Source organism: Protopterus annectens, chromosome 8.part0, assembly GCF_019279795.1.
Source record: "Protopterus annectens isolate FY-2018-M chromosome 8.part0, PAN1.0, whole genome shotgun sequence".
Classification (NCBI taxonomy): Eukaryota; Metazoa; Chordata; order Ceratodontiformes; family Protopteridae; genus Protopterus; species Protopterus annectens.
This window is the reverse complement of record NC_056741.1, coordinates 939,156,437-939,228,525: the sequence shown is the minus strand read 5'-3', so window position 1 is coordinate 939,228,525 and position 72,089 is coordinate 939,156,437.

Genomic DNA, 72,089 nt, shown 5'->3' with positions numbered 1-72,089 from the left:
TTGCCTCTTAGCCAATACAAGGCCATATTGAGCACACCTACATCTGCCTGCAACCATAGCAGCTGTTGGTTCCTCCTTTGACTTCTCACCTATGTGTGGCTGTGGTGACCTTGCCATTCATGGTGGGATGTGTGCCACTTCCCCCTGCTGATCCTGCTGAAGCTGTTTTCTCAGGATGATGTTGTGAAGCATAGCTCAGGCAGTAAAGATTTCAGTACATGTACATGGATTATACTGCAGGGCTCCCCCAGATGTATCTAGACACTGGAACCACGACTTCAGCAGCCCAAACACATGCTCTATGATATTTGTGGTTTGAGTGTTTGCCTCATTATGGCATTCTTCAGTGGGTGTGTGTGCATTTCTGATGGGTGTCATTAGCCATGGTTCCAGTGCATAACAGGCATCCCCCAGTAAATGACCCTGTGGGATATCACTCGTAGTGAACATCTGATACAGTTGGGAGGTGTGCCAGACATGTGAGTTGTGGTAACTGCCTTGGTTGCCAGCAGACATATTCAAGATGATTCCCTTAGCATTACACATGACTTAGCAGTTAATAGAGTGGAAGCCCTTTCTATTTATGTAGACCTGTCCCTGTTCCCTGGCTGGTGCCTTGATTTCTATAAGTGTACAATCTATGCTACCCAATACTTTAGGGTAGTGTGCTGTAGGGTAGAACTGTTAAAAATTTGTGACCCTGGCCTCAGGAATAAGGGGAAAATATGTGGTCAGTGGCACGTTGGAGCATAGAATTCAGGAATATTTATGGAGGATCCTAGATGCTGATGCCCATGACACCCCCAACATGTCCTCTGTTGGTGTCTGAAAGGTTCCTGTAGTTACAATTCTAAGTGCTACACATATGTTTGTCTCTCTCTACTGGTATTGGTTCCCCTCGGTTTGCCCTAAGTCTGAGTTGAGGATGACAGAGATGGCAGAGTTCCTATAGTCTGGTTCTATCTACCCTGCAGCGCTCCAGAATTTCCACCTCATGCAGATTGTGATAACTTAACTGCAGTCTGAAAACTCTTCTCCTTCCTGGCCGTGGTCTATTATCAGTAGCAGCAGCACAGACCTTAGCCTGTTGCACATACACATAAATTAAAGCAGCAGCAACCCCTAACGTTCTTTTTGTGTAGACTCCTTTCCATGGCTGTATAGGTTTTGGAATTCACAGAGAAAACCAGCACTGAGTCTACATGGTTGCTTTATAGATTGTTGAATAACTTGGATTGGTTGATTAGCATACAATTCAGCTGTTTATGTTGTAATTAGCATGCCATAGTGTTTACCACGGTTGCACAGCTCTACACACTGTGTACAGCCACTTACAGAATACAAAACAATGTACAACTGTGTGCATGATGCGGGGATAGTAAGGGGTTTATTGAATCTGCCCTATTGTTTTTTTTTCACATTATGAATACTTTCTTTACTTTATAGCCATAATTTAAACATAACTATTTACTTATGGCCCATGCTACCATACTATAACAATACAGAAATTATGGTAGTCAGGATAAAATGCAGGATGGGGGTTACTCAGCAGAAAGTGCACAATGATTTGCCTAAGTAAAACTCTATTGGGAAACCTTGTATAAATATTAAATATTGCAGTCTTTTGAAACACAGTGAGCACACAGGTAGGTTCAAGTAGCCTCCCTCCATTTTTGCTTACTTTCTCTTATTGTAACAGATGCAAATGAGATTGAGTATAACTTGGCAGGGAGATGAGAGGCTAGTTCCACAAACCTGTAAGTATGTTTTGCTATCAAGAAGAAATGAAAAAGAAAATACAAATAAAATTGAAATGAATAATTATTGAACCATAGACTGCAAGTTGTCAGGATAACATACTTACAGCCATAGCAAGTGGTCAGTCAACAGAGATTTATCAGGGGTTATGACATTTCATTACAGAAATTCCTATAGTTATTCAGTCATGGTAAAGGAAATGTCATATTACAAAGATGAAAACTTTTTAAGTGTTAGAAGATCTGAACTTGAATCAGCACTTGCCAACATTTATTGTCAAAGCGATTAATTAAAAACTTTTATTTAGTTACTGACAGGTTAACATTCCAGAATAAAAATGTTGCTGCCTGATTTTTATCCTAAGTAATAAATATTATTTGCTAATTAATGCTAATGAGTCATTTTGTTGTCTCCATATCTCTGTCTCCCTCTATATCAATCTTTGCCTTCCTTTCACGCTGTTTTTTTTTTTTTTTGTTAAGGTTTTTCCCTTTTTTGTTCTGTTTTCTGCATGTCTAGTAGTGTTTGATGCACTTAAAGGACAGTCCACCAACCTCCAGAAGACAACAGAAAACCCCCTGCCCATCTGGGAGCCACTCTGCACAGTGGTAAAAGAGCCTTCACCACTGTAGGAACCCCAAGGTATGGCAGCCAGGAAAGCCAGCATACTGGGTTTTGGGACATGGTGGAAGTTGCAGTATAGATAGCAGTGGTTAGGCACTTTGGCCTGTATGACATTCTCCTTCAGTGGATGTAAGACTTGTTCTCCCATCCATTGCCAACCACCAAGCCACCTTGGGCCTCTACCTTCTCACCATTGTTACCATGTGCAGGGCCCTCATTGCCATTCTCTGTGTTTGTCCATCATATGCATGTTTTGTCTCCCCACTCTACTTGTTAGCTCTACATTCTATTCCTGTTGGCTTTCATGTTTATGCCACTAAAAAAATCTTGATGTCTTCCCTAGTCCCCTGCCTTTTTCAGTCTACCCTTTTTTTCACAAACTTCCCTTATATAAAATAATTGGAATAAAGGGGAGGCCTATTCTGACAAAAAAAAAAAAAAAAAACTATACATCCTCTCCCACCTTCTCCTGCATAAAACTTTTAATGAGTTCCTTTTGTGTTTCCCTTGTCTGCTCTGTCTGCTTTTTTCTGACTATTTTATCTTTTTTCCTTTCCTGTTTTTAAAAGCAGAACAGGGTGCCCATATAAGGATACATTATGAGTGAATTCAAGTCTTTTAAGTCTGCTAGTCAGCAATAGTGAGCCATAACCAGCACAAATTCTCTTGGAAAATTCTCAAGAGTTCTCTGCACAGTTTAGTGCTGATTACTGGCTGCCAAAATTAGACATCAGCTTTCATGAATTTATCTGCATGCAAGTTCACAGCAGTAGGGACATTTCTGCATATAACTAAACTGTTTTCATATCAGTTTACACAGATTCAGATGTGACAGACTATATAGGGTGTTCCCATGGAAGGCTGGGGACTTCTAAAACTAGTACCACTTGCCCACAGTCTGCTTATTTGCCTACAGGCATAGTGGTGTTACTTGCAGATTCTGTCCATGTATTTATGAAGTATGGGACTATGAATACAATGCTTTACTTCTCTCGGCACCTTGACTGGATGCCTTACAGTTAGGTTAAAACAGAACAGCACATAGCAGGACATATTAAATATGTACAAGAGAATCATTAGTCTGTAAATATTAAATAATTAAAACTGTCCAATCACATTCCTGGTTTAAACCACTCCAGTTTAGTTTACACCTGTAATAAATGAGGGTCTTATCTCCTCCATGGCAGTTATCCCAGAAAGAACAATGCTATCCAAATTACAGAAGACAGAGGCATTACATTGCTAGACTACACTCCAGAAACTGCACACATTAAGCTACTCAGAGATTTATTTATTTATTTTATTCTTTTTTTATTTGTTTACGGAAGTAGATCACTGAACAAGTATAACATATTGCAAGTTCATCCCAGGCTGTGTAATGCAACAAGGTTTTAAAATAAACAATACACTTACAATGTTACAATAGTAAAATATAGACATAAAATATGTGTTAGCAAGAATTAGGGCATAATATTCCGTGTATAGTTACAGAAAAGAAATATAATAAAACATTGCAATTTGCAGACTAGTGTGTCAACTTTGGTGGAGTCATGCCCATCTGGAGCTGCAGATAAAGACTTCATGTCTAGCAATCACAGCTTATATAACCTAGTAAAAAATCTTAATATTTTTAATGAATTGTATCCTGAATTTCAGTGTAATAGGTTATTATGTTTGCTAGCTGTACCACTTCACATTTTAAATGACTCCTGTTTACTGGATAGGTTTGTAACCTAACGTTGCTCTACATACGTGATTAATTTTTGTGATGTATTTTACATTTGATTTATTTAGTATCAGCATCTTGACTTATAACCCGTAGGATCCATCATTTTTGTTTTTGACATGTTTCAGCTGCCAAAAATGCAGCAACAGTGATTTAGTCAATGCAATATAACAGTACATGTCTCTTTCATTTGTAAATTATTACTGAAAAATAAAAAATAAAAAGAAGAACAGCTTTTTTGTTAAAGTTGCCACTAATCCAGGCTTCTTCAGTTCATCATAGTCAGCGGGTAGGAATGCCTTTTTGCATTTCACATTAAAGTTGTAACTTATCAGTAAGCTGTTCAGACAATGTAGGGTCTCAGAACCAACATTAGCATGTACAGTATTCAGGCCTTCACTAAGCAGCAGGCTTGTACCTTATTTATTAAAGTAGATCTGGCAAGCTTACAAAAATGCAGAAAAAAACACTCCACATGGCTTCACCAAAAACAAAAGTGCCAGATCAGTGTTAATTACAAAGACATCAGGACAAATGAAAGAAATCATAAACAAAGCAGCCAAAACTAATTCTACCTTCATTAAATACAATAACATTAATGCCATTCAAAACAATATATTTTTCTGTGGGAAATGAGGTCTCTACACTTCCAAAGTAGGGAGATGTTCCTCTACTTCAAAGTTACACAGTAGACACATACAAAAATATGCAAGGACACTTGTGCACACCCACACAAAGACATGCAAACACAGATACACATGCACACACACACACGTGTACTCTTCCACAAAAATATCAGTACACAAACCATATACGACTTACTTTGTTTTAATCAGAATAACTTCTTATATCAATGACAATTTCAAAAGTTAGTGGGAGAACTTACTTCTTACTTCCCATAAGAAGAATAAGTTCAAAAGAGATTCCAGTTTCAACACTACTACTGGGGCTTTCATTTTTTTTGTTTCCTGCAAATTTACTACTGTCCTTGTAGCAAATATCGAACTTGACAACTCAGAATTAACCATGCAATAGCACACTAAAATTCAATCCCTTGATAAAAAGTGTTTACAACCTTGTTTGTTCATATATTTTTCTGTTTTAGTTATGTATATCTGGTTGTGTCCTATACACATTTACAGCGAAAAAATTGTTCTGTTCATTTTCTACAATAATCAACATAATTTATTCTTGTTTAGAAACAGAGTTTGATCACATGTCATATGCCTGGCTGTTTCCAGGAATATAGATTATTCTCTTTATTTGGAACACTTTCATGAAAGACCCATTGCCTTGTGCTTACTTGAGGAAGGATGGCTCTGTTAATTGCTAGATGTTCCTTTCAGTTACCTTTTTTATAAAGCAGTCCAACTATGAGCATTGTTGATCTTGCCATAATATCAAGATGTTTAAGGAGCTTTCTGTTTGGTGTGAACTTTATTTAAGAGATATAAATTGAAAGAATCAATTCAGTTTGAAATGCTTATCTGGTGTCTGCCAATAAACTTTGCTACCTATAATTTACTGAATATCAGTAATGGTTATTTTGTAAACTTTACACAATATGTTCATCATTAAACGTGTACACTTAGCAGCGTAAGATCCATGTGATACGTAAAGGTTCAAGCTTGAGTATGCCATAGTCACTGCTAACAGTCCTAGCCATGTGGTTATACATATCTCATTTTTTTATAGTAACAATTTAGATTGAATGCAGGACCTATAAAAAGTATCCAAAAAGGAACTCATAATTACATCCTCTTTAAAAAAACACACAAAATGAATTTATTTTTGCGAGAATTAAATGTTCCTTAATGCCATTTATATTTTCTGAATTGGACTTTGGGCTTTAAATGTCCTCAGCTTCAAAGGGATCCAGGAGTTTTCTTCTTCCTCAGCTTCGCTTTGCAGGTTATTTATACTGCTCTGTCCCTCTCTCTATCATCTCTCTCTCTCTCTCTCTTCCTCCATCTCCCAGGCTGAAACTGAAGGACATCATTTTATTGTTGTAGTTAAATTCTGGAATCTTTGAATGCAGGTGAATGACAAACCTGTATTTCAGGTATAATTTTCTTTAGATCTAACTCTGATTTTCTGACATTTGGAATCCACATAGCCTCTGACAAAGTATCCTCAAGATCACATTACATGTTTTACAGAAAACATACCCAAAAACGGGTTGGGTATAATCCCTAAACTGGGTCTTTTCTGCCAGTCATACTAACTCAACTTTTATTGCATATTTGCTGCAGGAAGTCATATTTTTCCATCAGACACACACACACACACACACACACACACACACACACACACACACACACACACACACACACACACACACACACACACACACACACACACACACACACACACACACACACACACAGCATGCAGAACAAAAAGCAAGCTAGTAGTCTTATTTGTTACAGATTCTATTGCAAAGGACTAGTCATAGATACAGCTACCATAGTTATATATATATCTATACATATATATATATATATATATATATATATATATACACACATATATATATATATATATATATATATATATATATATATATATATATATATACATATGTATATATAGTATATATATATATATATATATATATATATATATATATATATATATATATATATATGTATATATTATCTACTATATTCTGGAATCTGTCACCTCACTTAGAAACTTCTAGAAGATAGTCAGGATACTGTCCGTAAAGTTAAAAATCAAAGGACATCCTTTAAAGGACGAATCTGATAGCTACAGTACTAAAGAATACAGTGAAGCAGAACTTATTAACCTCCATCCATATGGCTTCTTCAAGATGGTCTCCTACTGATGTTGATATATATTCTAGTACTGCATACATTTTATTTCTAGATCTTGTTTGTCCTTAAATCTGACCACCATTAAGTATTCCCCTGTGAAACTCAAGCCTATGCATTTATCTTTGCTTTGTAACCACTGCCGCAAGCAAAGAACATATGTAGAATGTGTTTTGTGCCCTCAAGATATTATTACAATCAGAGCATATGACATATACTCTAACCTTTTCTCTTGGTGGATAATAAAATGACTTGCATCACAGAAGAAGTCACAATGCCCTTCCATGCAAATGTACACTCCTATATACCCACAATGAGATGTTCCACATTCACAGTTTGATAGCCAAATGCCCAACCAGAGTCATCATTTGCATCACTGGCCCTCCTATGAGAGAGAGAGAGGATTAATAGATGGTCCAAGAGTACCTCACCATGGACTGGCACACCCATCCTTCGTGTACCAACTCCAACAGACTACAGAGTCATCAGGGCCACTGTCAGAGCTTTATCCCTTTATATTATTGGAATGGATGCACTGCATGCATTTTTAAATGGCTTCTCACTAAACAAATGTGCAACATCTTGGCAGTTGGCATGGTACCAGTCCACATTAGAATCACTTCCTTTGCAATCACACCAATTCTACATTGACGTGGAGTACAGAAACAAGGAGCATACAGTGCTGCTTGGGTTGCTGTTGGCAAATGGCACTTTAACAGGTGTCTCCAGGAGACACACTGCAATCAACTTCCAGTCTGCTTTCACAGGCCATGTAGTCTATAACAGTGTGACAGCCTGGATGTCAGGTAGTCAGTCACAGATCATCACAAGTCAGACCACACAAACTACAGGTGTGACAGCATCATTCTCATGTTTGGGCACATAACTCTCCTCTCCCCCAGTGGTAGGTATTGTCTAAGTCATGAGTGGCAATTCTCTTCTTGTCCAGTGCCTGGAACACCTCATGAGGCAGCACTTGTATAGCCCAGTAGTTATACTCTATCCTTTTTGCCTGACAGCACATGGCCTGACATTCTCAGTCATGGGCATCTTTCAAGTCATGCGTGATGGCAATTATCACACCCCAACTTGAGGTGCCCTATCAGGGTTGCTTAGTGGTATGGTTCTACCTCTTCACTGTCATTGATCCCATCAGCCCCAAAACCACTAAGCAACATAGTGGACACTGCCAACAGCCTCATTAAGGTGGCTTGACCCAATGAGTAGACAATCTCATCCCAAACTCCCCACATCCTCCCAAAGTATGTGGTACTGTATGGGGGTCTAGCTAAGGCAGAGAGAAAGGAGAAGCTGCATCAGGCACAAGGTGTTTGGGTGTACAACTGGCAAATGCCGATGGTGCAGTTGTGTAGTGCCATCATTCAGAAAGTGATGCTGATACTGTAGTTGCAGGCACAACTAAAGCAACGAAGCAATTCTTGTGTGTTATCTTAAGTATAGCAAGTCATTTGTTATATTTGTAGCAAGGAATTTTCTGCAGTTTCAGAACAGAAGAGTTTTTTTTTTTTTGTCCTCAACTATAGCAGTTATGTGGGGCACCAAATCTGGGAGCTAAACAGGGCGCCAGATAATCTATCGATTTCTCTGCTACTGCATTCACTTCCCATGACTCTGTCCCATGCTACATGTAGTCACTACTCATTTAGCCCCAAACCTGTGTAAATCTGTAAGTGATGATGACTGTTTATTACTTGTATTACATCTGACAAAGTTTTCAGTGATGAAAATGCAGTGACCTTTTAAATGTTTATGTTTGTTGCTACCTCCTTATGTTGTTTATTAAATTTGGATTTCCCAGGCTCGGTTTGTTGGTGGTCTTTTAAGTACCTACTACTGTGGATTATTGATGATGACTGTGCCCTACCAATGCCTTGACCTGTGTGAATATGGTCATGTGTGATGCACAGCATAGTCAGCCCATGCACCGCACTGCACAGCGTGGCTGTGATTTCAATACAAAACCAAAAAAGAAGGTTCCAGTTCATTCAAACAAAAGGGTACTGGGTCTATGGTTTACCTTGCATTTTTTATATGATTCCAAACCGCTACACTTAACACAGGACTCCAACAGACAGAAAGCTGCTGACCTGGGAATTAGGCACGGTAAGCAGGTAATTGGCACAAGAAAATGTGAGACTGACCATCACCGTATACGGGCTACTTAAAATGGGTGAAGATAAAAGCAGACCCTCAAGATTAACTCAAGCAACTGTCACAAGGACAATAATTGCTTAGTATTTTGTTTTATTTTTTTTTCAAATAGATCCTCAGCAATAAAGTTTACAATGTTTTACAGGTAAATCAAACCAACCACAGTGATGGTAAAAAATATAAGATCACAAAAAGGGAATGTAGAACAGAAGATTAGCCAATCAGAAGTTAAAAAATAGAAGCTGAAGTTATGGAATATTTGCAAAATGAAGGATTCAGTGTAGAAAGTCCAACACGGGTCATATCAAAGCACGATGGAACTAATCCTCAAAGTAAGGAGAAACAAGAGGAGCAGGAGACATCTGAAGAAGAAATATGGACATGAGAAAGAAAAAGAGATTAATATGGTGCAATACTTATGCAAAGGAGAAAGCAAAACTAAAAAAATGCAAAAAGAGCAGCACCAAAGATATATGAAGAGAAAATACAGGCAAAGACATCCGGATATGGAAAATTTCACAATACAAAAAATAAGAAAACAAAGAGGAAAAATAGAAAAGAGGATTAGTACTGGAGAAGTTAATGAAATAGAAACTGAGGTTATGGAGTACCTACAAAGTGAAGGATTTAGTGTAGAAAATTTAACTCAGATAACAGCACAACATGAAAAAGCAATGGACACCCAAATTAAGGAAAAACCAGTGGAGCAGGAAGCATTTAATCAGTTGACATATGAAGATAATTTGGAGCCTCCCACAGGAAACCGGTATAAAGGTTCAGTTGGAGCTATACAGCAAAGGAAAGAACAGGAAACTGTGACAACTCTGACACAGTCAATGTCAGGGAATGATAGACCAGTGATTTCCCAAATGAAAGAGCAACGGATGACACAGAGTGAAACTGAAGAGAATGTGGTGCAGGAAGAAGGTCTGGAACTTTCTATAGAATGCCTGTAGAAAATGGCAACCAAAGAATGTGCCCTTAGTTTAGAAGAAAATGATCTAACAGAAGAGTTGCTTGACTTACTATAGATGTATAGACATATTAAGGTCAATGAAAGAAATAGACTGCAGAAGGTCAATAAAACCCAAAAAGTAAGAAGTTTGATAAAACGAATAAACACTGTAATTAGGATTGTCCATAGAGATTCATGCGACACAACATAAGTAACTAGGATACATTACTTTGCATACAATTTAATAACTGATAAAGTCCTACCACAAGAACACAGGGTAGTAAGAGAAAGGATGGGAAGAAATCAAATGCCATCATGTAAGTATCGAATGCAGAAAAGTATAAAGCAATTAAGAAGACAAGAAGTGTTACTGTTAGAACAGTACAAAAGAGGGAACAGATCAACAAAATTCTCAAAAAGATAGATGTAATAAAAGCAACGCACAGTATTATAATGGAATAGGATATTCCATACACTATCATAAATAATAAACTAAAAATATCATCACAGACAGAAAAACGTAAAGGATATACAGATAAATATAAAGGAAAAGTACAAAATAAGCAATTTATTGACGACCTAAAAAAGTTTTATAGAGAACTGGGAAACAAGGTAAAAGGAATTAAAAAAACACCAAAAAAAGAAGAAATAGATACATTATGTAGAAATATTTATGAAGATCCTGTGGAACATAACAAAGATCCTAAATAGATTGAAAAAGTAAAAGAAAGAATAAGAATATCAAATGTACAGGATTTGAAATGGGATGAAGTAACAGCCAGACAGATTGAAACGATGTTAAGGAAAGGCTCTAATTGGAAAATCCCAGGCACAGATGCAGTATCTAACTTCTGGCTAAAAGTATTAACATCTTTATATGAATATATAGCCATGAGTATGAACTATTTATATGTACAGCACAAACACATACCAGCCTGGCTAACAACAAGAAAAAACAATACTCCTACTTAAGAGTGAACCTACAATCTCCCCTATAGATTATTAACTTGCCTTCTGACGACGTAAACTATACACTGGAATTGATGCCAACAGAGTTTATAGTCATTTAGAAGAAAATTAAATTATGGCAATATAACAAAAGGGTAATAAAAGAAAGGCATATGGAACAAAGGATTATTTGTTGTTAAATAAAGTCATAGTGAAGTGTAAAAAGGGGAAGACTCTAAGTATGGCATGGATCGACTACAAAAAAGCATTTGACAGTATCTGACATGCATGGATAAAAGAGTGCTCACAAATGTAAGAGATACACCCTGCACTGATAAATTACATTACAGTGACCATGAAACAGTGGCAAACCACTTTCCAATGAAGCCATGATGATAAAACTCCAAAGGAAGATATTCCAGGGTGACTGTCACTGCAGCTCTTTTGCCTTGCCCTTAACCCATTAAGCAGTCTGCTTAATACATTAGGTCATGGATATAATTTGGCTCCTAGAAAGCAACAAAGTGTAAAGACTTCTCATCTTTTCTTTGTCAATGATTTAAAACTGTATAGCTCATCAGATAAGGAACAAAAAGCACAACTGCAAACAGTCAAACGTTTTCAGATGATATAACAATGTCATTTGGTCTTGATAAATATGCAAAAGCAACCCTTATGCAGCACTAAAAAAACATCAGTCTGGGACAAGAATGTGATATAAAAGATCTTGAGCAAGAGGGAGTATATAAATATTTGGAAATTGATGAAGGATCAACAATAAAACATGAACAAATGCGAATAAAACTCAGTAAGGAATATTTTAAAAGACTCATATTAATCCTGAAAACAGTGTTGACATCTAAGAACAAAGGTCAAGCTATAGACCAGTTTGCTCTTCTTGTCCTAATTTACAGTTTTGGAGTGACTGACCCCAAAAGGTGTTGGATAGATTAAATCGGAAAACAAGAAGGAAGCTTCATGCTCATCAAATGATTTATAAAAATCAGTGCATGCCAAGATTATATATTCCCCATTCCGAAGGCTGTAAGGGCCAACTTGAAATCAATTACATGTATGGATCTGCAATCATGGGACTGCATACATATCTGCTGACCTCACAAGACCCAAATGTAGTGAAAGTTTTGAAACATGAGGAGAATAAATCTAAGATGACTTCCCTACTTAGTCTAGCAGAAGCATATCAGTGTCAAGTGGGAATTGAAATTAAACCAGAAGTAGATAAAAATCAGGCAGTAACTGAATGTGTCAAAAAACAAAAGAAAGAATATAATGTCAAGGATCAGATGAGAAGGTAATAAATGTGGAAAATGCATAAATATAGTTGCAAGTATAGAAAACCACTGGAACAACCCCATGTTGATCAGGATCAAATGCAGGAATGGTTAAGGAGAGGCAAATTCAAACCAAAGGATGAAAGGTTAGTATTGGCGACCCAAGATAGTGGACTATATATACAATGGTTTACAAAGTCCAATGAACATGTGGAAGAAGCAGACAAATGTAGGTTTTATAAAACAGAAATAGAAACAGTTGCACACCTTGTTGCTGGTTGTGACATACTAATGGCAGAAGGACTGTATACTGAAAAGCATAATAATGTGGCAAGGCTGTTGCACTGGGGATTGTGCTAACATCATAATACTGAAGTAGCTGAAAAACACTGGAAACATGAGCCACAAAGCATCATAGAAAATGATGAAGACTACATTACATGGGATCACGCATTACCAACAGTTCAAAATATAGTTGCAAGAAAAACAGATATAGTGGTCCATGAAAAGAAGACAAAAGTAGCATTGATCGTTGAAATTGCTACACCCAGTGACTACAGCTTCTTGTGTACAGAGAGACACAAAGTCATAAAATATCAGGATTTGCAAGCAGAAATGAGAGCAATGTTGAAGAAAGATACCCAGACAGTTCCAAAAGTAGTAGGAACAATGGGTCTTATAAAAAAATAAACTACAATTGTATTTAGATATGTTACCAATACATGTAACTCCATATAAATTGAAGAAGGAGTCATTACTGGGCACATTGCAGGTGCTGCGAAGAGCACTTATGGCTGATACCAAAGATTGAAACAATAGTAATTTCATGAACTTCAATCATTCTTTGACTTACAAATGGAATCCATTCCCATCATGGTATTAGAAACCCAAAATATTTGGAGAAATTAAAAAAGTGATGAGCAAAAAAAAAAAAAAGATCTGTTGAACTGCTCCAGGCAATGATGGTTTATGCTGGATGACACTCACCCACCTCAGTTTTTTTGATGACAAATTATAATTTTGATTTTTAATTGTCTTTACTGTTATAGGTATCCTTTCTAAAGCCCTAATACTGGTAATCTGAAGAAGCTTCGGTTCAGTAGATAAAGTGCTTACTTTAATACTGAAAGGATCTTTCATTTAGTTAACTCTGGCCTCATAAAATGGGCACTCTTATTTTGCTGATTTAATTAATTCCACTTTAATTTCAGATAAATTCATTATATAGATAGATGGCACTGGATGCCCAATGAAAGCGGGCACCTTTGACTCACTGTTAAGTGAAACACATGTTGCTCCTATGAATCTCGAAAAATAAATGGCTTTTCAATGGCTAAAAATATTCTGTAAAAAAGACGTTTAAAACTGGAACCTATAACATTATGAATGAATCTTTTTCCTTAGGAAGGAGATGGAGGGGAATAACAGTCTAACTAGTCTATAATGCACAGGGGCGGCGCATGATATAGGACTGCAGGACTGTAGCCCCCCCCCCCCCCCCCAGCTGTGGAAAAGGGAAAAAAAAAACAAATCAGTGAGTCTCAGAACGTTTCCAAACTTCCACGCATGCATACTTGGCAGGGATCCAGACTGCTGCAACAGCAGTCCAGAGTAGGAAGAAGGCATCTTGGTACTCTGATGCTCAGAATTCTATGTGGTGATGACCACATCTAATGGAAGAGATCCAGAGTGCAACATCCACAGGCTGGAGCCTGCTCTCGCGGAGTAGGAGGGCATGCTTACTCGAGACTTGGGAGAAGGATGCATTTACCAGACCTGAAGCTACTGAGGGAAGGATGTGTTATTGAAGCTGCTGCTGGGGGAAGGTGTTATTGGTTGCTGCAGATGAGGGACACCAGGTACTATTGAAGCTGTGTGTGTGTGTGTGTGTGTGTGTGTGTGTGTGTGTGTGTGTGTGTGTGGGTGTGGGTGTGTAATGCCCCACTTGATATATACTGGTGGCTAGAGAGAACTCAGATGGTGGTAGCTCAGGCTTGAGCCCTGTACCTTGGGTGCAGGTAGCAAGAGCCTGAATTCCCTACCCACCACCATCTGTGAAAACTTTGCAGATTTTTGCCTCATATTTTTGTTCTGTTCTGTTCCTCATAAAATCTGTGGATTTGTAATTCAGTACATAGTTAATGGTACAGTGGTAGCATTGTTGCTTCACAGCTAAAGGTTCTCTGGTTTGATTCATGGCTGGGGTACCTTCTGTGTGGAGTCTGCAGGTTGTTTTTGTGGGTTTGCTCTGGTGTCCAAGGCATGTGTCTGGAGTGTTTCTCCCTCGGCCTCCGCTGAAAATTGTCTTTTGTTCCAAGTCAGACTTTCCTGGTTAACAAATGTTAAATAAATAAAAATGACAGGCATTTGAATTTCAGACTTCATATTCTCCAGAAAGTACATGGTAACACAAAATCTTTTATTCTAGCAATTTTCTAAGTTTATAAGATGAATATTTGAAATTTGTCTCAATTTTTGGACTGTATTCCCTCATTATTGACTTTGTCCAGTTTTTTGTGCTAAGGTTGAGTGCTATGGTGAGAACTGAATTCACTGAATATGTTTGGCTGGTGTATTCCCCCATTACTGGCTTTGTCCAGGTGTTTTTTGCTAAGAGGTTGACAGCTATGGTGAGAATTGAATTCAGTAAATGGTAGCCATTTAAGTTTCAATCTTTCTCTCTTTTGCAAAACAGTTGATTTGGCATAGTGGTATGTTGCTCTGACTGTTTTGCACAGGGTCCTGTGTTCAATGCTAGGTGCTGAAATGTATGGTAATAACACAGCATTTTATTCTAGCAACTTTCCAATAACTTTCATTATACAAGCAATGTTTAAAATATATCCCTGTTTTTTGGGCTTTTGCCCCCCCCCCCACCAATAAATTTTGGCTTTTTCCAGATTTCGTGCACTGCAAAGTTTATAGATATAGCTGAGTGTGTAGTAGATTTTACAAGGAGCTGAGAGCTGCAGTTGAAGAGAGGTTTAGTGCTGCTTACACTAAATCTGCTTGCAATGTTAATAGCACAACAGGTAGTATACTTGATTTTGATGTAGAAGGCTGTGGGTTCCACTCCCACAATATATAGATGCATTGCTAATGCTGTGTTGTAAAGGGTGTGAATGCTGCATTCCTTTTTGGCAAAGATACATAGTAACTATGGAGCTGTTATCAATTTGCCATCTATTCCCTATTGCAATATTACTAGCTTATCATTTTTTAATATAACATAGGCAATTTATTCCTCAAGGGCAACAGGCACTTTATTCATAGATGAAACAATGAAATATAAAGTTGTTTGCTAGCAGCAGCCTCTTCATTAGTTTCAGATATCTTTAATGTGGAATTATTTAGGTGACATTTACTTCATCAGAGATTGTTCATATTTACTGATACTGGTGGATTGTTGATGTTTGAGTAGACTTTTTGATTGATATGTTCTAAATTTGGCATTTTGTCATTATTGGTGCATGCATTTTGTTTCATTGTTTACTGGAAAAATGTTCAAAATAATAAATTTAAAACACCCTCTAACAACTATACTGTATTATACAAGGAATATTATTTAATACAATCAGGAAGGTGTATCAAAGAACACTTGCATGTTTCATGTGCAAGGGGCCTATGATTTGAAAACAGCCCAAAGTTAATCTTTATCTGCCACTGGCAAAATGCATTTTCTTTGAATTTGGGTTTCAGAGGTGTTTCAATGAATGTGAGTTTCAAGGGCAGAGAAGTTTTAATGCTAAGTCTATTTTCATTGTGAAACTGCATTAATTTGTTTAGCAGGTCTATTAGTGTTTGTGCTGTAAAATGCAAAATAAAACTTTCAAATTAAATCCAAATCATCACAGAAGTAAAGTTGTATGCACATTACAGTGTTTATGGTAAATGGGGCAAAATAGCCAAGTAATGGGACATTGGAATGGCTGCTGGGGGGGTGGCTCCATTCGACCATGATTTTATGAGGGGAGGAAGGGCGACAAACACAAAGACAGCCCCGGCTGAACTATACCTCTCAACTGTCCAGATTTTTTGCAGATGGAATAGATTTTTGCTTCATATTTTTGGTTTGTTCCTCATAAAATTTGTGGTTTTCTGTCAAATCAATTAGGAATGAAGTCACTAAATAATGACTGACATTGAGTTTCAGACTTCATAACCTTCAGAAAAATGCATGCTAAAGCAAGACATGTTATTCTATCAACTAAGTTTATGCAAGAAAAATTATTAGTACTGTTTGTATGTTCCCCCAATATATTTGGCCTTGTCCAGATTTTCTGCATTAAGAGGTTGAGAGGTACGTGCAAATAAATCATTTTATAGAATTAGAAATATCCAAACCTCTCAACTGTTCCTAATTTTGGCACAAAATGTTGCTCTCCCCCTAATAATCTCTCCACAAAATAGCAATTTTGGAAGAAAACATGGAACGTTTGCAATTAGAAATAACTGCAGTGATCAGAGTTATTGATTACTTTTATTTCAGAAATACATGTAGATTCTCTTATTTTGTCAGCTATTCAAGTTAACAGTACTAATATTAAAAAAGTGCCCCTTTGACAGGTTCCCAGATGTATTGTGTGGCAATTTTATATTTTTGCATCACATTTGTGGTCTGTTTTTCATAAAATTGTGGTTTTCTGGCAAATTAGAGGCAAATTATTAAAGACTGAAGTTAGAAAATAATGAATGACATTTGCGTTTCAGATTTCATACCCTTCAGAAAATTCATACTAATGCAAGACCTACTAATATTCTATTATCTTTCTAAGTTTATAAGAGCAATATTTAAAAATTATCCTTATTTTTGGGCCTTTGTCCTACTTCTATGTATGGCTTTGTCTAGATTTCTTGGTCTGAGGTTGAGAAGTATGACAAATGTGTCAGAGTCATCACCATCAGCCAGAGACATTTCAAATTGTGATATACTTGTTGCACTCCAATCCCCCAGCAGTGACTCTGGATGTGTCCAAGCAAGGCAAGGAGCAATTATGTATGGTAAGTGTGCAGAGTATTCCCCATCCAAGGTAGACACAAGTACGACAGTGGCTTTTCATCTGTCTTTGATTTTGCAAAATGGTCTGGTTTTCGGTCATATTTTTATACTGTTGATTTATGCTTTTTATTATTCAGAAAATACATGCTGTCGCAGTGCCCTGTTGCTCTGCGTTTAAGTAGCAATGCTTTAATGACCATCGAGTAAGCTTGTCTGAGTTTGTAAGCTGCAAGTAAGCTTTAATAAGCATACTGTTAAAGAATTACCAGCAATGAAAAAGCCTTTTTGTTGTCGCCACGCAGAGAATATTTACATAACTAGATAACGTATAAGCATTAGGTATTGAAATGCATATGACAGTATTTGTAATAAAGGACAGGATTACAGTATTTTCAGACACTAATTACATTTGTTGGAGACTTGCAGTCATCTTTGCAGGCTTTACCCATAAACTAAACAGAATACCTATCTATCACGTGTGGTCCTTAACCTGTGCAGTAATCCTTTAAGCAATTTATCTTGAGCTTGTTTCTTGTTTGCCATTCATTTTTTTACTTTGATCATGTTTTCCCCATGAAACAAGTAGATAGTTGTCAGGCAGCAGGTCTTTTTTGGATAAGAAACATTTTTACAAGTGAGGGTATAACAGAGATTGCTACTTTTAGCATGTTACTTGGTACTTTTATAAAGCTGAATATACATTGTAATTAGAACTGCAGTGCAAGGAAAAGTGGTTTGAGTTAAGTGCTGCTTGTTTTTTTTTTTATACTTGATTTTGACTGGCATTCAAGTTATGTATTTAAAATGTAATTTATTTTTTCATGCCTCACAACCTTTTTATTTCCATCTAGATATTAAGTAAGCTGTCATGTAGCCAATGCATTGAAATATTTTTTTCTTCTACACTTTATTATGTCTTGATAGGACTCTCGTAATGACAGTTTGGCACTCACGGCAGTGTATTTGATTAAAGTTCCAGTTGTTGTGGTTTTGAGCATATCTCTGCCCCTTTCTAGTTGGCCACAACCCCTTCTCATTGGCCCCCATCCATTCAGCTGTCTCCTGTAGCCCACCTTTGATTTGAAGTCACCAGCCGCCACTGACACATATTCTAATTGGGGACTTTTTCCCCTCCAATCAGCTATCCCGACTATTAACCAATCCATAACTCTTATTCCAATTAGGGACTTGACCTCCTATCCAAATAGTAGGCTCAACTTTAAATCAATCAAGGGTTTGTCCCAAAAGCTCTGTGTTTTATAAGATTTTAAATAAATATTTGGAGGCTGGGATCCAGCATTTGTTTTCTTTTCTTTTTGTGTTGCTGTGTTTCACTGTTGATCTCAATTTTTGGCCCCATTCTTTTGGATTGTTTGCCACTTTTAAGTCAGTCAGGAACCATAGCCTTTCCCCAATCATAAGGGCTGTTTTCCACCATACCCTATTGTTCAGAGTTATTTAAACAACTAGAATTGTAATGATTTTTCAAAAAAGAAGCATTTTATCTGATGAAGCCAAAAGCACTCATTAATTTGAATAAACCAGACAACTTAAAGCTTAAACAAGGATTACTTTATGTGTTTATTACTTGATTTTGTGAATGTGTAAATACTGCTATGGTTTGTTTTCTGCCTGCAAAATACACACAGGAATACAACAATGGATTACATTCAACAAATAGGCTTTTCCTTCTGTTTTTAGCTAGGTGTGATTCCATATGCAGCATTCCATTCTGTATGATCTGTATCATGGCACATAACTGAGGACCTGATGCCACCTCTTTGCCATTGCTGCAATGTATTGTACCTAACTCTGTCTCTGTTATGGTACTGCTGCTGCATGTTCCACCCTTGAATCTTCACTTTCATCTTCTATTGCTTCTAAAACTGGGTATGGAAGGTATTGCCATGATGCTCACCTACTGCTCTATTTGTTTACACAATGCTGCATTATAAAGCATGGCACAAGCAGCAAGTATCTTACTGCATATGTCTGCATTGAATTGAGGTACCCTTCCTGACATGTATAGACATCAATAGCTTTCATTCAGTAGTCTAAATACTTGTTCCATTACATTTCGCATTTTGTACGTGATGCATTATAGGCTGTTTGGTGCATAAACTAGTCACTGTGTGTCTTGGTCATCAGCCAGGTCTCTAAGGTATATCTGGCATCAAGCAACACAACATATCACATGTGGCCTGTTGGCCTAGTACCTGCTTGTGTAGACCTGGCTATCTGGTAGGTCTATGCACCTACCATACAGATGACCATTTGGGAACTTCCTTCACAAGAAACATTGGTGTAGATCAGACATGTGCCCAATGTATGAATCATGTGAACTGCTTGGTTGATAATGGGAATACATTGTAAATAATGTTCTAGGAGTTATATTTCTCCTAGCTATTCAGAGAGTGAAAGCGCTTTCAGTTGATGTATCATGCACTCTAGATCATGCAAGGAGTTGTTAGCAACATGTGTGCATTCTGTAGATCCCAGGACCTCAAGGAAATTGTTATGCTATAAAAGATCTGGATAGTGATGGCTTGCTTCTCCACTGTTCTCTGGAACCACATATGTTCTGCCACGTTATAGCATTAGATAAAGGAACTGGTTTATGATTTGCAAGGCTAGCCTCTGCTATATCACCAAAGTATCCTCAGTAGGTTTCCGGGTGTAGCCTGCAGATAAGATGGTTAGGGCTACATATACCTTGGGATGTAAAAGGAATACCATACATTCCCCACAATTCTGCTTGTGGGCAGCACAGTTTAACGAGGTCCCCTACAGTAACCCTGTCCACACAGAAAAAGTTCCCAGTCTGTAGGTCTGTGAGCTGGTTTTATGTCAGATACTGTTTTTTCTTTCTCAGGTGGCATGGAGGATTGCAACATTGTGCCACTGGCTCCAGTGCTAAATCTCCCCAGTACTGATTATGCTACTCCAGCATAGTTCCTGTTGTACACCACAAATCATGTCTTTCAAAATGGTTATGCGCAGCTGTGCAGCAGCGCCATTTTATATATTTGTACATTATTCCATCATTCTGGGTTCCTTTATTTGGATATTCCATATGGCTGATTTTCATGGGGTTTCACTTTTCCATGTCATTAACATTTTGAATATTGTACAGTCATGCTGCCTATTTTGGAATTGCCCACATGCTGCACATAACAAGTATTGTTGCTAATTTGCAGAGCTGAAGCCTATAAACCTCAGTGAATGCCAGTGATTGTCACTAAAGTGAGTCATAATCACTGCATTTTAAAAACGCACTCATTATTTACAGCTTCTTATGGTTAATGTTCATTATTTTCAGCATTATTAATCTATCTTAAAACAGGAATCAAAAAACACGAGCAAAATTATTTCTTGCAAAGAGTGATACTATGCAGAATTCAATAGCATATAGATTTTGATTTGCTAAAAATCAGTTCTAACAACATGACGTCTTTGAGGAACAATTGTCCATAGAATTACTTTCTCTTAACAATTATTTTGAAATATTAAGTAGACTTGACACTCCACATGGGATGAGCTGTTTCTTTTGAGCACTGGACATCATCAGTGTTACTAACCATTTTGTTAACCATCTTCTCTTTCTAGCTACCTTGTATGTTTGGTAACACATTTTTATACTATTTTATGAATTTATCTTCTTGGAGATTATGCACTTTTAAGCTATCCAGTTGTCTGTCAGAAAACAAATGCTGTTTGAGTTATTTGCTATTGCAGTACTGTTATTCATTTATTTATTTATTTTGTTGACCAGTGTTGGGAGCAGTATCCAGTAGACTGTTTTCAGGCTCTGTCCAGGAAAAATAATATGAAAAAAAAAGTTTACATTGTAGTTTAGTAGCAGAATACATATAGGTACATCATATTTATTTTCAGTTTCAAAAAAGGCAGACAGGCAGATCCTTGAGGAGCAATACAATGCATACAAATGCAAAGGTGGTTTGGGAAGAGGAAATAGAGAAGGAATTGGTGGAGAAGACAGGATGCATAGTAGAGAAAAGGGGTGGGAGGATAGGTTGGCTGAGAAGTCATATTAGAAAACAACAAGAGAGAACAAGATGGATAAGGGAGGGAGTAGGCGTAGGAAGATGGGGTGGGGGGACTAGGTGACTGCATTACAGTGGAAGCACATGCACGTACCTTGTTTGTAAGGAAAGCCTTTTCCTTCAGAGTGAAAAAGTTAGTAGATGGGAGAGTGTTTTAAATGAGGTGGGTTAATGGACTATACTTTAGGGGTGAGAAGTGGAAAAGCATGATCAGTGAAGTGGGATTTTGAGTGTGGCTATTACAAGTTGGCAGGATGCGGAAGGAGAGATCTTATATTTTAGGGAGTACATGCCTCATGCAGTGTTTGAGCAAAGAAAAGATGTGTTTTCAGGATGTTTAATTTCCAATTAAGACTGGATACTAGAAGAATAGTTCTGAGATGTAAATGAAGCCATTTAACTCATTGCAGAGCAAGCAGTGATATTGTCTTTCAGGGCCAAAGGTTACAGAGTGGCAGATGCAACTACAAGTTGGCTGGAGGGGTTTTACAGTTTTACTTGAAGAGCTGAGAACTATGGGAACCTGTATTTGAGATGGAAGAACAGTACACCTTTCCTTGAAGCGACTATATCTTCAGGAGGGAAGAGGTGGGATATTTTTTGAGACATGTTAACATTGGCTGTACTGTGCTATATATGTTTTTATAGATTGAGGATGCGGTCCAGCAGTATTCTCAAGTGTTTGCAGACTTAAACACTTTCAATATGATCGTATGATGTTGTAAGACAGCCTACTATGAAGGAATTTTAGCAAGTCTTTTAGGTTTACCTGATAACATGACCTTGGATTTCTTGATGTTGGAGATATGTTAATGGGTGCGAAACCAGTTTGGCAGTTATTTAGGAGTTTGTGATTGACAAACTGGAGCATGATTCCAGTCCAGTTAAGCAAAGGCTACACTATCTCATAGTTTCCATTTATCCCATTGCTTGATCTCAAAAGCAAATACATGAAAGGGCCAGTGAAACTTGAAGAAGTTCTAGGTTTTAATAACATATAAAACAGCATGCAACCAATACAGAAAATACAAAACTACTCTGCCTCTTTATTGACAGAGACATGCCGTCTGAAGTATTGTGTGCAGTTTTAAAAATTCAGTCTTTCTAAAGAAAATTGTAGCATGTAAACAGTTTTAGGAGTGTATCAAAATGGTGTACAATCAGTACAAGAATATACAGAGAATAAGATAAGGAGAGATCATGATGTAAAGACTTTAGGAAGAGTGTCAGATGGTGAATACACAGTCTCAGAAAAATGTTAATAGAGCAAAAAGAAATGAGGATACAAAGCAATCAGATCAGAAGAGATACAAGAAAGTATATTTTACAGAAATGGTGCTGGATTAGAAAAATATCATTTTTGTAGAATTGATACATTCAAAACTGGCCTTACTGAATAATGAACACAGTGCACATAAGACTAGCCTTAGAAGACAAGATGTGTGCTAGGGAATACGTCATTTATTAAGAAGGATATGCAGCTTGTCCAGTAATGATGGAAAGATTAGATAGGCTAAACCATCTTGCATGCGGTCAAAATCTGTATTTCTGTACAAAGTATTTCCTGTGGACCTTAGAAATTGCACTCATCACTGACCTGCTATTATGTCATGTCACAGTTCCTTGTCACTAACCCAGTTGCCATCTTTGAATTTTAAACCCCATTACTAACTTAAGCTATAATAATTCTCATATAAAACCCAGCTTAAAAGCCCATACATGAAGAGAGTATGCAGCCATGCCTTTCAGAAAAGTCATCGGCATATAACACGCTCACTGCTGATTTTTGCTTTCACAGCTTCACTTTTTCATTGTTTCAGGCCAGGCAGCATCCTCCTTGCAAATTCAATGTACAATTTTATATTCTTTGTTAGCAGAGGAATTACTGCTTACTGGTATTATATAAAATAGAAATTAAGTCAGCGGTATGCTAAAGATAAGCATGCATTTACTACTTTTAAATCAATGTTTTAAACTGTCTCATACGCAAAACATACATTCTAAGGGCATTTACAAAATGTGAGTTGTTATTTCACATAAAATGTTATACTGATTCAATAAAACTGTGTTTTAGGAAAATATAAAGAAGAATACATTCATTAAAAACACCATTGCTTGGTGATTGGAAACTACTGAAGATAAAGTTTATTTTAATTCTTTGCCAACATGCACCATTAAGGCATACAAAAGGTCAGCTTTTTAACACTGTGAATGGTAGAATAAGGGGAAAAATTAAAGTGCAATTTATTTTAGCATGGCAAATTCTTTATCTGATATACCGTTTTCCTGGAACCTGACCATCCCTCCAGCAAAAACAAGATTTCACATCTATTCCATTCCTAAATGACTGTCCATTTCATCATGGAAATTGTGTATTACAAAAGAAACTATTATTATGTATCTCATAGAATGTTGGCATTTTCATTAGTCATACTAGCATTAGTTGTAGTTCTTTTGCCTGTAGCAAAACTGATTTTCAGTCATAAAAAATGACTTTAAGCCTATTTCCATTTAGCCACTACCATGCATTTAACAAGAAACATCAGTTGTATTTGTCCTGTACACCATTTTGGAGAAAACAGAGGCATCACTGTTTTTTTAACAGAAGATATTCAGTTCAGTTCAGGCCCGACTTAACAGTGCATGTAAACTCTAGTAATTGTTTATACTTGCTTGTGGAATTGCTAGAATGTATTCTAGAGATTAAAAAATTATGTTTTTTTAGAGACCAATGTAAGCCATTGGCCTAAGAATTTTAGAAGCAGAGATCAAGGTGAACTTATTTGCACTGTATTTTGTTTTTCAAAATCTGTTTCAATATTTATTAAAGTTTTCATGCAAACATATTAATGTGTTGTATAACTCTGCAAAAGACATCATGTTAATGCCATTTTCCTTGAGGACAGCAAATCATTGGCTTTCCATCAAAACAACTTCTTGCTTATGCACAGGGGCCCTGATTTGTGCATTCTCTGGTACATGTGTACCTGGGGTTACAAAACCTTAAGTATGCTGCAAGTTAACATTTGATTTTTTCTGATGGTCTCAGCTGAATGGGTATTAGTGTAATTGTCACAATGTTTAAAAATGAATATACTACCTTATTAGCATGCCTTATACTGGGAACCTATCGTATGACTCACTCAAAGCTATGAGCTGTACTGATTTACCTTGATGACAGATGTCAGTGGCATTATATTGCATGATAGAAAATTAAGGTAATAGCTAGTTCAGGTTACAATATCTTTTAGCAAAGCTGTCTGTTCAAATTTTAGAGCAGCATTTGTAAAGACATAAAGGAGGAAGAGCAAGCACAATCATTGTTGAGAAACATGTATATTCATTCATTTACCATTTGACATGCTTTACAAATAAAACTCTGGCTGTAGGGACAGAGGCTTGAAATGCCGTTAAGGAAATAGAGATATAAATTCAAAACAATGTTACCAAAACATAGCTTTATTAAAAATGGGAAAATCAGGAAAAAGTTATTAATCTAAATAAGGAAAATTGGAAACCCAGGACAGTTTTGAGAAAATATGTGTTGTACTTGAGAAATGATTTGGAGTTAGTTGCAATTACTATCTAGGGCAGTAATGGTGAACATTTTGGGTTTGGTGTGTCAAAAATTCAGAAAATGCCTAACTTGACTCTGTTTGTGTGTCACCCTCCAAAACAAACAAAAATAAATAAATAAATAAATAAATAAAAATAAATAAAACAGCATAGCTCTCAATACAACAGGGATAAATCTCAACAGAATCAGGGACAAATCTAGAAATAAGAGACACGGATAGTTTTAAGCTACTAGTGCTGTTAATCTGAGACACTGACAGAAGCATATGAGCATGAATTAATATACATTTTCTGAAGCAATACATTTTCTGAAGTAAAATTAGTCTATAATTATAATTATTGTCATTATTAAGTGTAAAAAGTTGCCAGTTTAAGCAAGGGCTAAGAGAGACAGTTGAGTGGAATGTAAAAGAGCACACTCCTAGAAATGCTGACTACTTGCCCTTTGGAGAAGTGTAACCATGAAGAGAAAACAATGTCAGGACTGCCCTTTGCAGACTCTATCGAAAAAGCATACAGAGTCTTTGAGGTTGATAAATTTCCTTACCTCTGTAGCAGTGTTGTTGAACTTGCTCCTGGCACAAAATAATGCAATGCACTTCACACAAGCAAGAAATGCAAACACAGTTTCTTTGGTAACTTGGGTGTTAGTGAAAGCTAGTGAGTCACCCAAAATGTCATGGCATGTCATCTTTGACACGTGTCATAGGTTCACCATCACTGATCTAGGGATAACTCAGTAGAATATTAACTGGCTGACAGGACCTGTAGAAAACCTACCTAATAGGGATTTACCTAATACAGATTAATGATGCATAATGTTAGAGGTGTTTGAAATGAAAAAATGCATATGTGTGTATGTGTATATTTATATATATATATATATATATATATATATATATATATATATATATATATATAAATATTTATATATATATATATATATATATATATATATATATATATATATATATATATATATATATATATATATATATGGGTCTAGGACATTTCACTGAATGCACATTTCACTGAAAGTCAAATTAGTGTGCACTTTTCATTGAAATCTCAGTTCACTGAAAACTCAGTTCACTGAAACACATTTCACTGAAAGTTATATATGGCCTTTTCCCCACTGTAGTGCAACCCTGGAGTTAGTATGTACAGTTAGGGGGTGTGGGGGGGCACCGCCCCCCACATCAATGTGTTTGGGGGGGGGCGTAGCCTCCCACATATTTTAAATAGTGTTAACTATATACATGGTTACTTGCAATTCTAATATATTACTCTTTTCTGCAAATATACAGAGCTGAGTATATTTTTTTGGTTTTAGAGTTTGTACTGTTAGTTGTTGCTTAGATCTCTGTTGAAACTGTTTTGCCCCACCCACCCTCTCTATTTTTGGTTGTAGTTTAAATTTGGTGGCTTTTGCAGTTGCCCACCCCACTGTAGATTTGATCTGGGACACCCCTGCCCCAGTCCCATCTCTTTACCACATTCTACCTAATAAACTCTGCACTTGCTTTTAGTCCTTTTTAATTTAATTGCATTTTTTAAACTGTGTTTTGACTAATGTTGCTACATACTCAAGTGTGCTAGCTTGCACTGCATGTGAATTGTTTTTATTACCGTTTTTGCTACTTTTCTGTAAGAAAAAAAACAAAAAAAAAACAAAAAAAAAACTGTTAAGCCTGTTTCCTACCTTTCCTGTAACTAGTGTTCCAGTTACATATTTGCTGTATCCAGGACTGTATGTAAGATTCTGAGCCCCCCAAGCCTTTTTGTGTTGAAGGGAAGCCTTCTAGTTTATCAGTGGGAGTGGTAAGCACTAGGTAGCCTGTCTACCACATAAGGAGTGGTTCTGGCCCAGAAATTATAGTTATTGGCCATTTGGGCAATCTCTTCCATTTCTCTCAACTTTCTAATTTGAAAGCCTGCATTTGCACTTGTTTCTGTCCTGTAACTCGTCTAGTGCAGATAGAGATTCTTAGTTTTAGCACTTAAATTTGCTTATTCATGCTCAGCACTTATTCAGAACTTGTAAGCACTAAATAAGTTACTAATTACTATAGCACTCAATCTTTCTTATTACCTAAAGGAAAACAGTTTTGGTACTTACTTTGCTCACTTGCTTAGAGAAAAACAGCTCTTGTACTCACTTTCCTCACTTATCTAGAGGAAAATAGTTTTTTATTCTGGAATGTCCAAGGGTCAGCTCCCAGTGTTCTCTCCAGTCTATCTGATGAGTTTGGGCATCTTGAGGCAATGTAGAAATTGCCTCATGTACACAGACAACCCTCTCCTCCTACCACCCAAAACTACAACTTGTGAGAGATGCACTTATCTAGCCAAACTGGAGGTAAAGCTCTCTCCAACCAAGACTGAACTTGACAGTCATGAGGAGAAAATAAACATTTGCACCACACCACACTCATCACATAGTTTCTCTAAATCTACACCACCAAAATCCACACATAGTAACACAAAAACATATGCGGAGGCTCTCAATAATAATCTGTCTAAGCAACAGAGACCTCCAAAGCAGAAACGCAAGCAACCTCCATCCCCCAACACAACCCAAATGACACATAGCCCACAGACTCAGTGTGCCACTCAACCACAGCCAATAAGGAAAAACAACGTACCCAACACACTAGTCATAGGTGACTCTATAGTCAGGTACACTGATGTCCCACTTACCAGGCTAAGCAAGGAGGAGGTTACTGTCAGCTGCTTGTAGGGTGCCAGGAGCCGCTACATAACCCACACACTCACGTCACTCCACAACAAGTACAAATATGACTCTGTCATTGTCCATGTTGGTGTGAATGACCTGAGACATACCTCCCTGGACTACATGAAAAGAGACATGGAAGAGCTCTCCAATCTTGTAGCCCAGGCAGGTATGACCCTAGCCCTGAGTAGCATTCTGCCATCGCCCAGAATGATACCGTAGTACAAGGACAAAATGACTGACTTCAACAATTGGCTAAACTTCTGGTATCATTCAAAGGGGATCCAGTATCTGTCTGCTTGGGATGACATGGTTGACAGACCACGATGCTTTGCCTCAGATGGCCTGCACCTGTCACCCCTGGGATTCCGGATACTGGCTAAGGCTCTTGCTGCCCCTATAGTGCCTTTTTTAGGCAAGGTTCAAATAACAAATTCACCACCATAACAGGAACAGGCAAGCAAAAACTGAGGGTAATGCTACTCAATGCTATAAGTCTAATTCTCAAAATGCACTCACTCGAGGCACTCCTTAAAATGGAGAACATCGATATCTGTGTAGTGACTGAGACCTGGTTCAAGTCTCCAGAGAGCACCCATGCACCACCAGGCTATAACTCATACCACACTTTTCGACCATGTAACCTGGACCGAAACACCAAAGGCGGAGGTGTGTCCATATTCATTAAGGATATCCACACCTCCAGGCTAGTTGCTCACCATAATGCATCCGAGGTTATCCAAGTGCAACTAACTCTGGGCAAAACTGCAATCAAATTGTAGCTTGCTACAGATCCCCCACCATGCCCCAGGATATCCACTCCTCTTTTCTTGATGTACTGGAAAATATTAGGGTTCAACCAAACACCCAAATAATGGGTGACTTCAACTACCCCACCAGTAACTGGAAAAACTACTCATGTACCAACTCCTTAGCTCAACGCTTTCTGGAATTCATAAACTCCAATGCACTGGATCAACTTAGCCACACCCCCACCAGGGGCAACAATATCCTAGACCTAGTCATTACCAGCATGAGTGACCGGTGTTCCACACCTGAAGTCAACTCCTCGTTGGTCCGATCCAACCATAAGCTAATCATCCTTGATATCCACATCCCACCCCCACCCCCCCATTAAGGAAACCACAGTAAAAAATTTCTCTAAAGCCAACTTCATGCTTCTTAAGACAGAAGTGGTGAACTTCATGACACCCATGCAGATGGACAATACTGTTACAACAGCTGAATCCTGCACAAATGCAGTCTATAAGCACTTACACGATTGCATGGATCATGCTATGCCAAACAGAACCAAGACGTTATCCTCCAAAAAAAGGAATCCAATCTGGTGGTCCCCTATCATAAACAAACTGTACAACAGAAGGAAGAAACTGTTGCAAAAGAGAGTAAAATCCTGTGAGTGGAGGAGCTCCCTGGTCAGTCTCAGTAAGAAGTTGAGATCCCTTATAAGATCCTCCAAAGATAGCTATAAAAACAAAATTGCCATTAATTCCAATGAAAACCACAAAGCATTCTATAGCTATGTCAAGAATCTCGATGGCAACACCCAGATCTGCTCTGAGTTACAGCACAAAGGCACGAAAAGTACAGAACCAACTGATATTGCCAACATCCTGGCAGATAGGTTCAGTGCTAACTTTACCCCCCTCTCACCCCCTAAAGGGCCCATATCTATATAGGAAGAATGCAGAGTCCCTGTAATCACAACTACGCAGGTAAAAGCTGCACTCTCTAAAGCCAAAAACATAGCATCCATGGGACCGGACATCATCCCAGGATGCGTTTTACACGAACTTCAGAACAAACTGGCTCCCCACTTAAGCACCATGTTCAATAATAGCCTTGCATCAGGCTTTCTGCCCACTGAATGGTGCACAGCAACAGTTATCCCACTCCACAAAGGGGAGCCACCACTGATCATGGGAACTATCGACCTATTAGCCTGATGAGCCTGGTCTGCAAGGCCATGGAACGTATCATTATGGAACTCATAAACAAAGACATTGGTAACCTCCAAACTCTGGATCCCACCCAGTTCAGGTTTGTGAAAGGCAGATCATGCCTCCTGAACCTGATCGACTTCTTTGAGGCAGTCACCAAAGCCGTAGATAAGGATAAGGTGGTTCACACAGCCTATCTTGACCTCGCCAAGGCTTTTGACACCATCCCCCATTCTGGAATTATAGCTAAACTCACTAAACTAGGTATAAATCCCTACATCTGGTAGAAAAACAAACTGCAAAAAAATCCAAAGTCACACAAGGAATGTTGAGAACAAATCACTTTATGACGCAAAGCTTTCGGGTATAAACCCTTTCTCAATACTAAATACATACATATACACAAAGCAACTGCTTTTATACAGGCCTAGTAGTCATGTGACTGCAGCCAAAGTCACGTGACCTATTCAAATGTACAGTTTAAAAAAATTTTTTTAAAGAAACATACTGCAAGGAGGATTTGTTAAAAAGAAGCTACACATGTACATATATATGATCACATTTCAAAGCAATATAAATCTAAATCTAGTACATATATACGCTTAATTATAAAAATATAAAAATATACATATATACCTATGTGTTTAATACAAATTCTAAGAACATTAAAACATAGGTGTACACATACATGTGCACAACAAATGTACTTATTAACATCAATGTATAAACATGTTCATGTGCACAGGTTAATAAAAATATCATTTCAACCTACGTTGTAATCCAATAAGAATGGGTTTGATGCTTACTGTACTGTTAAGGCCAGGAGGACTATCAGCTCCTAAGCGTACTATCCATTGGTATTCTTTAGTTTCAAGAAAATTATTAATATCACCACATCTGAGTGAAGGAATCACCAAGTCAATAACTCTAAATCTAAATGTATGCCTGTCCCCACAAGTCTCAATATGCTTATACAAAGCATTCTGAGTATACTGCCTCCTGATTTCTGACTTGTGTTCAATAATCCTGTCCTTGAGTCTACGTGTAGTCTTACCAATGTAGTATGCAGGACATACAGAACATGATGCCATGTACACCACATTGGTAGTAGTACACGTAGCTCTTACAGAAAATGTATATGTATGGTGTGTGATCGTATGCACATAGCTATTAGATTCCACATATCTGATCAAGTCTGAACAACAGGAGCAGTTTAGACATGCATAGGTACCAAAATTAAATGTAGAGTATATGGGTCTATCAATGCGTAAATTCAAAGAAGGGCGAAAATCTTTATAGCATAGCATACTTTTGAGGGTTTTCATATTCCTAAAGCTAAAGAATGGCTTATCACCTAACAATTTTGTAAGTTCAGGGGATGCCATTAAAATAGGCCAATATTTATAGATAGTGCGCTTAACAAGGGAGACCTTACTGGCAAAACCAGTCACGTATCTAAATCTTTGCACAGTAGAGTTTACAACTTGATTTATCGCAGCATCAGGGTTCGTATGATTATGATTCCTAAAATATGGGGCATATAATGAATGCCTATTGCTAGATACCTGATTCCTCATCTCGTTTAAAATAGACAGTGCATAACCACAATCAACAAAATCCTTAAATGTATCATTTAGCTGCTCATTAAAGACAATGTCATCTGTGTTAAGCCTACTCACTCGAATGAATTGAGACTTAATCACACCTCGAAAAACATGCGGGGCATGCATGCTGTCCGCATGCACATATCTACCCACATATGTCTCCTTCTTAAAAACAGAAGTGCCCAATAATCCATCCTTGTAAAAAATGTTAACATCAAGGAAGGAAGCCTCTTTACTAGTAATGGTCGACTTAAACTTCAAAAAGGATGTCGTGTTATTCAAGTGTACAAGATATTCTTCTAAACTGTCCCTAGATCCATTCCAAATTAAAAAACAATCATCAACAAACCGTTGATAGAACACAACACGTGTGTCAAAAAATTTTTTTCCATCATGCAAGTTGTCTAATTCCCACTGATGCAGTACAAGGTTTGCATATGTATTGGCCACGGGGGTGCCCATGGCTACCCCGTTGACCTGCAAATACGGTTGTTGATTGAAAATGAAAACATTATGGCTAAGTACTAGGTCCAACAATTGACATATATTTTGAATAGAATCACTTACTAAGGATTTTTCAGTAGTCAAAAACTTCCTAATGGACTCTATGCCATACAAATTAGGGATAACAGTGAACAACGATACAATGTCTAAGGTAACAAATAGATAATCATTCAGATTACATGGTTCACTGTAGTACCACTTTGAAAGTTTGAAGAGAAAATCACCAGTATCTTTCAAAACATAATTACATTTATCTAAAAAAGGAAACAATTGTTTCTGAAGGTAAACCGAAACAGGTTCGGTTACCCACCCATTGCCAGAAACAATGGGTCTCATGGGAGGGTCTAACAGACATTTATGTCAAGAATCTCGATGGCAACACCCAGATCTGCTCTGAGTTACAGCACAAAGGCACGAAAAGTACAGAACCAACTGATATTGCCAACATCCTGGCAGATAGGTTCAGTGCTAACTTTACCCCCCTCTCACCCCCTAAAGGGCCCATATCTATATAGGAAGAATGCAGAGTCCCTGTAATCACAACTACGCAGGTAAAAGCTGCACTCTCTAAAGCCAAAAACATAGCATCCATGGGACCGGACATCATCCCAGGATGCGTTTTACACGAACTTCAGAACAAACTGGCTCCCCACTTAAGCACCATGTTCAATAATAGCCTTGCATCAGGCTTTCTGCCCACTGAATGGTGCACAGCAACAGTTATCCCACTCCACAAAGGGGGAGCCACCACTGATCATGGGAACTATCGACCTATTAGCCTGATGAGCCTGGTCTGCAAGGCCATGGAACGTATCATTATGGAACTCATAAACAAAGACATTGGTAACCTCCAAACTCTGGATCCCACCCAGTTCAGGTTTGTGAAAGGCAGATCATGCCTCCTGAACCTGATCGACTTCTTTGAGGCAGTCACCAAAGCCGTAGATAAGGATAAGGTGGTTCACACAGCCTATCTTGACCTCGCCAAGGCTTTTGACACCATCCCCCATTCTGGAATTATAGCTAAACTCACTAAACTAGGTATAAATCCCTACATCACAAGATGGGTTGCCAACTGGTTCACTGACAAAACCCACACTGTAAAGGTTGCAGACTCCAAATCTGACTTCAAAGCAGTGACAAGTGGAGTACCACAGCGTTCCATCCTGGGACCTCTCCTGTTTGGTATCTACTTCTCTGAAGTACAGGCTAAAACAGAAGGCCTCTGGTTAATGAAGTTCGCAGATGACTGCAAACTAGGAGCCATAGTCAAGTCCCCAAATGATGTGGACATCCTACAGTATATATATATATATATATATAGATATATATATATATATATATATATATAGATATATATATATATATATATATATATATATATATATATATATACATATATATATATATATATATATATATATATGTGTGTGTGTGTGTGTGTGTGTGTATATATATATATATATATATATATATATATATATATATATATATATATATATATATACATATATGTGTGTGTGTGAGGGGACATGCCCCTTAAAAACAGTTAAAAACAGATTTTACTTTAGCTTACTCTGCTTTTGAGCTTCATTTGAACAGTTGGTTAATTTGTCTTTGGTGAATTTATGATTGACAGATAACTTAAATAACTGTGTGTGTGTGTGTGTGTGTGTGTGTGTGTGTGTGTGTGTGTGTGTGTGTGTGTGTGTGTGTGTGTGTGTGTGTGTGTATGTGTGTGTGTGTGTGTTTTCATCATCATCTGTTTAGTTGACAAAATGTACTCAGCTAAACAGATGATCAACAGGTGTGCGGAATCATACAATTCTCAGTGTTAGGGAATATATAATTTCCCTGACATTGTGTTATTTTAGAGTTAATACATAATTAGCATGAGCTTTGTCGGTCAGGGAGTTTACCTTCCTGCAGAAAAATAATGTGTGTTTTTTAAGCTTTCATTTTGTATGTGCCAATGTTATTACTCAGTGTATGCACAGAAGTGTGCCGATATTTGCATTTTCAACATTTTGTGGCCAATGTTTTTAATGCCAGCATTATGGTATTTCTATTATATTCAAAAGACACAAATACACACATACACATAGCCCCTGCCCATTCTGTGGAGTACTGAGTCAGAGAAGAATGGATTTTATAGCAGTAGTTCTACTTAAATCAAGATTAGTACGTGTAAAAGAGTATGGGGCATTAACAAGAATGGAAAGATGAAAAGGAATGAAGGGATATGTCGGGGCATAAAAAGCAACTGGAAATAGAAGTAGATTTTAGCAACCAGATGAGGTTTGCACATGTAACATGAGAGGGTAATTGAGCATATTTACAATAAGTAAATGTTTAAAATATGTAGAACATCCAATTAAGAATAATAGTAAATGGAAAAGTATCACTGTATAACTTCTGCTGAGTTAACTGAAAGTAACTGCATTGTTTAATTGCTGATGTGTGCTGTTCTGAATAGTCAATCACATTATATATGTTCATAAATTCAAAGTGTTAAAGTTTCCTGTTAGCCATGATGTGTTTCAGGAATGCATAATAAAGGTAGGAATGTAAATTACTGCAAAGCTGATGTTTTATTTATGATAGTGCGGGAAGTTAAAACTGATACTTTATCATAACACACTTGGAGAAAGCTTGTTGGCCTACTGTTTTGAAGTTATAAATGCTGTCACTTGTTCCATTTTATTCCTAGTGCTTGTTGTTTCACAGCTCTAAGCTCTCAGTTTTGCTTCTTGTCCTGTCTGACCTGGGTGACTGCATTGATAATTCATTACTATCTTCCCCAATTCCTTTCTGAGCCTGTTTGTGACAGAAGCATGTCAGGCTTACACAGAGGAATTTCTCACCCTTATGACATTATTCTCGTTTGCTGTGCTGTTTCTCCATATTCTCTGACCACTGCCTCTGTTTTATAGCTAAGTTATTTTGCATGCATGTGACTCCCTTCTACAAAACAGGAACAGTCCATAACTGGTCACTGTGAAGTTTAGCTTCATAATGTTGGCAGGCACATCCCTGAACTTGCGCATGGTCAAATCGTTTCTGTGAATTCTGTACCGCTGACACATCAGAAAGTCAAACAAAGCAGCTAAAGTCAACATTTCCGACTGCTTCATACCCGAAACAAGTGATACTATGGGTCAAAAAGGGGTCAAGATTTTGTGATTCGGAATATCGGTGTTTGCGGTTTTGAGGAGTCACAGTTCGGAGTTCATGGAAATTGTTGTGACGATGTGCCTGGCGACATTATGAAGGTAAACCTCCCTGTGAAATGTTCTACTTTGAGCTGCCTGATGCTTGAATACAGTTTAGGTGCTTTATGTTTCACTTAAAATGTCTTGCCAATAATTATTTCCACTTTTCTTCATAAAGGTATCGTGCCTTAGGAGACTAATTAGACTTGCAAAGTATATAGCCATAGGATTAGGAGAAATGAGGGTTAATCTTCTGTGACTACCTACTGCCAATCAGCCCTGCTATTAAAAACAGTATTGCATAGTATCTCATATCTTTAGGTGTATGAACTCCCTCTGTAGTGCTAACATATTAAAAATCATAGCTGTATAATTATGTTGACTTTTTTCTTCACGTCAGCAGCATATTCATCTTCATTCTTTTCTGGTTGTCTAGAGTGTAAAAGTTAGGTGTTAGGATTACATGTAATTTGTCTGCTCAGCATACGTGCCATAATTTTAATGCTCTATTTAAGATGTTCACTATTTCATTTTTATGTAGCAGGAAGATCTAATCTAGGCCACATTTCCAAGTTCTTTGGTATGTATAGTCATTATTTGATATAGTGCTTTATTAATGACAATTGGTTGCTTAATTTTAAATGGAGGTTCTGCAGCATAGATGAGCTCAGTGCTGACGATTAATGCAATTTCTGCTCTTACTAAAGGATTTATTCTTTTGCTAGTTCTCACTTCTTTATTTTAAGCATCTTTTCTTTACACATTGATACTTTAATTGGGATGACTACCCAGATAGGTATGTGTCCTTTTGCCATTTTACTAGGAAAGCTATTCTAACAGAGTTCTGGTACAGCACAGCTGTGCACAAGCATTTGTTTAAATTGTCTGTACTCAAACAATGTTTGCATATTTTTTTTTTGCTTTTTTTTTTGAATTGATGTTAACTGCATGGCTGTTTTCTCATTTTACTTGTATACAAAAGGATTTCCCCTGTGTCCTTTACCATCATGTACTGTAACAGAATGGCAGCTATATTAGATGCATGGGTACTTAATTACTGAACATGCCAACAATGGTAGTTTAGACACAGTAGTACTCTGTGTAATATTTACACTTGTTAAACTATTTCTTTTTGGAGGGAAAGAACATAGACATTCACCACTGCACAATTGTGTGAATCACACAGTTTCAAATAATCTTTTTCAGGAAAAAAGGTGGTCAGTTTTTGTGTTTGCAAGACAACAGAGATAGGGAAATACTTGGGAGTTGTTAAAACCCACAATATTTCTCTCTTCCCTACCATGCTACAACCTCAGGGTTGATTAAATAATTTAGTTATGGTATAAGAAACACATATCTCCCTGGTGTTGGCATGTGCTGACTCCCTGTTGGTGACACATGCTCACCTTTTTCATAAAGTTTTGAGTTTTTATACTTTAAGATGTTAAGATCCTAGTTATGTTGTTTTGGAAGAAAAAGTATCACAACCTTCTCTTAGACCTGGGATAGCCTTCACCTGCTGTGAGCTAAAAGCAATATACATCTAAGAATATTTAACTTGTATAAAATCCATCTATTCATGCTACTTCAGTCTGTACTACTGCTGAAAGAGTCATTTGAGAGTAGGTTTGTCTTTTTTGGCATTAAATCCTATTGTAGTTTCCTGTATATCTGTAGTGTGGAGCTTTTCTCCTCGGGCCTCCACTAAAAATGGATATAAATCCAGTTGGACCAGCCTGGTCAACAAATGTAAAATAAATAAAAAAAAGAAATAAATATATCACTCCAGTTCCATTTATTCATTTGTTTGACTTTTAGCAAATTGTAACTGGGGTTTTGAGAAAATCAAAACAGTGCATAAAATATTTTTCATTTTCATATTCTTTTTGTATCCATGTTTGCTGATCGTTAAGATTCACCCAGTGTTTCCTGACCCACCTGTTCATCTCTGTTGGATATTTTCAGTGCAGGAGTAAGCACTGGCCAACTGAGCAGGCATGGAGTTGACTTGTACCCTCACCAGCACTGTAGCAATGAAGGTGTTTCAAATAATGTCTAAACCCTACCCTCGATGGCTAACATGAGAACTTGTGTCACTTGAGTGCCCTCCATACCTCTCAACCTCTTATCTGAAGAAATCTGGACAAAGCCTAAAATAATGCAGAGATGAAGGCCCAGACATTGGGGCAGATTTTAAATATTGTTCTAATAAAAATAGACCATTGCTAGAATAACAGAATTTGTGTTAGCATGCATTTTCTGAAGGATATCAAGTCTGAAACATGAGGAACTGATGAAAAATATGAGGCAGAAATCTGGACATTCTGTGAAAATTTGGAAAGTTGAGAGGTATGGCATTCTCCACCCTACATTTGTTTATAAGTGTTTCCACCAACAAGTACAAGGGCTACCATGATTGGCTTGGTAAACTGAAGCCCATATCTTTGGTCCTGGCTATTTGGTACCATGAACTCCTAGGTATGCATTTTGGCAAGTGGATGACTGCACCAACACTCACTTCCTACATGGCGTATGAGCTGGCTTTAGTCATTTACTGCCATCATGTCTCACCTGACTTTTCCAGCACTTAAACTGCTAGTCATACTCAAGACGTTAGTACATGGCCTGGACATTAGCTGTCTAAATCCCAGAGCTAGGCAGTATATAAAATATTCTATCACTATACACAGCACCTAAGAGAAATAGAATAAAAAGTAGAAAGAAACAAAAAAATACAAAATAAAAACATTCCTTCATTGAGCTGTACAATGTAAATAACAATGTTAAAATAATGAGAGGTACTTAAAATTTAGAGTAATATGTCAACAGTCAAAGTGCATGAACCAACACCTTGTGCAATTTATAAAGTCAGACAGTACTACTTACTGATTTGTATAGTAAACTATTTTACATTGCAGTGAAAAGTCAAAGCTGGACAAGTGAGGGAATACTACCTTATCTACAAATGCAGTCTAATAGGTTTGGAGGGGAGTTACTCAAACTGAGTTGTAAGCTGTATGTCGGAGAGTTTAAACATGTAGATAAGACATTAGCTAAGAAACTTTATTCTTTAAGAGGAAAATTGACAAAAGAATGGAACATAAGAGGCAATAGCAGTATAGTGTCCTAAATCAGAAGACAGACTAGGGTAGCAATGGCAAACTAAAGGGCAAAGTGGTATCAGTTAATGCATTCTGTTTACATGGCAAAACCCTCTCATGCCTGCCCCCATCCAGCTACATAACTATTTTAAAATCTGTGGCTAAACAGTTGGCAAACCTGGGTAAAATAATAGGTTTTATTTGTTTTCTTTCATCCATTAGTGTAGCACTGCCTCTCTTTTCAGTAATCTTAACTGCTTCCAGCTATGAAGTCAGGTGGGCAGCAACAAGGAGTAGGCTCTTAATGGAAACAGATAATGATAAAGCTTAGCATATGTTGGGAGAAGTCCCCCTACAAGAGCAAGAAGATTGTGTTCTAAGTAAAATGATGAATTTCTATATAAATATACAAACTCTGTATAACTTTTGGAAGCACATGATCTCATACAAAGACTGTAAAGTAGATAAGGGTTTATTAGTTTTATTGTTGCGTGCACTTGGCCTTTAGAGGTTAAGTGCCACATTAGCTGTTGATATTAATTTATAATTGCCTTGTAGTGTATGGAGCACAGTGACTATACTCATAAAACCGTTAAATTACAACCTAGTTCAGTGTTGCTTTATAGTGAATCCCAACATTAACAATGTTTAGAGAGGTTCCTAACAATTGTCATCAATTATTAAGCACATGTTGTTAAGGTCAGGTCTGCACTAAAAGTAGACAGCTCTGACCAGTAATTAGCAGCAGCAGATAGAAATGGTTTTGTTTCAACTCCCTTTTCTGCCTGCTGTCTGCTAAACCAGACTAGGCATTTTGAATTAAATAGCTTTCCTCTCACAAGCAATGAGTATGGACATCAGACACTCAATCCCCTGCTCTGCTGGCTTTAAAGCCAACAGAACACATTGTGTGTTTTTATTTTTACAAATTACTGTTGACTAATTTATAGTACATGGAGAAATTAAAGCTCCATACACTACAAAGAATTATAATCAGATTTCTAGCTACATGTTATGTGTTCCCAACATGGCTGCCACGACTCACTTCTCAAGCTTCACTCTTCAGGTGATTTTCTTGTCATCCATGTCTCAACCACATAATAAAGTAAGTTATGATCATCGACCGAATCATAACACTCTATTTTTGTTCTTTCATTTTTCTGGGCTACCACTCCCACAATGACCACCAAGCATCCCTGCTGGACACTCAGGTGACTCATTTTCAACTGTACATGGTAAGAGGCCACCAGACCATTTGTTTCCTCATGAGGTGATAGTGTAGTATCAAGAGATGTGTTGATATTCTTTGGGATGGCAGATTTTTTTTATTTATATTTCTAAGTCTGTCAGTCGAGTGGAGGCATTGATTGCTTTTGTCACTGTTTCCATCAGGAAGCACAGTGGCACTACTCTTCATCTCAGTTTCCTGTTCAGTGGCAGACATCTTGTAATCCAACATTACTAGACCTATGCTTGTGGGTAATACTTCTCTTCTTCTGCAGATGTTTTCAATGTAGAGAGTCGGTGTTGCCTCCTTTCCTCCAGGATGGTTAAGACTGCGATAGCTGCTCACTTCTACCTACCCTGTCTGATCTCTCCAGCACCCCATGCCCCTAGTCAAGGTGATACCAAGCATCTAATAATCCTTACTGACAGCTAACCTGCTACCAAATGGTGAGAAGACATCTGTGAACTAAAGGTTGTAGAGTGGGATACATACAAGAGGTCAGCATTCTGTGTAATAGGTTGCTACCCATTCTTCCTTAATACAGTTCCATTAGAAATCCATCTGCAGAATCATAAACATAAACAAATAGGCCTTATTAAGGAATTCTGGAAAATGTCTTATTAAACACATTCCATTGGCAGCCATTGCATGGTAAAGACACAAGTAGAGATATAAGCATCTTATTTAACATCATTACACACACCAAAAATACAGTCATGTGTAATAAAGCAAAACTCCAGTGTATAGTACAGCATAAACAAAAACCAGTTGAGGAAATAGCCATATGTTTAATTAGTAAGCCATTTTCCATCGGAGTTGCTGGCTAAAGTTCTAGGCACTTGCCACACAAATTAGTTTCCATGTGTCCAGTCTCTTAGGAAATAATTTTTAAATTCAGGTGGGCTTCTTGTTCCCTTAAAGCAACTTAAGAGCATAGGCTGACCTATCTTTGTATAAGACCTAACATTTCTGTTTATATGTAAAATAATAAGTGTTAGAAAAATGGGTGGATAACAGCTGAAATAGCAACAGGATATTAATGTACAAGGAGAGCCCTGTATCAAGTCTGCGGCTTCATGTCAGCATATTAAGTCGTCATGATTTTTTCAGTTCCAAAATGGGCACCATTTAGCAAGTATCATTTTAAAAAATAAATTAAATTAACAGTAATATAACAAAAAATAACTGCAAAAAGCAGTTACATGGAGCTTCCATTTCAATTTCCCCCTCACTACTCATGATGCTAAGAATGTCCTGTTTAACAAGTGATGGAAAATAAATAAATAAAAACTAATGCAGAAGAACATTTGCGTGTGTGTGTGCATATGTGCGTGTGTGTATGTATGTGTGTGCGTGTGTGTGTGTGTGTGTGTGTGTGTGTGTGTGTGTGTGTGTGTGTGTGTGTGTGTGTGTGTGTTTGTGTGTGTGTGTGTGTGTGTGTGTGTGTGTGTGTGTGTGTGTGTGTGTGTGTGTGTGTAAAATAGAGAAAGTTTGACAGAGACAGCATAGAATAATAGCTGACATAGAACCAAAACCATGGAAAATTAGAAATATTACCCTTATGCACTTAATAGGTTCAAAGGTTCATAGGTTGGTACTTGGCTGTCGGCCCTAGGGTCTATGCAAGCCTAGCCATAACAATTCCCTGTATATTTCTTCCCACAATATTTACTTCTCTGGACCCCTGTCTAGCAGGGCAACTGCCATGATTCCCGGGGTGAATTTCCTATCTCCCATCCAATCATCAAAGTTCCTTTTGAAGAGGGCCAATGAGGTGCTCTGCTTGACATGTATGGGCAGTCTATTCCAGAGCATGGGGAGTCTCTTGGTCAGGAACCTATCCCTCCAGCATGTTTTGTTCATTGTGATGACAAGATTTAGATCCCTGGAGCGTGTGGCTCTGAGGGATTGGGATTTCTTTAAGTGGAGCATGTCCAACAGCTCAGGGTTTGACATGGCCTTGTATGTTAAGCAGAGATCACCTCTGAGTAGATGATATGCCACAGAGTATAGCTGGAGTTTTTTTAGACGGTCAGCATATGGCATCTGCTTTAGGCCTGTGCTTCTTTTAGTGAGGTATTTCTGTGGCCTTTCCAGCTGTTGCAGATGTCTTGTGAGGTACATACCAAATGAAGCATTATACTCTATAATGGGTCTAATGGGGTATGAGTACAGTGGGACAATGCCCTCCTTTTTTCTGGATGAAAAGCCCTTAGTGATGAGGTGTGCCACATAGAAGGATTTCCTGACTGTTGTGGCGATGTGGTTATCGTAAGTGAGACCACTGTCCACCTGTGTCCCAAAGTCTCTCAGCACACTTTTGATGTTTAGTGTCATGCCGCCTATGTGGTAACTCATGAGTACATGTTTTTTTCCTAAGGGGATAGCTATACATTTCTTGGCATTAAGCTTGAGCCCATGGCTCTGGCACCAGGCATTTGTTTCTGTAAGGCCCTTTTGTAGAATATCCACATCATTTGGAGATTCAATAATGGCTCCCAGTTTGCAGTCATCTGAAAACTTTGTTAGCCAGATTCCCGGTTGGCCTGTACTTCAGAGAAGTAGATGCCAAACAAGAGTGGTCCCAGGACTGAACCCTGAGGTACTCCACTTATCACTTGTCTGGAGCTGGATTTGGAGTCAGCTACTTTTACAGTCTGGGTTCTGTCAGTAAGCCAGTTAGCAACCCATCGAGTGACGTAGGAATTTATGCCCAGCTTAGTAAGTTTATCTATGATTCCAGAGTGGGGGATGGTGTCAAAGGCCTTGGCAAGGTCCAGATAGGCTGTGTGGACCACCTTACCCTCGTCCACAGCTCTGGAGACTGATTCGAAGAAGTAAATCAGATTCAGGAGACAAGATTGGCCCTTCACAAACCCAAACTGGGTGGGGTCTAGTGTTTGAAGGTTGCCAATGTCTTTGTTTATAAGTTCCATGATAATGCGTTCCATGCCCTTGCAGATCAGGCTTGTCAGACTGATGGGACGGTAGTTCCCAGGATCCAAGGCAGATCCTCCCTTGTGGAGCGGGATAACTGTAGCTGTGCGCCTCTCAGTGGGCACGAAGCCTGAGATGAGGCTATGATTAAACATGACACTTAGGTGAGGTGCCAGTTCATTTTGTAGTTCATGTAGTACACAGCTTGGGATGTCATCTGGTCCCATGGATGCTGTATTCTTAGCTTTGGAGAGTGCAGTTTCTACCTGTGTGGCCATGATTATTGGAATTTGGCAATCTTTTGGTATTGAGATGGGCCCTTTAGGGGGTGAGAGGGGGGTGAAGTTGGCACTAAATCGATCTGCCAGGATATTGGCAATATCCTTGGGATCAGTATACTTAATGCCATTCTGTTGTAGCTCAGAGCAGATCTGAGCATTGCCATTTAGATTCTTGACATAACTATAGAATGCCTTGTAGTTGTCTTTGGAATCTTTGGCAATTTTATTTTCGTAACTAGCTTTTGAGGATATTATGAGGGATCTCAGCTTCTTACTGAGGCTGGTGGGGGAGTTTTTTGCATCCTGGGATTTTCCTCTTTTCTGCAACAGTTTCTTCCTTCTGTTGCATAGTTTGTTTATAGCAGGGGACCATCAGATTGGCTTCCTTTTTTGGGGAAGAGCAGCTTGGTTCTATTTGGGATGGCATGATTCAAGCATGAGTGGATGTGCTCATACAGTGCCTTAGTGTAGGATTCTGCAGTTGAACTTCCAGATCTCGTCTGCGTGGGTGTTGTGAAGTTTGTCACTTCTGACTTCAGTAGCATGAAGTTGGCTTTGGAGAAGCTTTTTAAGGAGGTTTCCTTACTGGGGGGGTGGGGGGTGGGATGTGGATGTCAAAGGTGATTTGCTTATGGTCAGACCTGACCAATGATGGGGTGACCACTGGTGTGGAACATCTATCTCCCATGTTGGTAATGACCAGGTCTAGGATATTGGAGCGCCTGGTGGGACAATGGATTAGTTGATCCAGGGCATTGGAATTTATGAATTCTGAATTTATGAAATTATGACTTTATGAAGAACCGTTGGGAAAAGGAGTTGGTACCCAAGTAGTTTTCCCAATTAATGGCAGGGTAGTTGAAATCACCCAGTATTAGGGCATTTGGTTATATCTTAATATTTTGCAGTATGTTTAGAAAGGTGTAGTGAGAATCTTGGGGCATGGTGGAGGATCTGTAGCAAGCTACAATTTGGATTTCAGTCTTACCTAGTGTAAGTTGCACTTGGAGAATTTTAGATGCATTGTGTTGGGCAACTAGCCTGGAGGTGTGAATATCCTTGGTGAATATGGACATTCCTCCACCTTTAGTGTTTCGGTCTTGGTTTTGTGGCTGAAAAGTGTGGTAAGAATTGTAGCCTGGTATTGCAGGGGTGCTCTCTGGAGCCTTGAACCAGGTCTCAGTTACTGCACAGATATCAATGTTTTCCATTTTTAGGAGTGCCTCGAGAGAGTGCATTTTGAGGTTTAGACTTCGAGCATTGAGTAGCATTACCTTCAGATTTTGCATGCTTGTATCTGTTATGGTGGTGGTTTATCCTTTGAACCTTGCCTAAAAAAGGCACTATAGGGGTGGCAAGAGCTTTAGCCAGTAACCTGAATCCCAGGGGTGACAGGTGCAGACCATCTCTGGCAAAGCATCGTGGTTCGTCGATCATGTCTTCCCAGGCAGACAAATACTGGATCCCCTTTGAATGACACCAGAAGTTTAGCCAATTATTGAAGTCAATCATTTTGTCCTTATAATGTGGTATCATTCTGGGCGAAGACAGGATGCTACTCAGCCCTAGGGTTATACCTGCCTGGGTCACATGATCCAAGAGTTCTTTTGTGTCTCTTTTCATGTAGTCCAGGGAGGTACGTCTCAAGTCATTCACTCCAGCATGGACAATGACAAAGTCGTATTTGTACTTGTTGTGGAGTGACTTGAGTGCATGCGTTATGTGGCGGATCCTGGCACCCGACAGGCAGCTGACTGTAATTTTCTCCTTGTTCAGCCTGGTGAGTGGGACATCAGTGTGCCTGACTATAGAGTCACCTATGAATAAAGTGTTGGGTACATTGTCTTGCTTTTGGGGCTGTTGTTGGGTGGCACACTGGTGGTGTGAGCTATGTGTCACTTTGGTTGTGACTGGTGTTTGTTTGTGTTTCGGCTTTGGAGGTCCTTGTTGCTTGGGCAGGTTAATGTTAAGGGCCTCCGCATATGTGGGTTTAGTGTTGCTATGTGTGGGTGTTGATGGTGTGGGTTTTGAAGGGCTATGAGTTGTTTGAGGTGTAATGCAGGTGTTAACCTTCTCCTCTTGACTGTCTAGCACAATCTTGGCCGGAGAGAGCTTTGCTTCCAGTTTGTCTATGTAAGTGCATCTCTCGCAGGTTGTAGTGTTGGGTGGTAGGAGGAGAGGATTGTCTGTGTACATGCGGCAGTTGCCGCACTGCCCCAGTATGCCCAGATTCACCAGGTGGACAGGAGGAATCACCGGAAGCTGACCCTTGGACATGCCTGTTTAGGTGCTTTTTTGTAAAGTTTAAGAGCTGTTTTCCCCTTACCTTTGCAAGGTACTTTGCAATTATAGGCTGTTTAGTGCCTATGATTAATTTCTCCTTATTGACAAGGAGAGCTGAGTGCTTGAATCAGTTTCAGGCTTCCTAGTGCTTTCTTGTAAAGTTTAAGAGCTGTTTTCCCTTACCTTTGCAAGGTACTTTGCAATTATAGGCTGTTTAGTGCCTATGATTAATTTCTCCTTATTGACAAGGAGAGCTGAGTGTTTGAATCAGTTTCAGGCTTCCTAGTGCTTTCCAGCAGGTTCTAGAGCAACTGCTAGTCACAGGGGTTCAGATTTTAGTGCTACTACTAAGAAACCAACTAGTTCTAATGGAAAAGTTGAAGAGCAGACTTTCTGGCACCTGGAAAAGTGTAACTGTAGCCTCATAGTGCTGTACGACGTGAAAAATGTGCAAACACATGTGTTTTTAAGCCAGAAAGTTGAAAGGGATAGAAATCAGCCCAAAAAGACTAATAAAATTACAATTTCAGAGCTGGAAACCACTCCTCTAGCGTTACATAGGCAGTACAATGCTCACCAGTCCCACTGGTAAGCAGTAGGACTTCCCGCTACCACAGCAAGGTCTGGATAGCTCTGAGCACAGAAAATAAAGTCCTGATACAAGCAAAGCCTGGGATATGGACTGGCTAGAAAAGGTAGGAAATGAGCAAAGAAGCTAATATAACATGAAGTTTTGCATCAACATGATTTTTGGACAATAAGAACTATGAAAAATCAGTTGTTCTAGGGGACAAGTAGAAGCAAACTGAGGGACAAGTTGAGAGGTATGGGAGGATGCATGCCTTTGCACTGCATGTATTTTCTGATGACCTAGAAATATCTGAGACTGTCAAGAAATTGGTTTTAATTCCTGGAATGAGTGTATATGTGTTTCTGTGTATTTGTAAATGAGTCAGTTTGTGTCTCTGCATGTTTGTTTGTGCAAGCATGTGTCTGCGTGTGTGTGCATGTGTGTGCTTGTGTGTGTGTGTGTGTGTGTGTGTGTGTGTGTGTGTGTGTGTGTGTGTGTGTGTGTGTGTTTGTGTAAGTACTTTCATAATGTATATTTTAGATGTAAAATACATATTCCAACAGCAATTACATATCCTACAGCAATTATAAAACATTAGGTGGAGGAATTATTTTTCATCAAAAATAAAAAAAAATAATAATAATAATAATGTTCTACAGAAAAACAAATACAAGTTTAACAGTTCTCCCATTTTCTAGGCTTAATAATACCCTTCAGGGTGGGTGCTACTGGAGAAATAACAGATCTTCCAGTGGTGAAGTGGCCCTCAGCTTGTAGTATCAGGTCTCATAGCATCCTTGGGTGGTCAATTATTTTCTGAATAACACTCACCCTGTCAAGTACTGTTGCTTGCAGATGATGCATCTTCAAAGGGCTAAAAGAAAGTCTGGTAAAGATGTTCCATTAGAAAGGTTTCATTATGTTATTTAATCAAAAAATATGACCACTGTTCAGTTTACATAATAATATAATAAATTTCAAAATAACTTTTCACAGACATCAGAGACTAGCTTACAGACCACATTTTAAGTCTGCTGCATTTGTTTTTCACACTTTACATATAGGTGAGTATGCCAAGATAGAGGAAAGATGACAATTGGACAGTGTACCCACTATGCTTGGTCATAATATTGGCAGAGTAAAGCTTCCCCAGAACTAATAATAGTTCTAGAATTGTTCTAAATTTCAGACAATGTGCTCATCTACCCCAGTAGTTGCAGAGACGGGATTTAGAATTTAAGTCAGAAAATCACATATCATGTGAACTGTGAATGCTATTTAAAAAGTGCAAACAATAATCTTTACGGTAATAATTGTCTTTACAGTGAAAATATTCAGTGCATTCACAGTGTTTGCATCTCTACAGTAATATATTATAATGTATACAAACTCAGAACTATACTTTCATCTAGTTTGACAAACAGATTTTCATATCTTGGAAATTGTGCAACATAGATGTTTAATTTTATAGTACTCCTATTCAGCCTGACCTGAATTTTCACATGAAAGCATCAAATTCCTTTTTAGTTGCTTGTTTATTGATATATTTACCAAAGCACTAAGCAACTATAGTTAACAGAGGACTATGAAAACCTTATCGATCATAACCCACTTATGTGTTTGAAACATGGATGCCAAGAAATTCATTCTGAGAGCAAAGCTCGAGAGGTGAATCTTGGATCCATGTTGAGAACACACAATAACAGCATTATGACTGGAGAGACAATAATAATTCTTTGTAGTGAATGGAGCTTTATTTGCTGTACATACTACTAATTGCAAGGAAAAATTTGCTAAATGTTTTTTTGGCTAGCAAAGTCATAAAACTCTTAGCAAACACTGTCAAAAAGGCAATGCAATGCTGTGCATCATATTCACACTTACCTTTCATGCCTGCTGCCCTACTGTCTTGATTTTCACAGAGCATCCAGGTTATTGCTTCATATTGTGGTCTGTTTCTCATAAAATCTGTGGTTTTCAGACAAACCACTAAGGTCTGAAGTCACTAAATAATGATGTACATTTGAGTTTCACATTCTGTTATTCTAGCAACTTTCTAAGGTTTTTTACATGAAGTTACACATTAAGGGTATGGACAGCAGGAAGAAACAAATATTTTTATCTGCTGCTATCATTTGCTAATCAGTACAGGCAGATTTTACTGCTGAGCACTAGACCCAAACTTAACAACATAAGTAGGGGGTGCATAACAATTGTTAAGGTTGTCTCACGTATCACTCTAGCGCTTAACTGGTTTGTCTTTTTCTGAACATTGGAACATAATCAGCTTGCTTTAAACACTGCAATATAAATAACACTCAATATCTCTCACTTGTCAGTTCAAATATAATTCAGTTTTCTTCAACATCATTGAAGAGGTCACTTACATGTACACATAAAGATATTGCATATCTTTATACTTACTAAAAACAACTATCAGTACCTCCGGTTCAGTGTATTGTATATGGACAGTGACAAATGCATTTTTGTCTCCCACCATGACATTTTAGACCATGACCCTCATTAACATGTTGGTCTCTCAGTTATGAAATATGAAAGAAATTTCAAAAATATAAAAGGCCACACAATAAATTTATCAATGGAAAGTAAAACTAACTTATTGTATTCCATTAAATTAATTTCTAATACACAATTTTGGAAGATATATACATGGAAGTTTCTGCATAGATCTTTTCTCACTCCTAACAAACTAGCCAAGTTTAACTCTTCCAAAGAAATTATATGCTGGAGATGTTTGCAAAAATGTGAAGCAAACTGGATACACGTTATGCGATTGTATAAAACTCCAAAAATATTGGGAAGGCATACATTTTTTCACACTACATTTACAGACACATTTATATTAACAAAATCTTTAATACCGTTAAATGTTAATGAAAAAATAGAAATTAATAACAATGATTTATACCTGTTATGGACTGTGTTAGCCATGGCAAGGAAATGCATTACAAGAAAATGGAAATCATCATCTGAACCAACAGTTGAAGAATTTTTCTGTCTCCTGAAAGAAACAGCTTTGATGGAAACCAAGATCAAGAAACTGAGAATTGTGTCAAAAGTTTGGAGTAATAATCCCTGGAATAAGATACTATCTCTAATTGACACTTTAAAAATTATTTTAGCAGACTCTTAAAGACAAGGGAAGAAAGTAGAAGAAACATTTTACATTCTATGCAAAAACTTTAACTGTATGATCTATTTCTTTAATTTAATTTTATTCAGGTCAAATGTAAATAATGTACATAGTTTATCACTTATGTCTCTATTGTTATATATAAATGATTATTATTACGATGTTAAAACTAATAAAAAATGTTCAAAAAAAAAATCATGAATACCAAGCCACAGTGATTAACGTCTCCCCTGTAGGGCATCCCATATAAACAATATTCTTATTGCCATTTTTATGTACATGTGGCCTTCCTTAAACTTTATAGAATTAATTTGTATGTCACTTAATTAAGGAATACAGCCCCAAAAATGTAACAATGCCATAAGTAGCTATGGGCATAAAAATGGGAGCATGCAAAAAGGTGTTACAGGTTTAAATGAGTAAATTGTGGTAGTCCATTTGGTTGTATTTATTTTATATCTCAGAAATAATGTGTATAAATAGACTGTGCCACATTTACTGCAACAATGTGCCCCCTCCCCGAAGTTAAAAAGAGGTGCTCTCCATCCCTGTTTTCACTGCATGGTATGTGCTGGATTTATTCACTTGGGTTGTATATTGTTGGCATATGGGCATTCAAGCAAGCTTATGTACTCATATTTTAGCACAAAAAATACATTTTACTAAAAGTTCTAAAAAACAATGACTCCTTATCTTGCAAATGACTGCAGACTATATGAAAAGTTGCAAACACAATCTATGAATGTTCATCCTGATACACCAAGAAATACCATTGCATTGTATAAACTTCCACATCCATGTAGGATATCTGAAAAGCTGTTATCTCTGCCTTGATATCTTACACTTTGTCAGAATTATTATTACAAATTTTCATCTACTCATTTTTGATTGCTACTTCTGTGCACCCTGATTCATACTGGTTTCCTACATGCTGGTAGATTTACTTCATTGCTACACCCAAAGTACTAGTTCATTTTGGGGTCAAGATTTAGAATAGTAAAATTATACAATGGAAACACGGCAAAGCCGAGAAACCTGCACGCTGATTCGCTAATCCAACCAGTGTGCACATTATAAATCGCACACAACCAAAAGAAGAAGTCCGGACGCTAACGTATCATGTTAGGGGACTTCTAATGAAGATAACCCAGTGAAAAACACCTTACCGGCAGACACAACACAAAATCAAACGCCGGTCCAACTGCAAAGTGTATTTCACCATTAAAAAATAAAAACTAACATAATAAAAGGAAAACACATTTATAAAACACGTTGCACACATACAAGAAGCACACTGTAACTGCTCTGCTTAAAACACTGTACCAGAAACCACAATAGACATTCACATTCCCGTCATACAGCAAACACAGTAACTACTCGGCTTCATAACATTTATTGCTATGCATTACTGGAAAACATATTACCATGGACTGTCAACCTGTATATGTCCCTAACTCTGACTTCTCATAAAAACTAACTCTTTCAAAAATACAGTTTAAATACTCACTGTAGCTTCATAAACAGTCAGTAAGGAAAATAATGTAAATAACTGCACAAAATGAAAAAACGGTTGCAGTACATTCTCCCTGTCAATGCTAAAAACATACCAAAAGCTTTAAAAAGATTTACTTATATAATTATTTGCTAAGACCTCTTGAAAAAAATAATAACTTGTATTTAAATTAAAAGACAAAATAAACAGTAAACATGAAATGTGGACTATTTTATCTCACAAAAAGTGGAAGATTACAAACTAAAGCAAACAAAAACCTAAATAACAACAACACAAACATACCACAACACAAAACTAACACCATTGTATAATAGCAATAACCCACAGCTGGGTGTGGGTAATGCTGGATTTACCCAAGGTTGGCTTTGTTTGGTCACTCGGGCTTTGCCCTCATGAGCAAACCATGCCAAAAGTGGGTAAATCCAGCATTACCCACACCCAGCCATGGATTATTGCTTAAACAACACATGTGATGCAATGCATGTTGTTACATGGAATGATATGCTCACAAAGGTTATTGGGTATAGGGATAGACTTTTTTTTTTTTTTTTTTTTAATCAGCTACTTACTGACAATCATAGAACATAGTGACCATAATTGTGTATCAGTAACTCACACAAAAGTTTTATATATTAAAGTTAGGGGGCCTCATAGCTAGCACAGGGCCCTAGGGAGCCTTGTGCTAGAACTGGCCCAGATTAGATGGAAATGACCTGTCATTGTCTGGGTTTTGATAGATGTTAGGATGAAAACATAAGTAGTAGGTTAATATGTTTTTATTAACTGTGAGGATAGCCATGGGCAGAGCCATGTGGTTTGTCAAATAAATATAGGTACATAATTCTAGAAAGGGCAGAAGGGGTTATGGATGAAATAATGGGCATTCTCAACAGTAGCATCTGTTGATTCGTGAGATGCTTCAGTACTATGGCAAACCTGTCACCTGCTTTGTCATGGAAGGTGTATAGCTCAAGGTGAAGGTGAGAATTATAGAACAAAAATAAAATTACAACTTGAGCCAAGTTAAGAAGAAAGTCATGAAAATTCTGCTACAGATTTTTTTGTAATGGAAGGGATACTGTTGCTACATTTCACATCAGGGATAGGGTGGTTATTTTCATACCAAACAACAGCAAACATATGTCCTGGAAATAGTGCACACTAAAAAATATACATATATAAACCTGACAAAACACAAAGACAGGACAAGATGAACAATGACACTACTTCCAGAACAACACTTAAAGGTGAAATGCCCAGTATTCATTAAACACAGAGAAATTTAGCCATTAACTGGTTAAATGTTTGCACAACAAATGTAAGATCATTTATGTGGAATGGACACACAGTACATCACATGCTATGCCTAAGTCACAGAAGTGAATATTTATACTTGCTTCATTCTGAGCTTAAAAAGAAATTTGCAGCTAGGTAAAACATGTATGGCAGCATTATTATTACTTTAATGTTTAAATAGAAATGATGGTCAACATGTACACAGACTGAGAATATAAATGTGATAATTACTACTGCAGTATTAAAAACCACAAACAAGGAAATAACAGTGTCATCTGAAATGAGAGTATCAGAAGCTATCAATAGACAATGCTGCATATCAGGAAGTAATGCATGACACCAGCACCATATGATGTAAAGGCAACTCACGGAATCTGGCAACTGAAACACTGATTCAATATCAAACATCATATAGTGTTTCAACTTATACCACCTACGGTGAAAAAAAAAAACAGTTTACCTACGATCCATCATAGAACAGCTTTTCGACTCACCATTTACTGAATGATAGAATTTGAAAATGGTGAGTCAAAAAAAAAAAGAAAATATCTTTTGATGCAGGGAAGCAAACCCCTGTGCACCACCTAAATTATATATACCAACTTCATAGACGCACCACAGTGGGGAAAAGGGGGGAACACCTCTGTAAAAGAGACCATTAACTCTCATAGTGCAACACACTGAAACTCACCCCCCAACATTCAGTTTTAGACATAAAACTCCTCACTGGAAAAACCCAAGATGAATCATAGGATAACCATATAAAATTATGAAAAATATCTCTTTTTGTCAGTTTTGCATTTCTTCTTTAAGGGAAATTAGTCAAAGTGTCCATATCACAGTAATTTATATACATTAACGCAGCTACATCATACATTCAAATTTCCTGATGCTGAACTGCCTATACCTCTTAATTCCTACATAAGTACTGATTTCTATTACAGTCTTGCTCACCCACTTTCTGACGAGTTACATAAGAATCCTGGAGTAAACCCATGGACAGCTACCACTACTTGTAGAGGTTTCAAGCCAAAGCAGGACATGGAAATACGTTACCAGATCTTTCTTCTATATCACATACATGGATCCACTCACTCCTATGGTCAATCCACCTTACATGTCTTTGGAATGTGGGAAGAAATCACAGCATCTGGAGAAAGCCCACCAGTGCACAGCGATTTCAGTATCGCCCTTCTGCTTACTTTACTCATGGGTGCTACCCCTAAATGTAAACCTTATCCTACCCCTACCCCTAACCTAATCCTTCATATTATGTTACTAAATATCAATCACTACTAAGATGACATTTGATCTTGGTTTTGTAGCTGGGGTTTTACTGATATAGGGCTTGGTTTATTGGGAGAGAGAAATATTCAAAGTCTTGTGAATCAGTTTTATGAGTCATTCAGTGTTTTGTTATTCTCTCTCTTCTGTTCAACCATTTTGGATTCTCTCTTTTGAATTTTCTACCTTTCATGACATAATCACACACACATATACATATATATGTATATATATATATATATATATATATATATATATATATATATATATGTGTGTGTGTATGTGTGTGTGTGTGTGTGTGTGTGTGTGTGTGTGTGTGTGTGTGTGTGTGTGCATGTGCACACGTATGCATGTGTGTCTATATCACACTATCGCATGGACAAATGGTCTATGTGCCGAACATCAAACTCAAAAGTTCAAAAGTGCAAAATATTGAAATATGTCACTACTGATTTGTCTGAAACTGAGGTACAGCAGGGAGTGGATTCTTGCCCTTTCCAGCTTTAGTGTGATCTCAGAGTCAGTATATATAATTATCAGGGAGTATTTTAGCAATGTTTTTCAGAAGTTCAGTGTTTTCTAATTTCATACTTTTGAGTTCAATGTTCAGCAACTTGACCTTTTAACTGTTTGATAATGTGAAATAGATATATATGAATGTATTGACTATGGTCCAAATACCCAAATGTCAAAATTTACAACTTTGGCCAGAAAAAGTCAACATTGCAAACAGTGACATGCTACTATGTATGCACCAAGCAACGCCATGGTGTATGTAAAAATAAAAGTTAAAAAAAGGATAAAAAGCATCACTTTTTTTCCATGGGCAAGACATCCTTCAAACCTAAGCTGAGAGATAGCAAAAAAAGCTCAGTAGATACTGTTGAAGCTAGCCAAGGAACAAACACCAAAACCACAAAAAGAAATCTTGGCTAAACACCACGGCTTGTTCTCTGCTGATAAAACACTTATGCCGGACACGTGTATGGATAAAACAACCACTTTCTTCAAAAAACGAACAGAAATGATAAGCGCTTTTGGCTGTAATAGCCTTCTTCAGATCGTAACAAAGCAATCATCTAAAGCTTTAGTAGGACCAGATTTCAAATCTTCTGCATTCCAGACTTCTGGATGTGAATTTTCTTTCCCCTGACTGTTCGGGATTATGATACTCCTAGATTTCTTTTCATGGTTAAGCTGAGAGATACGTCTCTATGCTACCTGTTAATTCTATATACTAACTCCAAGATCACACAATATCATGGAAAGGCATATTTCCCAACCATGAGAACTATGTGATCATGCACACCTGTCGAATCTGTGTTGAGCAAATTTTGTTGACTAAACAGATTTTGACCAATCCTAGAGTCAACGCAATTTAATACTGCCATATATATATGTATATAAAGAAGTATAAAAGTATATATATTATATATATTATATATATTATATATATATATATATATATATATATATATATATATATATATATATATATATATATATATATATATTATATATATTTTATATATATATATCTATATATATATATATATATATGTATATATATACACATGCACATATACAGAGAGATGCAAACAGACACGCACATACAGACACACACACACACTCACAAAATCATATGGAAAGAATACAGATAATGCCTTGTATATCTAATTTTTGGCATGGGGAAAAGCTGAAAGTTGTATTTTTTAAAGTATTGTAACTGCTTAAATAAAAATTAAGATATTAATATCCAACTGGAAGTTAAAGAATGTTGGCAACTCCTACTTAATTCATATCAGCATATAGCAGTTAAAGAGAATGTGTCAATTAAGCCATCGCTTAGGCTGAAAGCATTTAAGCATTGAAATAATTATTAAATACGTAAATGCATATGGTTTTGACATATCATCTGCCTGATAAAAGTACATGTATGTTGAGTTGCTGAAAAAATTAGAAATTGTGCAGTTACGTATGTTCTACACAACATGATCTATTTACCAAAAACATCACAATAAGACACATGCCATAGATATTTACTGTTCTGATTTACTTGATGGCTTACTGAGTTTCTGGATACTTGATGGTATCAGGGCAAGAAGGCATCCAGAATTTCTATTGCAAAATATTTGTGTTTGAATTAAATTTTTATAACTAAATTTGTAATACTGTTGCACAACATTTGCATAATGGGTAGACACAGCCATCCATCTTCAAACCCTTTTATTCATTTTGCACTTGGGGTCAGGCTGTCACTTCCACAGTGACAATCATCTCAAGCCAATGTTTACACCACCGGGTGGCTAGCCCTGCCACAGTAGTTCATTCACACCACTCACTCATGCACACATGCTCACCTATGGCCAATTTAGAGTGTTCCATCCACCTACTGCATGTCTTTGGCATGTGGGAGAAAAGCAGAGCACCAGGAGGAAATCCACATGAACACAAGGAGGACGTGGAGTTCACACAGAAGGCACCCCAGCTGAGAATCAAACTTCAGAACCTCTTGGTGGGAGGTGACAGCACTAACCACTGCACCACAGAAGATACACTGATTTCTTCATTATTAAATCTGTTAAAATGGATGAAAGCCCATTGAATTTTCAACCCAATTTCTTTTGACAAACTTCAGATTCAAACATTTTGAGTAAAGTATTTGCTGAGATGCAAAATATCTCAGTGTGGGAACATGACCCTAAAACCACAATGTAGACAGTGATAGGCTTTACAACACTTGCGTCTATTCTTAACATTAGATTATTGAATATAAATCAGAGCAAAAGTATATGCCCTCATGACTTAGTTTGGCAAGGTTGACTCATTGGAATGAGAGTTTCTCAAGAATTATATCCTGGGTTATAGGTTTGGACTTAGGCTTTAATGTTGTAATATCATGTTATAGTTTTTTTGCTTCAACCATTTACTACCCAGAAGTACACTATCATCACTGTCTGTCATCCAAACCAAAACAGGCATGATATAACAAGCCTCCTGTGTTTGCTATATTGGCTGTCTTTGGATAGAATGTAGAAAGGCAGACCAAAAGCCATTTGTATGTTTCAGTATTGTAAAGTTAGTCTTTATAAGCCAGGGATGTATTGCTCCAACAGAACCATCTCAAGGTTAGTAAAGCACCCCTATATAAATGAAGAATGGAATACTCAAACAAATAATAACACGTTTCTTTTGCAAAGCAGGTAGCTAATTAGTGCAAAGAACCAAAAACTTCATATTACTCTTGTGTATTTTGTGTTTTCTTCATTATCACATTAAGGACATAAGCCCACGACTTCAGCAATGAATGAGGTCTCCAGATATCAAAGACTTTTGGCTTGACCTTTTGTAAGATTGCATGTTTTGTTCTGAGGTATAAAAAGGTAATATGATGTAGATGCAGATAGTATTTTCCCTGAATATAGAAGCAGCAGACATCAGCACAGTGTTGAACTTCTACATTTCCTGTTGGTTTAGCCATCCTTTATTAGCTTCAGAACTGAAGAACATGAATGCAAATGTATGACATAACAGGGAGTGAAAAAATAGATAATTCTCTAGAACTGCTTAGATCTATAGAGCTCAGGGATGGTTTTACACATAGTTGAATTAGATGTCTTCATATTGTAGCTTAAATTACTTTTCTGTTTAATTATTGTATTTCTTCACTCATTCATTTATTATATATAGTCAAATGACTACTGGCTGCCTTGGCTGGTTTATTGTAATTATTGAGATGCTCCCTCCTTGTCTTACCTGTTGAAATTGACTACAACTAAACTATACCTGTTCAAAGCTTTGGCACCTTTCTAGATCCCCCTGTTCCATCATTGATGTATTTGTTTGCTGACTGCACCCACTGCTGCCATTTGACATAGCAATTTTCCTGGGCTTTGTAGCTTGTCTGCATGTGTTTTTTTCTGTGTCCCTGTTAGCTACTGGATATTTATGAAAGCTGGATTAATTTAAGCTTGTTATGTCTACTCTTAGTCTCATCATCTTTAACTCATTGATTTGTGCACAAAAGAAGTTCTCTTTTATCTCTTTTCATGATGTTGTTTTCTCCATGTTTTTAAGATGATGGCAGAACTGTATGTATGTATATAGGTATGTATGTATGTGTGTGTGTATGTGTGTATGGATGTATGTTAAAGCCAGTGTATGATCCGCATGCCTTTAAAGCAAGCATAAGAACTGCTTGACATTTTGAGGGTATACTTGATAACTTAAATTTCAGCGATAGATGAGAATGTATATTGGGAAATTTCTTACTAAAATAAATACATTTCATATTTGTCCAAAAAAAGCTACAAATATGTCATTGGTTTTGGTTTTGTTGAAACAGTATTGTTTCAACACTGCTGATGGGCTGTCAGTAATATGCTTAAATTGCTCTTCAGTTTCTTTGTTGGACATAATGTAGCTGTGGATCTGGCAATTAAATTTGACCTTTCTTTTATAATTCTTCCTTTTTGAAGTTGTGGTTTAAAATGCTCTACTGGTTTACTAAAAAAAATCAACAGAGCAAATTCAGTTCATATTGTCCTACATTTCTAGAGACAATCACAGCAAGTTATGAATGCTAAACCATGGCAGCTGTACTACTATAGATATAGATAATGTTATAGATTTAATTTAAAAAACTTTATTATAGTGTTATTGGAAAGCTTCTCTATACTAATTGTTCTACTGTTCCATGTTTGAGGGCTGCATCTTTGCATCTATGTAGGTTGGTGTGATGCCCCTGCACTGGCCCAATAATTAAAGAGCCTCAATCCTCATCACTGGCAACAGTGGGGGATGTACACACTGGGAGGATGACAAGTATATACACAGTAAAGTGGAATTTCCCTTAAGAGCACACAGAGATCACAGTCAGTCTGCAGCTAGTTTCTCCCTCTTTCACCATATCCCCAATAAGACTCCCCACTGGCACAGCTATAGGGTTGAGATCTCAGCTGAATGGCCAAGCCAAAACCCCCAGCACCCTCTCTGTCGAACCAATGTTTTGTGTCCCTGCCCAAGTAGCTGATACACACACACACACACACTTTGAGGTTTGATTTATATACACACACACACTCCTGGGAAAGGCTGGTACATTTTTACTAGCCATGCCCCCTTCTGCCCAGACTATAAAGTAGTTTCCACTGCCAAAAAACACTCTTATCAGCTACTTTTAAGGCCCTTAACAAATGGTGTCCAATCCTACTGTGTAATGTTACTATTAATCCAAATGGTAGTCTGACAAAGAGCAAGGCTATTTAGGAGTACCTGTACAGTGTTACCAAATACATATGCAAGTACTTTAAGAGCTTAAATATATCTCACAAATAGCCACAAAGATAGGTTTAAATATATTTAATAATAATAAATAATAAAAGAACAAGACAATACTAAATATGTATTCAGAGTGACTTCAGAGTTCAAAATCACAGGAAATATTTAAAACAACATTAGAGGACAGTTCCAAATAGATACAGAAAACATCTAAACTAATCTTTACTATATTCCTAAATATAAAGTGAAGACACAAGGAAGGACCACCAGGCTCTAAAAATTAAACAAATTTATTGTATGTTCAACGGATAAGCGCTTTCACATGTAAAAACATGCTTCATCAGATCCCAGAAAACAATCAAATAGCTTAATTTAAACAGATTTAAAATACTGCCAACCAATCCCATTCACAGCAGGAACATCAAGTTAATTAGCTAACTAATTAATCCCTTCAGCAGTAAGACAAATGCTGACTAAAGACAGAATAAAATCCAAGTTAAGCAGACAATAGGAAGGTGTGTGTGTGTGTGTGTGTGTGTGTGTGTGTGTGTGTGTGTGTGTGTGTGTATATATATATATATATATATATATATATTCAACAGTCACACAGACACAAATCCTAACATAATTATATGAATGTATGTGTATATAAATTCATATAAAAATATATGTATACATAAAACAAGACATAACATATGTACATCAAATATCAAATATATAAATATGCATAAAAATAAAATAAAAATTAAAACTCAAACAAATTTTTATATGAATACAAAAAAAAGAATACAAAAAATTCAGTAAATTTCCTTTACCAGTTACAATATATATACTATAAACTGGTCATAAATCAAACAACAATATTACTGTACTCTAATAATAACCTACTTCAGCTCATCCTACCTTAACCTATTCAAGTTTATTTTATCTTATTTCATTACATATTATTTTATTATATTGTATTATATTATTACATACTATTTTACTAGACGTGCTACCAGGGCTGGTTTAAGATTAACATGATTGTTAAGCCCTGGAAAAATATGGGCACGTAATCTAAAAATCCACTTAACTTCTACCAGCTCTAATTGATTGTTCAATTTGCCCCCTCTCACATTAATCGGCACTGTTTGCAGAACCCTAAAGTTAAACGTATGGGTACTAAAATTAGCCACATGTTTAGCTAATGCATTTTGTTGCTTTGAATTTTTGATATCATACAAGTGATTATAAATCCTGTCTCTCAACCTTCGTGTAGTCTTGCCTACATAGAAACAGGTACAACAATTACAAGATGCAAGATATACTAAATTAACACTGTTACAGGTAGCAGTAAATCTAGGAACAAACCTGTAATTTAGGACTGGATGGTGGAAATTCTGTACAACAGTTATAACACTACACATCCTGCAATGTTTACATGAAAACGTTCCATAGCTCAAACTCCTATTTGGAATCAAACTATTATTGGGACACCCCACCACATCCTTACATAAGATACGTTTCAAATTACTACTATTTCTATAAGTGAAACATGGAGACCTCACAACTATCCTGGCAGTGGCTGAGTCCAATAAAAAGGCATGCCAATTGCGCTTCACCACCTCTACAGTATAACTGATATCTCCTGTATATGTGGTGACAAAGTGAAGCCTATTGCTACTATCATAACCAGTCATGTTTCTTGTTGAGGAGACATTCGAGCCCATTACTTCCTTTTTTACATTTACTAAAATAGACTTCTTATAGCCCCTATCCAAGAATAACTTATCTAACTCATCCAACTGTAATAACAGATCATCTGGATCTTTACAAATTCTCTTCAGTCTATGGTACTGACTCTTAACAATGTTAGAAAAGGTCATCCTGGGATGCATACTATTAAAATGCATTAGAGCATTCGTCCAGCAGGGCTTTCGATATAATTTGGTACTCAGTAGTCCAGCAAAGTCTTGATGAATGGTAATATCAAGGAAATCTACAGAAACATATGAAGAGGTTGTACTGAACTCTAAAAAGTGGGTTGTAGAGTTCAAGTAAGCAACAGAATCATTCAAACTACCTTCATCACCTTTCCATAAAAATAAAGGCAAGGATTCACAAAGCCTCTGTGTAAGAGTTATAACTCTTACACGGAGGCTGCAGTTAAACGGAGTGATTTCAGCATACTCTGCATATTCATGAGAGCATGCTGAATCACACCTAAGGCTAACACGGTCCATGTAAGACAGTAGAGGGCGTGTCCATAGGCCGAGCCCTGCAAGCGGACACGCCCCCAGAAGAGTAAAAGTGCCCAAAGTAAACACCCATGACAGAGTCCATGGAAATGTGAATAAACACAACACAACACATGCCCCCACAGACTATGAACAGAAAATATATAAATGAACACGTTATATATTTTTGTTAAATCGTAAAAATGTTTGCCCATGAGTGCGCTCGTTTGCGCGGGCGTGCCCGTAGAGCAGCCACAGTTAGCAGTCAGTGGGAAAGCATATAAGAACTAAATATGCAAAGTAAGCCAAGAAGCAATAGTGTAGCGGTAAAGACGTCGGCTGAAGAGCAGGCATCCATGGTTCGAGCCCCCCCAGCATCAATTTTATTTTTAGTAAAATAAGCACGAAACAAGTCCCTGACAAATATGTACACATATAAAATCACATTTTATGTAAAATGTAATGAAATAGTCCATTTATTTTGAAGAAATGTGAGGTAACAAAACAATATAAAATGCCAGATGTGCCTATGGCTGAGCTACAGTTTAACAAGGTGAGTGCATCTGCCCGTAGGTGAGCAGTGGTTTAACAGGTGCAAAATGAGTGCCCGTAGCTGAGCAGTGGTTTAACACACTAAAACTGTGTGCCCCTAGCTGAGCTGAGTGTAATATGTGTGATGACAGCCAAATGACGTGTAAACCAGCGTACCCCGTTTGCGTGGAGCTGCGCACCGCGCTAACAAGCTAACTGACAAGCAATGTTGAGCAAGCTGTAACAAAACTGCCTTTACACAGACACACCCCCTAGCCTTTCTACACAGTCATAAAATATAAAAAGCAGTGGGCAGGCTCAAACCCAGGATACCATGCACCATAGTCAAGGTACTGAACCACTAAACCATGACAGCTGTACCCAGAAATGCAGTAATAGCACATATATAGGAATGAATAGAAAGTGGAGCATGACAAAGCAGGTTTTGTGAAGTGGATACAATTCCAAAATGGCCAATCACAGATAAGTGCGGGAAAAACGGCATATATAAGTCCCATAGGCAGGAATACACAGCATAAACGATTGTAGAACTGACTTGCAGCCAGAATGTCAGGTGTAGGTGAGGGTAGTTGCTTTCGAGCACAGAGGTGGGGCGTTGAGGAGTCCAGATACATGGTCTGGCTCCTAGTCCACAATCATGAGGCCCAACTCATGCAGGGCCAGGTCCTGGGGGGAGCATATAGGGCTGAGGCGTGGGACCGGTTGGCTCATGATCTCACCAGTACCACAGGGATTCCAAGGACTGGTGAGCAGGTCCATCACCACCATGTGGACCTGAAGAGACGCAAGCAGGACCAATTGAACCTTTGGATCCAGGAGGCCCAGCATATGCCCAACGCCCCACTACTGATTTAATTATGTATGTAAGAAATTAAATTAGCTGATATTATGGAGATGTGTATTCCAATATTACTTCATTTATATTACAGCTGCAGGTGTCCGTTCTGTGAACCGCAGAGCCTATGGCGATAGGCTGGTGCGGTTGCACCACCAGGCAGGTCAGTAATCCACTCCCAATAACTGTAAAGAAATATAAAAGTATGACAGCTAGCAAAAGAGTGCAGTGTAGTCACTAAGTAATAAAATGTGCAAGTAACAGTGTAAAAGTGTTTGCAAGTATTGCTTGATTACAAAAGTGTGTTGCAGTCTGTAATCCAAACAGAAAAATGAAAATGTCTGAAATAAAGTCTGAAATAAAGATGCCCCACCTGTAATATAATAGTACACAACCTGCAGCAGGCTGAAAAGTACAGCTGCAGAAGATGAGCAAATCACATGTGTGAAATATATCCCTGTTGAAATACTGAAACATGACAGAAGTGAGACTGCTGGAAAGGATTGTAATAACTACAGGTAAAACATGTCAATAAAGCCTAGAAGTAAGTACCATCCTGAATAGTAAAATGAAAACAAGTGAGAGAGTGTGAGAAAGAGTTATGAATCCACCAATAAAGTAGTAATAACCCTTGAATAAAGTATACTGCAATCAGTACAGAATGAAATGAATGTAACAAGTAGAACCAAACTGCGAAATGTGTTTAAAGTGTTGCTGCAGCTGGAATGTGTATCCCAAAATCTGGATATGTTGCTCTCAGTCTGCAATATGCAGATAGTATGATTGTCTGAAATATCAAACATCCACAGTTGTCTATAGCTATATAAAGCAAATGTAGCAGGATGATGTAGCTGAACAAAGCTAGATATGAATGTGTATGAATAACAATAAAATGTATATTGATGTAGCAGTAATAGTCCTATCACCAAATTGAAGTAGTTATCATATAGGAAACTGTAGTTAGAACAGTAGTGTGTATATATCTGTAGCTATTAGAAATGTACAGCATATGTATTGGTATTCGAAGGTGTTAATATTATTTTCTTCACCCCACCCTATAACCACATATAATCCATTCCACGTGAAATCGGTATGTGCAATCACAATTAACACCCCTGGACATTTGTCCTGTTGGGTCATAAATATTTGCATGTACGTTGATGCATCTGCCCTGTTCATACATCCAAACCTGATGGCCTGTTGCCATCAATCAACCCTGTATGTTGTTGGACTGTGTATTGCTGTTCCAATTATGCATGTGTTATGCTCGCTGTTCAATGGTGTGAATATCTGGGTGTTTGGTTAATGGGAATACTAATGCATGCTGTTACAACTAATTGCGAATGGTATTGTATGTTACTAACCCAAACTGTCATGACATAATGCAAAACATAGGACGACAGGGAAGGTGGGTTCCAGCGGACCCACCTCTCCCACCTCAGCTGGCGAGTGCACCTGGCACTAGTGCCCAGTCTGGACCCTCCTCCAGTGGCCCTGTGCCACCTGTGGGTGGAAGCGCTGCAGGGGATGGGGCTCGTCCCCCCTCTGCAAGTGTGGCCGGAGGAGAACCACCACTCACCCTCCGTAGCATCCGGACTGTGGTGCATAGGGAGATCCGGGACTCTGTTCTTGGGCCCCTACGCCAGCTTGAGGCACAGGTGGCACAACTTACAGGCATGCCTGTTGCCCGGCCTACACAGCCCAGCACAGCCCTGTCCTGGGCAGTGAAGAAACAGTGGCAACTGCCCATGGGTGGGGATATCAGTTCCACTGTTGCCATCTGTGGGCTCATGGGCTCTGGATATCCAAACCTCCGTCCCCGTCAATTGTGTAACCCCCCCATACGTGTCATACACCGCCTCTGTATGCATCTTGTTTGTCTTGTCTGTTGACCTGCCCAATCTACCTCCCCAGCTATACAGACTTCCTTCACCTGACATACCACTCTCACCTGAAAAAAAAAAATAAAAATAAAAAAGGGCACTCTGTACCCACAAAAAAATTACACCCCATACATAGCTGCCCATTCCGCACATATGTCTGCTGGACATGGAAACTATCAATTACAATTGGCTGTACAACAAGTATTATTGTTGTCCTGACACCTCTCTCAGGGGTGTAAGGTTTCAAATGTCACACCAAATTACATACATATGCACAGCTGTTGCTGATGAAGAAATGGGCAGCTATGGGCCTTACCTACATCCCTCCTGCAAAACCCGAGCTTGTTTACCTACTGTCTTATCCTCTTTGTGACCCCTTTTTCACCACTTTCCTGTCTCCCCATTTTCATTTCTTTCAAAGAAAATAGCGCGGGTGTGTGCAAGAGTAAGCATGTTTAAGCGGTTGTAAGCGGGTGTGTGCGTGTGTGCACGGAGCTAAACGCCAGTGCGCATGCGTGAGCTCTGCACAAACCAGCGCTAACCCAGTTACAACTGCTTAAAAGTGCCTTAGTCACTCTGACTGACAAGTCCTGTAGTCAGTTCAAAAGCAAAATAAAATCCCACTGTCAGTCCCAAACCCAGGACCTTGGAAACAGTAGTCTGCATGACTTACCACTAAGCCATGACTGTTACATGAGAACATTGTGCTAAAATAAATATATCATGTAATAGTAGGAATGAATGTAAAGGGAATATAGGATGTGTAGTACACAAAGCATGTCATGTATATTTACTGTAAAATCTAGTGGATATCTATGATAGTAGTGTGTGAACAGAAACAGCCATGCTAGTTGGTAGCTAGTAGGTAATAATGTCACTGTAACACCATGCAAGCCACACATATACTCACAGCAGGATAATCACTGCCCATACCCCACAATCTCTTACAGGAACACATCCGGACCAAGTAATAAAATATGTGGAGCAAAGGGCCAAAACCAGGGACACATTACAAATAATGTTACAACAAACTCAGACAGTTCAGAGAATAACAGGTTCTGCATTTTGTGGGATGTTTGGAAGGGTATGAAGTCTGAAACTTAAATGTTTGTCACTATATTCTGACTTGAGCCCAGAGTGATTTGCCAGAAAAAGCTGTGCATGACATATTGACCAAAATATGAGGTAGAAATGTGGACAACCTGCAAATATTTGTACACATGAGAGGTCTGACACCACCATATTTGAATAGTTAAGAGCCTAGACATAACAACAATGAATGAGTTACAGGGATGCCCCACAGACTCCATGTGAAATGTACAAACAGTAGGCAGAAAGGTGTTACAACACATGCAATGGTAACTATGGAGTCCTGAAAGTATGCACCACTTGCATGGCAGAAAAAATGTAGTAATACATATGCTCATGCTATCCCACAGTCACAACTGCAGCATACCAGACAATTTAATGGGTGTACCCCACTGATATGTACCATTCCATGAGGCAGATAACAGATGCACCTGAGAGTCTCTGGGGCATGCTCAGCAGCATACTGAAATACCCTAATAGATGTCAAGGCCCACACCATGGCCAGACCACACTGCATGCTGTAACACCCTAGCAGATATAGCAAGCATTCCAAGGTGTGAATGTACATGGAAAATAGGAAAGCCACAGCAGCACACTCCAGTCAGGACACCTAGCAGGCATACAAGTAGTGACTGTAAAGGGCAAATATTGAAGCCATAGCAACAAAGTGCAAGCAAAAGTGCAAGGAAAGCACACACACAGACATTAACAGTAGTAGTAGTTGTAGGTGTCAGTGTACATACACAGTTAGTACAGGAAACTGGAGAAATGAATGGAGAAATGTTAATCTACAACACAGCTGGGAATATGAGAGAGATGCCAACCTTTACACTCACAGAACATTGTCCACAGCATACCAGCATGGTCCCTGCCCATAAAATCTGAAAGGGCTACGCCTATCTCACATACCTTTTTATAGCACTGTTCTGAAATCACAGTGAGAACTACCATCAGTACATAACTGGCTGCATGCAATTAGCAAATGCTGGCTAACAATTGGTGCAGAGGCCATCACATGGACATATGCAGATACCTAAAAAGGTATTCTGCACTCCCAGTCCACACATGCAATACTTTCATCGCACCCTGAGGAGGAAGTGAGAGACACAGAGAGAGAGAGAGAGAGACAGAGACAGAGACAGAGACAGAGAAAAACGAAATTAAACATACACAAACAAAACTGTTCAGCAACAGCCACCTGAAAGCTGACAACTGGCAAGTGGAGCAGCAGGACACAAAACCAGATGGCAACACAAGCAGCTGTGACAAACACAGGTAATGTAAAGTAATACTATAAAGGTCTACATACTGTGAACCCTCCATATGTGTCATTGCTGTGCATCCATATGTATATGAAGATGTGCAAAGGGCAGGGGACATACATCAACTATCAGTGAAGGCTGTACATACATTTGTATGTGAGAGCATCTATGTGCACATATCAATGTAGGTTGAATGTAGGTTGTAGTGCAATGTACAAATTAGGTTTCACAGTTATGTATGTTTAGCAGTATGTTAGTGTGTGTATACAGTATGGTAGACAAACGTTGATATACCTGTCTATCATATGGATACGTATGTATGTCAAAATATGTATGTATGTATATATATATATATATATATATATATATATATATATATATATATATATATATATATAAAATATGCATATATGTATACATACATAGAGAGAGATGTAGGAATACATAGACAGATGTAGATAGATAGAATATGTACAAACATATATATGTAATACACACATACAGATATAGATATATGTAGATACATATACATAGACAGACTGATCTGACTATCTACAGGTATGACTGTATATGACGACCTCAACACCCCCTGTCCCACCCCCTCTGTCACTCTCACCCCCTCTGTGTCACACCCCCCCTCTCCATATCTATAGCAATATATGTACATCAATATATATATGTGTATATGTATACAGACATATATATATATATATATATATATATATATATATACATATAGATATATCTATATACATATGTATATATATATATATATATATATATAGAGAGAGAGGGAGAGAGATGTATATATATTCTGAGTGAGGCACATGTGTACAGATGTATTGCAACAGGTGCCTGGTGACAAAGGCATGGAGTGAACACCAGTGTCAAAACTGGAGTGCCATACCCCATCTCAGATCACCTACACCAGTAACCACCAGATATGTGATTGGCTGCCCACCACTGCATGTGTCAGGGGTGAACAGGGTCATAAATGTGTACAATAGTCCCCCCAATGATATTCACAGTGGCACACTATTCCTGGAATACCTGCACATGGTATGTGTCAGCAGACATGGTGTGTCAGCTATGGACATGTAGGTCAGTGTACCCCTCCACACCACATAATGGCTGCCATGGTATGTACCTCACATGACAGCTACAGATATGGAGAAGGACACAGTGACATGTACAACACTGTGACAATGCACTCAAACACATTACCAATGCACAGTGACTGACAATACCACAGAGTACACACATACTACCCACATAGAGGTTACCACTCCTGGATTTACATACGTAAATCACACCCATGACAGATGTCCAACAACCATAGTAACACCTCACACCATCCACTACCTAAATGACTGCTGTGTGTCGTCCATGCCAATGCAATAGAGAGCACATGTGGAGGTAAAGGTTCCTACCCACAGATAAGACATACCCTGCAATAAACCACACAGTGTTAAGAAGCAAGTCTCCCCATGAGTACATGTCACACATACCCCTGCTGAATGTTAATCAGATAGGTAATATGCCATATGAGCCACCCTGTGTAACTGTGTGACAGCAGCAGGTACCATCACACCACATGTGTCACAATGGTCAGTGTAGCAGAACAGTATGCTGCTGTAGTCCCAGGGGCAATAGCATATTGTATAGTATTGTATTGTAATGTATTGTATTGTGTTGTATTGTATTGGTATGTTGAGGTGCCTCCTTCATGGAGTGGAACCACTGCTGCTGTGCACCAGTGTACAGGTACATATCCTGTAGTCAGGCTAGTGTTACATAGTACTTCTATATGTGTGTTTAGCTCCTGTCGGAGTTCATGTAGCATGCAACTGGGGATACCATCAGGTCCCAGTCATGTTGTGTATTCTGCTTTCCTGAGGATGGCTGTCACCTGGACATCTGTGATGACAGGGAGGTTACAGTCAGCTGAGATAACTATGTCTTATTTTGGGGGAGAGGGAGGGGTGACACCTGCACTGAACCTGTCTGCCACAATGTTGTCAATATCTGTGGTTTCAGTGAATTATTTGTTGTTGTGTACTAACTATGAGCATAGTGGAGGGATTCTGACCAGGTTGCTAACATAACTGAAGAAGGCCTTCTGGTTATCTGTAGTGTCCCTCTTGATTTCCCTCTCAAAGTTGCCCATGGATGTTTGTATGAGGGAAAATAGATTATTACTAGTGCTGCTCAGACATGCCTTCCCTTTATGGAATTATGCTCTGTCTTGCAGTAGCTTCCATCTTTTGTAATACAATCTGTCTATGGCTGGGATCCACCAGACAGGATGCTGTCCCTTTGTGGAGAGTGTCTTGGTCATATATGGGATTGCATGATCCATGCATTCTCAGAGATGTCCGTAGAAAGCATTTGTGTAGGGGTCAGCATTGTGGGTTGTGTCTTCCACTGGCCCAGTGGGCTGAAAGGATACCATGTCACTGTTACAAAGTGTAAAGTTTGCATTTGCAATGTTATTCACTATAGTCATTTGTGCTGGTGGTGGAGGTGGGATATGTATATCCAGGGCAATTAGTTTGTGGTCAGCTTACAGTAGTTGATGATGTAGGCCATACAGTACCTAGATACAAACCCCCAGAGTGAGGAGGTGCTCTGGACCTGAATCAGTGTTCTGACTGCTGGGGTTTGGTAGTATGTCATATGGAGTGTGCCAGGTACTGTTGCACAGTTGCTGGCTGAGCACTGACACCTGGCCATTTACATGTGTATCCACCAATAGACAGACAGATGCTATATATGTGAGATATGTTGTATCATAACAGTCGAGTAGCATGTGTAGTATGTGTGCCAAATTCTGCTGACATATATTGCTGATATCAGGTTATTTTCTTTTTCAGGAACATGGCTCACCCGCGAAATCCAGCTTACTCTTCAACTGAGGATGAGGAGATACACCAGAGCCTGGTGCGGGATTATGCAATACTCTTTTCCCGCACCAGCCAGAATCAGCAGGAGAGGGCTGCACTGTGGCAAGACCTGGTCCGTCGGGTAAATGACATAGGCACGCATAATAGGACATATGAGCAGGTACGACATCACTGCAGTGATTTAATCAGAAATGTCCATCAGCGTGCGTCGGATATCCACAGGCAACAGGTCGCCACAGGTGGTGGGGTGGCTACACATCCCCCACTCACCAGACTGGAGGGACTACTCATGAGTGCAGTGGCTCCAGTCTGCCAGCAACAACAACAGCAGCAGACATGCATTATGATGGAGGCTGGAGCCACGCAGCAGCAAGACTATGAGCGTGCAGGTAATATGCCATATGTATAGTTGACTGTTGTGTACACTGGTAGTTAATGCATGTGTGAGGTGTGTCCTTGGTTTGTAGCTGTCATCATAGTATTTAATGTTCACGTGTGATATCCTCAGTATCAGCAGCTGACCTGTGAAAGGCGACTGTTGTACTACTGACCTGTATCATACTCAGTAACAATGGCACAGTTGTGCCCACTGACATTAGTTTCCTCACTTCTGCAGGTCCCTCTGGTGTAACAGCAATGCAGCCTACCCTTGCTGGTGAGTGTGTATTAACAATACCTTTACTAGTCTTGATAGTAATAATAATATTAGGCTCACTTAGTAGTGCTCTGTGTATGCATGCAGGTGTGTCTGTGTCTGTGTATTGATATCACGCATACTGAGTAGTGTACAACTGTGTGCAACTGTGTGCATGTGTACGTGTGCATGTGTGCATGTGTGCACCTGTACATGTGTGCATGTGTGCACGTGTGCATGTGTGCATGTGTGGATATGTGCATGTGTGCATGTGTGGATGTGTGCATGTGTGCATGTGTGCACCTGTGCATGTGTGCATGTGTGCATGTGTGCACCTGTGCATGTGTGCATGTGTGCATGTGTGCACCTGTGCATGTGTGCATGCCTGCATGTGTGCACCTGTGCATGTGTGCATGTGTGCACGTGCACATGTGTGCATGTGTGCACCTGTGCATGTGTGCATGTGTGCACCTGTACATGTGTGCATGTCTGGACCTGTGCATGTGTGGATGTGTGCATCACTGGTAATATTGTGTAGACATTGTAAACTGTGTTTCCTGTTTCCCTCCCACAGGTTCTGGTGCTGCTCTGGTGTCATGGAGCAGGGAACCTGAATCAGGTGCCATGGGTACTGATAATGATGATATCTGTGTAATGGCACAGGAAGGTATGCCAGGGTCCATCATTGGTCAGCCGATTGACAGTACACAGCTGTCAACCCCATCAATGCAGTTATCCTGCCAATACACCCTTTGTCACCAATGTCCCTAGGTGATGGACAGCATACAGTGGGCATTGACCAGGGTAATGTGGTATCTGTGGCACATGCCTCCCCACACAGCAGCCATGGGCATGGCCCTGAGATGGCACCACACAGACAGATGTCCAGGGATTCTCGTGGTAGCATCCGTGGGCGTACTGCCCCTGTCAGACGTGCCCACAGAGGTCTTACAACCTCAGCTATGTTTCGGGCTGTCATGCAGGCACAGTCACATATGGAACGGTACACCAGACAGGGTCTGAGGGAGCTGACTGCATGTCGCACAGCCATGACTGACAGCATGCGTGACATTGCGGCTGCCATCCGTAATTTCACCGATGTCATAGACAGATGTTGTGGGGACATATTAGCCCGGTTCCACAACTACATGTCCATGAGCCAGGGCGATGGTGGATGGTTGAGGCACCGACGTGGGCATATGCCAGCAACAGCAGCAGCTGGCAGTCGTCGCGGATGACAACAGGGCCGCGGCTGCCCCCATAGTGCCAGCAGCAGCCCCAGCAATGCTGAGTCTGTGCTGTCATCAGACCACCCCAGGAGACCACGTGCACGTGGCTCTGGCCAGGCCCGACAGGGATCTGTGTCCAGTCAACCAACACCTGCTTCTGATGACAGTACCCAGTCTGGGTTGGTACCGGATATGGTCCGTAGCACCCCTGCAAGGCACAGGTATCGTGTCCATGGCCAGAGACACTGATCTGCATGACCTGGCAGGCACAGTCTGTGGCTGTCCACAAACACCAGTATATGGCAGCCATGAGGTGGAACTGTGTGCATCCATACACACATGCGAAATGACAACACCTAGGGCTACCGCATACACACACACACTGCATCAACATTGCCCCACCTTGTACTGCTGTCCCTCACCAACACACATACACATACATGTCAATCATTGGTATCGGTGGCTGACTCAGGCATACCAAGTTCACACCCTGTGCATATGATGAAACTGTGCCACCTCCTGCAATCTGTAACATCAGTGCAGGTACAGGTTAAGATGTTGCTGATGCACAGGGTGACTACATAGATGTGTAGTAATAGTATCATGTTGTTAACAGTACTGTGTGCTGAGATAATTGTGGGTATATCACAGCATGCCTGATGCAGTAAGGGTATGATTGTCATGTACTGTTGTCTACACCCATGGTAAGTACCATAGTGTATCATCTGCACATGTTGGCATACTGGTGGTAGGGATGTCAACAGAAGGCTACATACATAGGTAGCACAGGGGATAAGGTAATGAAAGTATTATTAGGCAATGATGGACATGTAAACTGCAAGTGGCATGTTGCCCACACTGGACTCTGCAATGCGGATGTTTGAGGATGTTGATATGTGTGCAGTACTACACGACTGGTACAGGACACACAGGAGCACCCTAGCACTGCAAGCTCACATCTCATACCATGCTAGGCAGCCCCAACACACAAAACTAACTGTCACAGGAGGGAGAGTCCCCATACATGTCAGGGATACTGTGGTGGCAGGCCAGGTAGCATACATCCTACTAAGTATGGAACCACTGAGTGAAGGCTCAGTGTCTGTTATTTGACATCTGTATTACTGCAGGTATGAGCACATGGGTTTCCATCCAGTTATTGTACATCCTGACAGTACATGGTCTGTACACTTGTGTGCGCTGAGACTGGACCCTAGCCATCTGACCTGTGTATTTCGATGTACATGTGCATAGTGCTTGCATATTTGCAGTGTTACCTACTGTAAGTTGTACAGCTTGTTTGTTGTACAATGGACTACATGCAGCCCTGCTTACTGTAGCTTTGTTTGCATGCATGTTTGCTTGCAATTACCCTGGAATACTAATCCCACCTGCAATGCATAGTTACAGAGCTTCTGTGGACTCCTAGTGACATCTGCATAGCTTACTATATGTATGTCCATGTCTCACTTGACAGAATGTCTTTGGTTCACATGTACGTTGCCTGTGACACATTGCATATGACTTACCTGGCATTTGTCCATGTGAGCAGTCATATATGCTACTGCTAACTAATCACAGGCACTACACCCTCA